Raw genomic sequence first — 71,602 nt, 5'->3', positions numbered from 1 at the left:
AGGATATTTGGATATATAGGGAACATCTTCGTAATTATTCTCTTTAAATTCAATTAATGTGGTCAAAGGGGAATCAGCTGGTATTTTGAAACGTATGTTTTCCTTTCCTAAAACTTGCAAGTAAACGGGAAAGTTTGTATCTAACTGTTTTCCCAGGGCCCCGTCTTTATATTTATTCACTAATTTAAAAGGTAATTTCCCGTTTAAATACTGATGACTGTTTACATCATCATTTTAAAGCTCAACAAAATTTTGAGGCAGTTCGTACTCTTTGGTCTTAACATAACGATTGACTGGTATCTCTATTTTTTGATATTCAACAGGCTCTCGAATAGCCGCATATTTGTCACTATTTGGATCATTTACGACCTGAATTTCAAACTTGTTAAACTCTTCGCTTATATTCACCCAATTATTTGGAAATATGATTTCCGCCAACCCAACTTCATAATCACTAGTCAAGTTAAGGGGCTGATGCAAATAATTTTTAAAACTTGATTGGGTATTGTTTGGGTATATATCTAGACACGTATTAGACGCTAGAGTTAAAAAGAAGTCGTCATTCATGACTAACGCTTGTTTACCAACTAACACGGACTTCTTAGGCCAACGTTATTTTATACATAAAAAAGATTGTCCATGGCTCGGTGGCTTGGCCAGGATTTGAACCTGTCACCTTTTAGGTATCACCATAGTAAACCCTGCCTTTACCCATTGAGCCATGGACAATCTTGAAAAACACTCAGTTTATTTTCATCAAAACAACAAAATTGTTAAGCCTTTAAAGTCGCTATCCTTGAAACCTCTACGTGAATAGTTAATTAAACCCTACCCGCTTCCAATAAAATATTTTCCTCAAAACAAGGAAAGTTTTTAGTCGTCATCCTTGAAACATCTACGTGCATAGTTAATTAAACCCGACCCGCTTCCAATAAAATATTTTCCTCAAAACAAGGATTGTTTTAAGTCGTCATCCTTGAAACATCTACGTGCATAGTTAATTAAACCCGACCCGCTTCCAATAAAATATTTTCCTCAAAACAAGGAAGGTTTTAAGTCGTCATCCTTGAAACATCTACGTGCATGGTTAATTAAACCCGACCCGCTTCCAATAAAATATTCTCCTCAAAACAAGGAAGGTTTGAAGTCGTCATCCTTGAAACATCTACGTGATATTCTGGTATATAAGAGTCGTGTTTTAAAGAGAGAGTTACCAGTTACCTGGCTACGCTCTCCTGTTTAACCGTGTTCAGTACCATCTCTACTAAGATGACTTTACCCGCCGATCGTGGACTCACACAGCTTTTGCTGTGTGAGAAGAGACCAAATTCAATTTTTCCCTCCGTCTCGTCTCAGGAATAGCCTGGGAAGAGGCCAAATTCGATTCATGAGCTGGATTTGGGCAACTTTTTTTTGTAATCTTTACTGGTTACATTTGACTACGCAAAAGTTGTCTAAATTTGTGTGGAGTCGAGGCGTCCCACAACGCAACATCGACCATGGTTCGAGACCAAATGCAGGATATTTATGTCCGAAATCCGGAAAATTTGGTCCCGGATCTTCCATTAAACCAGGTCGAATGATGATGTGGAGCTTCATGAATCGTTGTCGAGAGGGATCAACTTTAACTTCATTGCATTGTTATATGTGTCCACACAACTGACTATTGCAATGAAGGAGAAGTTCTGGCGCCAACAACCAGACCTGGACGAGAAGACCAAGTCCCATAGTGGCTCGAATGTAACTTCCTTTGGGAGGTAAAGGGTCAACGAAGAACTTTACGAGACATGGCCCGAAAAAGCTGACAAGTCCAGCCCCACCGCATAAGGTTCTACGTACCCTGCACCAGTTAGAACACGTTCTCTTCAGTGGGGCTCTAATTGCAATCTTGACTTCGATGTCCTTCTTAAACTTAACAATTTCACGACATCAGCGTGGTTCTCCTCAGCGCTGGATACATTTTGGACACAAGAAGCGTCGAAAACAACCCAACCTTGTCGAGATGCCGAAGATCTTCGAGAACCGATGGAGAGTTTCACCTAAAAGGTCGTTTTCTAACAATCGTCAACCACCCGGCCTGTCTTTCATCAAAATTCATCCGGCATTGCGGCGTGAAAAGAGACCAAATTCGATTGTTCTGAGCACACAGCGTGTAAAGCCTACATTTTGAGATCAAGAAGTGCCAAAAACAACCTGTTTTTGATCTAGAAACCTTGTTGTTGTCCGGTAGAAGCGGCGGTAAATAACTTTAGTTTTAATTTAGGATTCAGCGTGTAACGCGTTTTTTTATGGGGATGCCGAACAAAGCATTCCCAACTCAAAGAAAAGAAGTATTGACCTTCTTGATGACGCTGACAAACAATGTTGATATTTTTGTTATATCTATATTCTTGTTAATCTGTATTGTCTGGTACTGTTTTCTTGTTATTAAAAAATCTTTATTTATATATTTGGTTTTGTTTCTCAGACATATTTAAAGGTTTTATGGCGGGAAATTCAAACAGAAATCTGGCAAAATAACACAAGTCTGGGTTGGTTTAGACTTGTTTGGGGGCATAGCATGGTGGAAGGCAGGGTATATCAGGTAACATAATCTTTGCAAGTTTGGTTCGAGTTGGTTGGATGGCGGCCATCTTGGGGTGGCGGCCATCTTGGATCCATGTCTATCTGTATAGTCATCACTACTACTTACGACGTCGTTTAAAAGACTTACGACGACGTTTAAAAGACATACGACGACGTTTAAAAGGCTTACGCGAACGTTTAAAAGATTTACTTACAATTGCCCAATTCATTTGAATTAGCTGATCATAAATGGAAAACATTCTTCTCTTAAAACCGGCCGTAATAGTGTGGCCCCGTGCGATAAAGACTATTTGGGACGGAAACTTACAAGATAATAAAAACCGGCCAAAATAGCCCTGAGCTAGGAAAGGTCGCCATTTTCGCCCCACGAAGGAAAACCCGGCCAAAATAGTCTCGGCCGCTTATTTCGTTGCGTATAGCGGATTTTTAATGCTTGTTTTAGGACAGCTTCCCTCGTGACCAATAAAACATCACCTTTGATTTAAAAAAATAGAAAGAAAATCTCGGAATATTTTACACAATCGCGGGTGTTACTATAGATCATTTCAACAACAGTTTCATGAAACTACTTTTATTTCTGCAGCGTTTAAGATTATATATTAATCCTCTGTAGCTTTCTATGTATTGTCAAGTACCTTTGAACTAAAGTATTAACAGCTCTTAAAAATGCTGCGCTTTGCCACTTTTTAATTACACAAACGCGTCATTTTTTCCCTGTACATTAATTAATCCATTCAATTAGATTTTTCCCTGTTAAAAAAAACCTATTTAATATATAGTTTTTGAGTGGCTTGGTTTGTAACAAATTGCAATTGATAAAACTGATTTTATGTTTCGGAGATAAGGCGTAAAAACTGTTTTTTAGATGTATTTATTGCTCTTTTTACATTGGCATTTTCCATGGAGTATTTGTATTATTTTAGAATGAACGTTTCCTCGAAAGTACCTTTCATTGAGGCTAGATCTCCGGCAATATTTCTCCATGGTGACAGATTGTTAGTAGGCAAAGAAAAAAACGGAATTTGTTTAAAGTTCTTATCCCACAATAAATATCCCTGACTAAAAGGTTATAAATACGATTGTATGCTCGAATTTCTGCGTTACTGCATGAACAGTTGGCGCTTGGCGGGAAGTTACTCTTGTACTGCGTACAGTGTGCTTTTCTTCCATCAAATAGACCATAGACAGCTTTCATTTGGGGGAGCTGAGTCTCGTGACATAATTTAACTCTGCCATATTGGTGGGTTTAAAGCAGGAATGAAGCGGTAGGACTTAGGAGGGTGAAAGCTCTCCATTTCGATGTAACTAAGTGGGAAGGACACGGGGGGGGGGGGTAAAACACCGCCTTCCATCTCGCATTTTGACGCCTACGCTGTAGTCTTCTTATATCATGAGAGTGCGCAGAGACGTTAATGTCTCAACCCCCTTTTATGTCCCGATACTGATGGTTGGCTACGCTCTTCTTTTACGTCGAAAAGGTCCATAGAGCTCAGCTGAGCACGAGTGAAGTGCGTAGCGTTATCTAGACTTTGGCTATGACAATCGGCATTTCCGTTACGTGACACTGGCCAATCACTACTCCAGGAAATAGTGACACTACTACCACTTAAAAATATAGTTCATGACACACCCCTACTTAACGCGTTGTACATCCCTTTAAGTCGGCTAAAAATTTGATGATCCGATCATTTTTAATTGCAAACTGTTCGATGTTTCTAATCCTATAAAATTTTACCCCGTTAAGTCCATAATTTTAACTGTAAATCCATCTTAATGTAGAAACCTCCGGAACCGAGAAATATTACGCTGCGATGAAGAACAATATCAAAATTATGCTGCCATCTTGGGTAGACGAAATGTCGCTTGATAATTCGAATCAGCCTAAACCTCACAATGACCCAATCTACGAAAAACATGAATTTCCATTATTTCACGGGATTAAATTATCGGTTTCGAACATAGACTTTCCAAGTCAAAATCGAATTCGGGCTTTAACGGTACAAAATGGCGGCCAGTACTCGGACCAATTCAAAATGGGTGATGTCACGCATTTACTATCATCTACGGCAACTGGTGAAAAGTTCAAAGCCGCTTACCAATGGAAGATTAAATGCCTTAAACCGGAATGGTTCGAAAAATGCCTCGAATCTAAATACGTCGTTGAAGAAGAAGACTTTTTACTTGTTCCTTTGCCGTCGTCACCTGAAACTATTTCGACGAACGTTACACTTGATAAAACTGCTGTGGCGCGTTTCAAGAAACCGTTGACGTCTTCACCAGCAACTGCGTCTAAAAATGTCCCAATAGATGTCTTATCAATGACACGTATCCCTGGTAGATCGATGAATGCTAGTGAACTTAATTTAACGATTGCAAGTGCCATGGAATTGGACCTGATTGGAGACGTAACTAGTGGTTCCAACGAAAATAAGTCTTCGTCTGAAACTATTTCGAAAAAAAGTTACGCTTGATAAAATTGCTGTGGCGCGTTTCAAGAAACCGTTGACGTCGTCACCAGCATCTGCGTCTAAAAATGTCCCAATTGATGTCTTATCAATGACACGTATCCCTGGTAGATCGATGAATGCTAGTGAACTTAATTTAACGATTGCAAGTGCCATGGAATTGGACCTGATTGATAACGTAACTAGTGGTTCCAACGAAAAGAAGTCATCGGGGGTAGAAATTACCGCCAGTAAAACTCTCAAAGGAAATGAGGATCAAAGTATTGACGAAACTCGTTTTCCTGATCGTGGCCAAGATGATGACGCAACGCGGTTACCTGATCGAGACCAAGATGGTGACGAAATAAATTTACCTGTCGCGACACTTGCCGATGATTCTCTTCGTCAGAATCTACCACCACCATCAATTAGCGCTGCCATTTTAAAAAATCAACGCTCCAGCGATGACGAGATTACTTTCGCCACCAGTACTTTTCGGACAAGGAAAGCGAAGATGACATTAAACGTTTCACGTCGCGTAAATTGCTTGTCGAAAGTGAAAAAGGCCAAGATGGTTACTTGCAATGTTTGCAAGAGCAAGAACAACAAAGACTTTGGAGATTGCAAAAAATGCGAGATAAATGAGCTGAAGACCCCGAAAAAAACTGCAGCCAAGTCATCCCAACAACAACAACCTCCCGAAGTTTGCGTAGCGTGTGGCGAAATATTCCCGAACAAAGACACTCTTTCCATTCATCAGCTGACCTGCGATGCAGTCATTCTTAAGGATAAAGAAAACAAGGAGAAAGAAAATCTTGAAAGTGAGGATGGTTACGCTTCCCCCGAAGTATGGACAGTTTAAACCGTTTTTCTTTATATAGGCATAGTGTGTTTGAACAAATTTGTTTTTTTTTCCTTCAGAAACTGAATGAAGGCAACGAAGAATGCGCAAGATGCGGAGACAAATTTAACAGCAAAGCGGAACTCCACGAACATGTTGCTACTCATACAGGACCAGCCATGGAGAAAATCCTGACGTGTGGAATTTGCAAGAAAACATTTTCGCGCAAATATCATTTGGATCGTCATATGATGACTTCGTGTTCGGGACAAGCACCTCCGTCTCACGTGTGCCAAGTTTGTGGCAAAGCTTATACTCGAAAGGTAACAAAATTATCTACAGTTATTCTGCAGAGAAAGTGTGATTTAACGAGTAGATTTCACAAAAATATTATACGTGTAACCAAGAAGGAATTTACTATAAGAAGGCCTAAAAAGGCGTCCTGTGCACGCGTGATAGTCGACAATCCCACCTCATGGGTGGGGCGAGGCCGGAAACCAAGGCGGGACTTAATATTTTATCTTACTCTATGTTTTCCACCATCTATCTCTTTTACCTTCTCGTTAAGCCTTGGTTTGGTTTTTGAAACTCACGAAATCATAAGTATAGTACTCTTGATTCGATTTAGAAACAATTATAGAACGAACGATTTTCACGTAGAGACACGTATTCAAAATCCATTAAGTTAGGTTCAAAACCTTTAACTAACTTCTTAATGGCAAATAAAAACCATTCGCGTACCGTTTTAGCACCGCTGGCAGCCTCCATTTTTTGTTTACTTTGCTCGAGGTTTTTTATCTAGTCGGAATACGTCATTGGCGTCTGTATGACCTATCCCCACGGGATCCAATAGGAATGCGCAGAGCAATGACGGACATGAAAGGGGTGGGGCTTACTTGTCCATTAACACCGGCGTAAGAGTAGAAGCGAAAAATCGCGCTACTTAGGTCTTCTTATAGTAAATTCCTTCTTGGTGTAACTCTAACTTAATTAACATTGTACTGTTTTCTGCTGCATATTCTTTAAATGATAAAGGATGCGTTTTGGGTAAATGGAATGGTGAATAACGAAACTTGACTTACAATTATCATTATAATTGTACTTGCTGGTAGCTTGCAGTTTTAATTAGTTCAACCAAAACTGTTTAGATGATAATTTTTCGTGCTTTTACTATGGTTTAGTATATTTATGTTGTACACTATAGTTTATGTTTTTATTCAAGTACAATATTTTTTAGCTTTCTTCATTTTTAAATAAAATTAAATATTGTACTTTCTGTTGAAATTTTAGGACAATCTTGACGAACATCTTCGTGCTCATGCTGGGGAAGTCCTGAGACCTAAAAAATACAAGTGCAATTTTTGTACCAAACATTTTTATGGAACATCTCTTCTTAAAATTCACGAACGCACTCATACTGGCGAGCGTCCATTCAAATGCGATCTTTGTTCCAAGGCCTTCCCTTCCACGAGGGCGCTCACTAAGCATAGGAGAATACATACCGGTGAAAAACCATACGCCTGTATCGATTGCGGCGTCAGCTTCTCCCAAAAGGAGACCCTTAACCGTCACATGAGAACTCACACTGGAGTTCGACCGCATAAATGTGAATATTGTGAAAAAGAATTCATTCAAGCGGGTGGATTGAAAGCCCATTTGTTTTCCCACACTGTGAGTCAATTGTCAGCAAACGAACTCGCTACTCCATGAGTCCTTGATATATTTGATCGGGTATTTCTATAATTAATCTTTCAGGATGAAAATGGATTCAGTTGCGAAGCTTGCAGAAAGGTGTTCAACAGCGAGGCCCGTCTACGAATGCACATTGCAAGTAACCATCTTGGCCTTTTTCACTTTCGACAAGCAATTTACGCGACGTGAAACCTTTAATGTCATCTTCGCTTTCCTTGTCCGAAAAGTACTGGTGGCGAAAGTAATCTCGTCGTCGCTGGAGCGTTGATTTTTTAAAATGGCAGCGCTAATTGATGGTGGTGGTAGATTCAGACGAAGAGAATCATCGGCAAGTGTCGCGACAGGTAAATTTATTTCGTCACCATCTTGGTCTCGATCAGGTAACCGCGTCGCGTCATCATCTTGGCCTTAATCAGGTAACCGCGTTGCGTCATCATCTTGGCCACGATCAGGTAAACGAGTTTCGTCAATACTTTGATCCTCATTTCCTTTGAGAGTTTTACTGGCGGTATTTTCTACAACCTAACTTAATGGATTTTGAATACGTGTCTCTACGTGAAAATCGTTCGTTCTATAATTGTTTCTAAATCGAATCAAGAGTACTATACTTATGATTTCGTGAGTTTCAAAAACCAAACCAAGGCTTAACGAGAAGGTAAAAGAGATAGATGGTGGAAAACATAGAGTAAGATAAAATATTAAGTCCCGCCTTGGTTTCCGGCCTCGCCCCACCCATGAGGTGGGATTGTCGGTTATCACGCGCGCACAGGACGCCTTTTTAGGCCTTCTTATAGTAAATTCCTTCATGGTTACACGTATAATATTTTTGTGAAATCTACTCGTTAAATCACACTTTCTCTGCAGAATAACTGTAGATAATTTTGTTACCTTTCGAGTATAAGCTTTGCCACAAACTTGGCACACGTGAGACGGAGGTGCTTGTCCCGAACACGAAGTCATCATATGACGATCCAAATGATATTTGCGCGAAAATGTTTTCTTGCAAATTCCACACGTCAGGATTTTCTCCATGGCTGGTCCTGTATGAGTAGCAACATGTTCGTGGAGTTCCGCTTTGCTGTTAAATTTGTCTCCGCATCTTGTGCATTCTTCGTTGCCTTCATTCAGTTTCTGAAGGAAAAAAAAACATAAATTTGTTCAAACACACTATGCCTATATAAAGAAAAACGGTTTAAACTGTCCATACTTCGGGGGAAGCGTAACCATCCTCGCTTTCAAGATTTTCTTTCTCCTTGTTTTCTTTATCCTTAAGAATGACTGCATCGCAGGTCAGCTGATGAATGGAAAGAGTGTCTTTGTTCGGGAATATTTCGCCACACGCTACGCAAACTTCGGGAGGTTGTTGTTGTTGGGATGACTTGGCTGCAGTTTTTTTCGGGGTCTTCAGCTCATTTATCTTGCATTTTTTGCAATCTCCAAAGTCTTTGTTGTTCTTGCTCTTGCAAACATTGCAAGTAACCATCTTGGCCTTTTTCACTTTCGACAAGCAATTTACGCGACGTGAAACGTTTAATGTCATCTTCGCTTTCCTTGTCCGAAAAGTACTGGTGGCGAAAGTAATCTCGTCATCGCTGGAGCGTTGATTTTTTAAAATGGCAGCGCTAATTGATGGTGGTGGTAGATTCAGACGAAGAGAATCATCGGCAAGTGTCGCGACAGGTAAATTTATTTCGTCACCATCTTGGTTTCGATCAGGTAACCGCGTCGCGTCATCATCTTGGCCTTGATCAGGTAACCGCGTTGCGTCATCATCTTGGCCACGATCAGGTAAACGAGTTTCGTCAATACTTTGATCCTCATTTCCTTTGAGAGTTTTACTGGCGGCAATTTCTACCCCCGATGACTTCTTTTCGTTGGAACCACTAGTTACGTCTCCAATCAGGTCCAATTCCATGGCACTTGCAATCGTTAAATTAAGTTCACTAGCATTCATCGATCTACCAGGGATACGTGTCATTGATAAGACATCTATTGGGACATTTTTAGACGCAGTTGCTGGTGAAGACGTCAACGGTTTCTGTAAACGCGCCACAGCAGTTTTATCAAGTGTAACGTTCGTCGAAATAGTTTCAGGTGACGACGGCAAAGGAACAAGTAAAAAGTCTTCTTCTTCAACGACGTATTTAGATTCGAGGCATTTTTCGAACCATTCCGGTTTAAGGCATTTAATCTTCCATTGGTAAGCGGCTTTGAGCTTTTCACCAGTTGCCATAGGTGATAGTAAATGCGTGACATCACCCATTTTGAGTTGGTCCGAGTACTGGCCGCCATTTTGTACCGTTAAAGCCCGAATTCGATTTTGACTTGGAATGTCTATGTTCGAAACCGATAATTTAATCCCGTGAAATAATGGAAATTCATGTTTTTCGTAGATTGGGTCATTGTGAGGTTTAGGCTGATTCGAATTATCAAGCGACATTTCGTCTACCCAAGATGGCAGCATAATTTTGATATTGTTCATCATCGCAGCGTAATATTTCTCGGTTCCGGAGGTTTCTACATTAAGATGGATTTAAAAGTTAAAATTATGGACTTAACGGGGTAAAATTTTATAGGATTAGAAACATCGAACAGTTTGCAATTAATAAATGATCGGATCATCAAATTCCTAGCCGACTTAAAGGGATGTACAACGCGTTAAGTAGGGGTGTGTCATGAACTATATTTTTAAGTGGTAGTAGTGTCACTATTTCCTGGAGTAGTGATTGGCCAGTGTCACGTAACGGAAATGCCGATTGTCATAGCCAAAGTCTAGATAACGCTACGCACTTCACTCGTGCTCAGTCTAGCTCTATGGACCTTTTCGACGTAAAAGAAGAGCGTAGCCAACCATCAGTATCGGGACATAAAAGGGGGTTGAGACATTAACGTCTCTGCGCACTCTCATGATATAAGAAGACTACAGCGTAGGCGTCAAAATGCGAGATGGAAGGCGGTGTTTTACCCCCCGTGTCCTTCCCACTTAGTTACATCGAAATGGAGAGCTTTCACCCTCCTAAGTCCTACCGCTTCATTCCTGCTTTAAACCCACCAATATGGCAGAGTTAAATTATGTCACGAGACTCAGCTCCCCCAAATGAAAGCTGTCTATGGTCTATTTGATGGAAGTAAGCTTAATTTACATGGTTTACACAAAAGGTTTTTTATTGCCGTTCCCTCAGCATTGCCAGACCGTTTATGAATCAAGAGATTGCAGAAAGGCTAGTAGTTCAGTCTGATTCAGAACTTGAGCAATTTGACTCAAAGAGGGCCTGACATTGACAACACTGCTTTGAGGTTTAAGCCGAGAGATTGGGGAGGAGTTTTCCGTAGCCCCGACAGTGAAAAATATGGGCGCTATTCCTAGCTAAGCCATTGTACATCACTATACCTAGGTGTTCCCTATTTCCTTAATTTTATTTTCCCTTTCTATTTTTGACACAATTCAAAACTAGTTATGAATGTTAACCAAAATTATTTGTTATAATCAAGTCAACTCTTAATTTGGAATTGATCTTTAAAAGGGTACTTATTGCAACATTCTTAAAACCTCAATAAATTATGTACACAAAAGGAAAATTCCACGACTTTGCTTAAAATTCTAAAAACTCCCTGACGGTTTCCCAATGTCTCCCTGCTCCTATGTCTATCTAAAGTATCTTAAAAACAAAATTAAATTCACTCACCAGTAATTAGATGCGTGCTTTTCATATTCACTACGTTTTGAACCTGTCCTCCCATGCGATGAATTTTAGTGGTTAGTTCGCCTTTACGGTTACTATTTCTGATGTTTGAAAACGTGACAATACAGTCCCTCATGATCAAATTATAACAGGGATGCGGTCTTCGAACAATGTGTTGGTTTTCACTAGCTAATGCCATGAGTAAGGCAACTGGTCCTAAGATATGACACCCGTTACTTTCTAAAAGCTGGAACAGTTCGTTCTCGAAACTTGATAGTATGTATATTTTATTTTGATCAATTTTAGCCGCCTCAAAACTTTCACTGAAGTAAATGTCAGGGTTGAAGTTCAGTTCATTGATTCTTTCACAGGCCAGGTAAAAATTTGTCTCATTCGTTCTATCAGTGATAAACAGCAAGTCGTAAATCGAGTTGGTTCCCATTTCCGAGGTGATACTGCTAGAGCTCGCCATGATGTCCTTAATATTGCACAATTAAAAAATAAAAAGTAACTAACACAACCCCATAGAGCCTAAGACACCTAGACACACCGGACTAAACCTGACTCTATTCAAACGGCGCAATTTAAAACCAACAAGTAGCGGGAAATTTTACCCATCTAATATGAAACTTTCAATTACAAACTACATCACACGCCCGAATCATTCGAAATAAACTAAAACCATCACACAATCGATCAGAAAAGCACACTGTACGCAGTACAAGAGTAACTTCCCGCCAAGCGCCAACTGTTCATGCAGTAACGCAGAAATTCGAGCATACAATCGTATTTATAACCTTTTAGTCAGGGATATTTATTGTGGGATAAGAACTTTAAACAAATTCCGTTTTTTTTCTTTGCCTACTAACAATCTGTCACCATGGAGAAATATTGCCGGAGATCTAGCCTCAATGAAAGGTACTTTCGAGGAAACGTTCATTCTAAAATAATACAAATACTCCATGGAAAATGCCAATGTAAAAAGAGCAATAAATACATCTAAAAAACAGTTTTTACACCTTATCTCCGAAACGTAAAATCAGTTTTATCAATTGCAATTTGTTACAAACCAAGCCCCTCAAAAACTATATATTAAATAGGTTTTTTTTAACAGGGAAAAATCTAATTGAATGGATTAATTAATGTACAGGAAAAAAATGACGCGTTTGTGTAATTAAAAAGTGGCAAAGCGCAGCATTTTTAAGAGCTGTTAATACTTTAGTTCAAAGGTACTTGACAATACATAGAAAGCTACAGAGGATTAATATATAATCTTAAACGCTGCAGAAATAAAAGTAGTTTCATGAAACTGTTGTTGAAATGAACTATAGTAACACCCGCGATTGTGTAAAATATTCCGAGATTTTCTTTCTATTTTTTTAAATCAAAGGTGATGTTTTATTGGTCACGAGGGAAGCTGTCCTAAAACAAGCATTAAAAATCCGCTATACGCAACGAAATAAGCGGCCGAGACTATTTTGGCCGGGTTTTCCTTCGTGGGGCGAAAATGGCGACCTTTCCTAGCTCAGGGCTATTTTGGCCGGTTTTTATTATCTTGTAAGTTTCCGTCCCAAATAGTCTTTATCGCACGGGGCCACACTATTACGGCCGGTTTTAAGAGAAGAATGTTTTCCATTTATGATCAGCTAATTCAAATGAATTGGGCAATTGTAAGTAAATCTTTTAAACGTTCGCGTAAGCCTTTTAAACGTCGTCGTATGTCTTTTAAACGTCGTCGTAAGTCTTTTAAACGACGTCGTAAGTAGTAGTGATGACTATACAGATAGACATGGATCCAAGATGGCCGCCACCCCAAGATGGCCGCCATCCAACCAACTCGAACCAAACTTGCAAAGATTATGTTACCTGATATACCCTGCCTTCCACCATGCTATGCCCCCAAACAAGTCTAAACCAACCCAGACTTGTGTTATTTTGCCAGATTTCTGTTTGAATTTCCCGCCATAAAACCTTTAAATATATCTGAGAAACAAAACCAAATATATAAATAAAGATTTTTTAATAACAAGAAAACAGTATCAGACAATACAGATTAACAAGAATATAGATATAACAAAAATATCAACATTGTTTGTCAGCGTCATCAAGAAGGTCAATACTTCTTTTCTTTGAGTTGGGAATGCTTTGTTCGGCATCCCCATAAAAAAACGCGTTACACGCTGAATCCTAAATTAAAACTAAAGTTATTTACCGCCGCTTCTACCGGACAACAACAAGGTTTTTAGATCCAAAACAGGTTGTTTTTGGCACTTCTTGATCTCAAAATGTAGGCTTTACACGCTGTGTGGTCAGAACAATCGAATTTGGTCTCTTTTCACGCCGCAATGCCGGATGAATTTTGATGAAAGACAGGCCGGGTGGTTGAGGATTGTTAGAAAACGACCTTTTAGGTGAAACTCTCCATCGGTTCTCGAAGATCTTCGGCATCTCGACAAGGTTGGGTTGTTTTCGACGCTTCTTGTGTCCAAAATGTATCCAGCGCTGAGGAGGACCACGCTGATGTCGTGAAATTGTTAAGTTTAAGAAGGACATCGAAGTCAAGATTGCAATTAGTAGGCCAGGACAGATAGGCCAAAAAAGGGCTTGACCTAGAACATTTGAACATAAAGATGAAAATTGGTACATGTGTTGTTTTTGACCCAACAAAAATTATACTAAAAGTCCCCTGCTGTAGAACGCGAGCTTTCGCCGCCATCTTGGAAAATGGCCGCCGGGAATGCCAGCTACAATGTATTCCACGTTCTTCTTCAAAAATTATTAAAATTGGTACACATTATTATTGAAACCACATGAACATCATGACAAAATTTTACAGCTCTGTGTACAATATTTTGGTCGCCATATTGGAAAATGGCCGCCGTGAATGCTAGGTACAGTATATTTCGCCATGTTGTTGGAAAATTATGAAAATTGATAGGCATTATAATCAGAGCTGTGTGAACCTCATAGTAAAATATTGAAGTCATTCATGAGATAGTTTGGCCGCCATGTTGGAAAATGGCTCCCGGGAATGTCTTTTAGATACAGTATATTCTGCAAAAATTATGAAAATTGGTAAAAATATTGCTGAAGACTGTCTAAACATCATACTTGAATATTGAAGACGTACTACTGATAGTTTGGGCGTCATCTTGGAAAATGACTGCTTGAAATGCCAAATATATTACCGATATATAAAGTTTTTCGATATTTCTTCATGAACGTATTAAACGCCATAAAAATAACTATTTTCGAGTCTAAATTATCGACTTATCTTAAAAATGGTCGCTGAAATATTAGTATCCTAAAATCTGAATAAAGAAAAGGATAGCCATGATACTCGGATTTTGGTTTTATATGGGGTATATACATTCTCGTGTCGTTAAGGATTAGATTTAAGACACATTTTTAACATTTCGTTCATGTTTCTCGTCATCCTGAAGATATTTATTACGGCTAATACCTTGACAATGTCCACACATTGCTCAGAAAGCTATTACCGATCTTCTACATTCACAGTTCTATATACAAAATGTTCTGTAGACTGCAGGCACAAATAATGAGTGTAATAAGTTCATAGGATGCCGGAACGAGAATTTTGAGAATGGGCCTTCGACTTTTGCGATCGCGAACCAATCCCCACTGGTCGGGATTAAATCGTTTCCTAGCTTTTGTTGGACTTACGCTCGGAAAGAATGTAGTTTTTGCGGCGTCGGTTGTTGGATGAAGCTTTGCGAGATCAAATGAGGACTTGACAGTAAGTGTGGCAACGGTTCCATTATACGTGTAATATCTACATAGTTGAAGCGTGACGTGTCCATTATCACCCTAAAAATCGACAAGAAATCTCTCTTCGGTAGCAGCTATGGCTTTCTTAGATGCAATATGGTCATTAAAAAAGCGCAACGAATTTGTAAGATGTTGTTCATCTGTCATTACTTTAAAATACGCCTGATCATAACCACACCCAGTTACAGCACGTAAATGAAAGAAGCGTTCTCTTAACCTTTTTATCTCAAGGGACTTGTCGTGGCGGAGAGGGCCCGAGTTCAGTGTGACGGTTCGGGAGTTCCTTGGGTTCGCCCTTGGTTCAGACCGTTCCCTGCCCCGTTCCATGAAGGTTTTGCTGGGCCGCTTCGCCGCCGCCCAGGTGTTGCCTTGGCTCGCCCCCGCTATTGGCAACCCTCGAGGGGTCGCGGATGCATTATTTGTTTGGGCCGTATGGCACTGTTGTGCTTGGAGGGAATTCTTCCGTCCCCTCGAGCCTTCTGCTGCCTTTATCCTTCCCTCTCACCGGCCACCTCCTGACTGGGCTCGCCGCTGACGGTGTCCAGCTTCTGTCACCTGCTCAAGTGGCGTTTGTCGGGCCCGCTGGCCGATCCCGTGTTCCATGACGGCGGTTCCGCAGGTTCAATTTGGAATATGATGGGGAGGGGCGCTGACAAGGCCCCTAGCTAGGTCTAGCGCCTAATCCAGGCCTCTGACATGCAATTATTATGAAATAATCTTCAGGATGACGATGAATATGAATGAAATGTTAGAGATTTGTCTAAAATCTTATCTTAAACAACACTTAAATGTACAAACCCAATATTATATTACATTCTCTAATCAACATGTTGAGAATAACAGCATTGAATAACTTTTCTTTCTTTCTGATTTTAGGGCAATAATTTTCGTGTGGCCATTTTTAAAAATGGCGTCGATAATTTCAACTTGGAGATGGCCATTTTTTGTTGTTTATTACGTTAATGAAAATCATCTATTCAAAATAGGAATTTCGAAAAGATTTATATATTTGAAATATATTTAGCATTTCTAGCAGTCATTTTCGAAGATGGCGCCTAAACTATCAGTAGCACGTCTTCAATATTCTAGTATGATGTTTAGACGGTCTTCAACCTAATTATTACCAATTTTCATAATTTTGGCCCATATACTGCATCTAAATGACATTCATGGCGGCCATTTTCTAACATGGCGGCCAAATTATCTGATTAATGGCTTCAATATTTTACTATGAGGTTCACACAGCTCTGATTATAATGCCTATCAATTTTCATAATTTTCCAACAACACGGTGAAATATAATGTAGCTAGCATTCACGGCGGCCATTTTCCAATATGGCGACCAAACTATTAAACACAGAGCTGTAAAATTTTGCCATGATGTTCATGTGGTTCCAATCATAATGTGTACCAATTTTAATAAATTTTAAGAAGAACATGGAATACATTGTAGCTCGCATTCCCGGCGGCCATTTTCCAAGATGGCGGCGAAAGCTCGCGTTCTACAGGCGGGGACTTTTAGTATATTTTTTGTTGGGTCAAAAACAACACATGTACCAATTTTCATCTTTATGTTCAAATGTTGTAGGTCAAACCCTAAAAGTCCTGTGCTATAGAGCCCCACTGAAGAGAACGTGTTCTAACTGGTGCAGGGTACGTAGAACCTTATGCGGTGGGGCTGGACTTGTCAGCTTTTACGGGCCATGTCTCGTAAAATTCTTCGTTGACCCTTTACCTCCCAAAGGAAGTTACATTCGAGCCACTGTGGGACTTGGTCTTCTCGTCCAGGTCTGGTTGTTGGCGCCAGAACTTCTCCTTCATTGCAATAGTCAGTTGTGTGGACACATATAACAATGCAATGAAGTTAAAGTTGATCCCTCTCGACAACGATTCATGAAGCTCCACATCATCATTCGACCTAGTTTAATGGAAGATCCGGGACCAAATTTTCCGGATTTCGGACATAAATATCCTACATTTGGTCTCGAACCATGGTCGATGTTGCGTTGTGGGACGCCTCGACTCCACACAAATTTAGACAACTTTTGCGGAGTCAAATGTAACCAGTAAAGATTACAAAAAAAGTTGCCCAAATCCAGCTCATGAATCGAAATTGGCCTCTTCCCAGGCTATTCCTGAGACGAGACGGAGGGAAAAATCGAATTTGGTCTCTTCTCACACAGCAAAAGCTGTGTGAGTCCACGATCGGCGGGTAAAGTCATCTTAGTAGAGATGGTACTGAACACGGTTAAACAGGAGAGCGTAGCCAGGTAACTGGTAACTCTCTCTTTAAAACACGACTCTTATATACTAGAATATCACGTAGATGTTTCAAGGATGACGACTTAAAACCTGCCTTGTTTTGAGGAAAATATTTTATTGGAAGCGGGTCGGGTTTAAATAACCATGCACGTAGATGTTTCAAGGATGACGACTTAAAACCTTCCTTGTTTTGAGGAAAATATTTTATTGGAAGCGGGTCCGGTTTAATTAACTATGCACGTAAATGTTTCAAGGATGACGACTTAAAACCTTCCTTGTTTTGAGGAAAATATTTTATTGGAAGCGGGTCGGGTTTAATTAACTATGCACGTAGATGTTTCAAGGATGACGACTTAAAACTTTCCTTGTTTTGAGGAAAATATTATATTGGAAGCGGGTAGGGTTTAATTAACTATTCACGTAGATGTTTCAAGGATAGCGACTTTAAAGGCTTAACAATTTTGTTGTTTTGATGAAAATAAACTGAGTGTTTTTCAAGATTGTCCATGCTCAATCGGTAAAGGCAGGGTTTACTATGGTGATACCTAAAAGGTGACAGGTTCAAAACCTGGCCAAGCCACCGAGCCATGGACAATCTTTTTTATGTATAAAATAACGTTGGCCTAAGAAGTCCGTGTTAGTTGGTAAACAAGCGTTAGTCATGAATGACGACTTCTTTTTAACTCTAGCGTCTAATACGTGTCTAGATATTTACCCAAACAATACCCAATCAAGTTTTAAAAATTATTTGCATCAGCCCCTTAACTTGACTAGTGATTATGAAGTTGGGTTGGCGGAAATCATATTTCCAAATCATTGGGTGAATATAACGCGAAGAGTTTAACAAGTTTGAAATTCAGGTCGTAAATGATCCAAATAGTGACAAATATGCGGCTATTCGAGAGCCTGTTGAATATCAAAAAATAGAGATACCAGTCAATCGTTATGTTAAGACCAAAGAGTACGAACTGCCTCAAAATTTTGTTGAGCTTTAAAATGATGATGTAAACAGTCATCAGTATTTAAACGGGAAATTACCTTTTAAATTAGTGAATAAATATAAAGACGGGGCCCTGGGAAAACAGTTAGATACAAACTTTCCCGTTTACTTGCAAGTTTTAGGAAAGGAAAACATACGGTTCAAAATACCAGCTGATTCCCCTTTGACCACATTATTTGAATTTAAAGAGAATAATTACGAAGATGTTCCCTATATATCCAAATATCCTGTATCAAAGCATGCTAAAAATATAAGTTTAAATTACACTAATAATTACGTGGAAATCGAAATTGATAATGTTGGAGATAGTTTTAAAAAAAATTTGATTACAAGTACATTCCCAAGGCCGCCATTAAACGTAAAACAAGCCACGAAGTTCCGCCGATAAGAAAAAAGCCTCAGCCAGAATATAGACCTGTAGCGCCATCTATACCTATTTTACCACGAACTACGCCTTTTCTTCCGATACCTATTTTACCACGAACTACGCCTTTTCTTCCGATACCTATTGCTACGACTGAACCCGTAGTACTTGTACAACCACAGCCACCAAAAATAACCCCTCCACCCAAAATAACTATTCCAAAACAAACCTTCCCAGAGCCTAAACCCTACTATCCACCATTTCCGAAAATTGACCCACCTAAAACGACCACTTCGCCATCCACTAACCCAACCCCTCCAAGTTCGACTAAACCGGTACCTCCAAGTTCGGATAAACTAAAACCTTCAAGCTCAACTAATTCAGCCCCTACTACAACGATTAATCCAGCATCTACCACAACAACTAACCCAACATCTACAACTACAACAACAACAACTAGGCCAACCCCGTCTACTTCAGATCCCTCAAAGATTCTGACTACAGAGTCACCAAAGGCTGAACTACCAAAGTCAAAGCCGGAGACAATAAAGTCCGAACTACCAAAACCAAAGGCTGAACTACCAAAGTCAAAGCCGGAGACAACAAAGTCCGAGCTACCAAAACCAAAGGCTGAACTACCAAAGTCAAAGCCGGAGACAACAAAGTCCGAACTACCAAAACCAAAGGCTGAACTACCAAAGTCAAAGCCGGAGCCAGATCCCCTGAAACTTCCAGATCACCCCAAAATTCCAGCTCCGGACTCCCCTAAAATTCCAGCACCAGAGGCTCCGAAACCCTCTACCTTCGAACCACTGACGCCGACCCCCTCGCCAACGGAGGTTGAGGAAATATATATATTTCCAGACCCCTCAAAACCTGACTTACCGAAACCCGACTTACCTAAACCCGACCTATCGAAACCCGACCCATCCAAGCCTGACCTCTCAAAATCTCCAAACTCTACAACATCTCTACCGGTTGATCCGCCAAAGAAAAAACCCGAGCCAATTATCTCTGAAAAGCCTAAGCCTATTAACCCTGAAGATTATGACAATTACACAGTATTGTTCTTACCGCAAACTTTTAAAGCCAGTAAAACGCCAGAGAAAAATGTCGAAGGGCTTTATCGAGCCGTAGCCAACACTTTACAAAAATTAGTATTTAAAAAAATTCAAGTAACATACCACACAGTAGATAATTGGGGGGATGCTATTGTGTATAATTTCAAAACACCGGAATGGGTAGAAATTAAATTTTCTCCCCAAGTAGCTAAATTGCTTGGCGCTGACCCCGATAGATATTATTCCGGAAGACACCAACTAGGGCCCTTGAGCATGACGTTAGAAGAATATACCATAGACAAAGACAATGCATACGTAGAATATCGAGTCAATAGAACCATAAAGCGCTATATCCCCTGGGAAGAACCGTGGCTTTATTTCTTTTTTAAAATGTCAGGCGAGTTTAGATCGACAGATGATTATAAGATTTAGGAAGAAATTGCCGAAAACCTCCAAATAACTGCGCGCAATTTTGACCCTTTAAGATTGCAACAGTCCGAATTTAGCGTTATTAAACAAGGAGCGGAACGTTATTTTAGAGTCTATTGTCCGGCAAAAATTGAAATGCTCTTCCCAAAGGAATTGCGTGATATATTAAATTTAGAAGCTGAATACGTTGGTGGGACGTTTCTATCCACTAAACCTTTAGAGCGTAATTTTACGCATTTCAAAACAACTGATGACACATTCGTAAATTATCGCGTTCATGACTCACTAATGTATCTATTTACTAAGACTAGTTTCACAAAAATCAAAATACCCGCGGGTGAATATACCTGCGATTTTACGGCAAGCGGGGCCGTAATTCCCTTCTCTTTACATTTAAAAATTATAAACCAGTTATTGAGGGTTCAAGAATATATGCCTCGCCAGTATTTTAAAATGTACATTCTCAAAACGGCTCTGGAAGATAGATTTTATGTTCGTCTCGAAATAGAACCAGGTGTTCGCGTATCGGTAGCTGGACATTGGGCTCAGTTATTTAACATTCCCGAAGAGGGAGAATTTTTTAAACACAGTCATTCGGGAGTAGGTCTGGTAAATCCTCGATTAAGAATAATGACCCTGAGAGCGGATAATAATTTTTGGACTAGCGAATACGATGTGGATAGATTTCCAGAAGACCCAAATATGGCTGACCAGCCGTATTTACCCGGGTCTGAAGCCAGACGAGTTGATAGTTTCGCGTGCGAGATTCCTCCCGGGGTATATTATCATATTAGCGATGTTTTAAGTGCTATGAGCGAAGCCATGTCGCCGACGCATAGAAAAAGTCTAAAATTTACGCAGAATGTAGACGGAACCGTCACGGTTTCAAAACTGAACGATACGGTCTCAATTTTGTTTCCCAAAACAACACCCGGACGAGGACTGGGACGATTGTTAGGTTTTAGTAGTAATCAATTGGATCGGTATATCAATAACGAGACGTAAGAGTATCCCGCGGATATCATGAGAGGCGTCGATGCCATGTTTGTTTATACCAATATTATCCGTCAACAAGTAGTGGGTGGTGGTCAAGCCCCTCTGCTACGTTTCATAAAAATGCCGGCTTTTTCGCTGCTAGACGAGGAGAACCAGGAAATATTTAATAATATCGATTTTTATCCAATTTCAACCAGCGATATACAAGAAATTGAAATCGAATTGAAATCCGATTACGGGGAAAATATCCCGTTTAATGTTTGTAAAGTATATATTAAACTGTTTTTTAGGCGTCGACGTCAATAGAACTTGAGCAATGGTACCCAATAGATATACTCTGTATTTCCAAAGAGGATCGTCTCTTCCGGCTTTACACGCAAACGTTTTCCAATCGGGGGTCGTTTTAGTGTCGGCGGTATCTTCAATTCTTTATTGCGCAAAATTACACCCTTTATTAGACCGGCCACTAGTACTTTAGCGTCCGAAGCTGTTGGGTTAACGAGTAGAGTAATTAGCGATGCCCAAAACCCCGGAATATCACCTCGAGAATCGATTAAACGAAATGTCAAACAATCTATAAATTCCCTACTACATAAAGGCGTGGACCGGTTTGTCAACACTCAGAGCGGGACGGGACGAAAACGAAAGAGGACTGCTAAAACAAGCCGGAGCAAACGTGTTAAGCGACGCACTAAACGCGATTTTCTAGACTAAACATGTCGACCTACGAAAGTGTTCTATCCGATTTTGAAGTATATGAAAAGCCAGTGGTGAATAATAATATTGTTGGGACTAAAACGACTGCTAATTATCCAATTGCTCCACTAACTAATGCTAAATATGTAGAATTTATCATTCCTCTCTCTAACAATTATCATGATTTGACTAAAACTGTTTTGAGATTAAAATTTCGCGTTTTACACGAGGACGGCACGGCCGTTCCAGATGCGGAAAAGAAAGTCTCGGTAACAAATTTAATAATTGCCTCGCTATTTTGTCAAGTAGAATTATTTCTTAATGGCGTCGCCGTCCAGCAACCCAATAATATGTACCCATATATGGCCTATTTTAAAATACTTTTAAATTATGGACAAACGGCGGCCAATTCCTGGTTAAATTCTATGTTATATTATTTGGATACCATTATCGATCCGGCGACGGCTTTAGAAGATGCCAATATTAACAAGGAAGATAATGGTATTGGTCGTCGCGCTAAACGCGTGGCAAAATCAAAGACGTGCGATGTAATTGGCGAATTATTTTTGGATATGTTCAAAACGCCCAAATTCTTACTAGATAATATCGAGGTGCGAATTAGACTTCACCGAAGCTCCACGGATTTCGCTATTATTCACAATGAAGCGGGCAAAAAGTATAAGATTGATTTAACGGAAGGCACCTTGTTTACGCGCGAAATTGAGGTTAATCCCGAACTGCAACTAGCTCACGCTCAGATGTTAAATTCGGGAATAAGCGCTCGCTACGAAGTAAACTCTATTGTTATGAAAAATTTCTTAATAACCACCGGAACGCAAGATTTTATTAGGGACAGCTTGTTTACAGGGCAATTACCCTCGCGAACTGTCGTGGCTTTCGTTACTAATAAAAAATTTGTAGGGGAAGCAACTTCTAACCCCCTGGATCTCCAACACTTCAAACTCGATTTCATGCAATTCTCTTTAAATTCGCAAAATTATCCCGATATCCCCTTTACGCCTAATTTTGACGATGATCAATACGTTAGATGTTACAATTCTTTATTCGAGGGTCTCGAGATATTAGGTCTTGACCGGGGAAATATAATTTCTTACGATTTATATAAAAAAGGCTTTTTTGTCGTTGTTTTTGATTTGAGTAGAGAACATCTCGCTTCGTTAGGTCTAAATTCCATGCCCCAGACTGGTAACTTGCGATTATCGTTAAGATTTAGCTCTCCGCTAACCGAAAACGTCACGTGCATTGTCATGGCCGAATTTCCAAACAACCAATTAATAATATCTAAAAACAGAGAAATTATTTATAATCACCCCAACGTATAAAAGACTAAAACTTTATAAATACAATATCAGTCGCGCGCCAATATGCACCAAGTACACACCGTCACGCCAAAGCTCGACATTTGCGTCATTGAATCGATTGAACCTAAAATTTTAATTCAAAGATCGGATACGCGTACAAAAACTATATTAAAACCTAACGCCTGGTACGCTTTGTTTCGGTTTCAAAATGAACTCACGTCCTTTTTTGACGGAAAAATACCTCGCTATCATATTTGGTTGCCCGTCAAAGAGCGCATCAAGCTGGAATGCTTCGTCAACTCGAAAGATGAACGTCTAATCGATCTTCGTTACTATGAACGAGGCAGCGGCAGTCGTTATTTCCTCAACTTTAGCACCAGCGAAGGATTCAGCCTGAACAAAACAGGATGGCAGACATTGATCGATTTAAAGCCGTTGATTGACGAGGCTCTCAAGGCTAAAGGGATTGCTGTCTGTCGCATGCGCGAATTAATTTTAAACGAGCTCACTACCACCTTGTTTGACGTCACTTTCACTAGGGCCAACGTCGAGTGTCGAAAACAAATATGCCACTCTCAAAGCTGCTTGGATTTTGACACAAATTTCAGTGATCGAGTCGAACGTAATTTGCACGAAGCGCTGCCTCAACTGGATCGTGAGAAAATTTTGCATCAATTTGAGACCGACCATGGTTGGATCGAGGATCAAGAGGATATTTACGCTTATTTTGTCAACAGTTTTGCCGATTTAAAGAATGCCTTGATTTATGGCTATTAAAATAAATGTACTGATATAGCGTATTTGTTTAACTGATATTGTTTTTATAAAATACCTTTGTGTGTATTAAATAAAGTTGTTTATTGGGAAACTATTTAGTCGTTATTTATACTTGTTAAGACATGAACGCTAAAATTAGAAAAATTTATTACGACGTGGCAAATCCAGCCGCTTATGGGTCGCTAGCCAGGTTACAAAAGGCTTTACCGGGTGTGTCAATAGCCCAATTAGTCACCTTTCTCGAGAAACAACCCGCCTACACAAAGCATAGGTTTCGGCGCTTCCGATTCAAGACCAATCAAGTGTACGCTTCGAGCATGGACGACGTTTTTCAAGCTGATCTGATGGATCTACCAAACTTGAAACGCGTTAATAAAAATGTTCGGTACGTCCTGTGCGTCATTGATGTCCTAAGCCGCTACGGCTGGACAATTCCTCTTAAAAACAAAACATCTGGCGAGGTCATTGAAGCTTTTAAAACCATATTTCGAGAGAGGATTCCGTTGAAAATATACGCCGACTTTGGTGGCGAGTTTAGTTCCCGCAACTTTGATTCCTTTTTGAAACGTCACAATGTGCAAATACATTTTGCCCGGAGTCAGCATAAGGCCAGTCTAGCGGAACGCTTTATTAGAACAATTAAGGAACAAATTGCCCGGGTTATTACGGCCACAGGGAATAAAAATTACATTAAATATTTACCTTTAATTACTCAAGCCTATAATGAACGGGTTCATTCAACTACTGGAATTGCACCGGCTCATGTTAATATAGATAACGAATCAATCATTTGGAATAAATTGTACGGGAAATCAAACGGAATTAATCGATACGCACCGAGGCTTAAAGTTGGCGATCACGTGCGTCTCTCTATAGCTAGTCGAGTCTTTAGAAAAACTAGCTCGGGAGGCACGTTTACTGACGAAATATTCCGCGTTGTTGACGTCATACCCAGGTCGCCACCCGTCTATCGCGTAGCGGATTTAAAGGGGGAGCAAATTTTGGGTGTTTTCTACGGCGCTGAACTACAAAAAGTCTCGTTACCCGAGACTAAATTATGAACACTTCTTAAATAAACGCTCTTTTAACTTGCGACAAAAGAACGCGACCCTACTATTTAGGATGCTTCCCCGTAGATAGACTCCCAGCACATCCAAAAAGGCCCAAATTTTGCTTTATATTCAATAACGAAGCAGCTGGAGAGGCTGGAGAACATTGGATAGCGTGCTTTTCTAACAATGACACGGTAGAAATGTTTTGCACTTACGGAAAGTCGCCGCGATACTATAAAGTTAATTTAAAACGATACGGGAAACGAGTTGTTTACAATAAACAACAAATTCAACATCCATTCTTTCAACTGTGTGGTCTGCACGCCGCCATGTTTTTAACACTCCGTTGCCAGGGCGTGGCTAGAAAGACGATATTAGACGCCATCTATGACCAGAATCTTAAACTTAACGACTATGTCGCTTTATTATATTTATCTTTACATTTAAAAAAACATGTACACAGATATTGTTCACAATAAAACAATTTTTTATTTGTCTTAATATTACATTTTTTTTATTAATCAATATCACGCCATTTATTGTGTCGAGGCCTTCGTTCGTTAGATGGAACTACTGGGCCGAGATTTTGAAGTTCGTCTTTCTTTTTTCGAGGTTTTTTCTGTTTTTTCTTGTTCTTCTGTTTAGCGGAGGTTGTCTCAAACAGGTTTTCCAAGTCCGTTAAATTGTCCGCTTCCGCCTCCTCTAGATTCTCTTGTTCATCGGCGATTTCTTCTTGAAAAGCGTCGTCCGGATTTGTATAACCGACAGTCCCTTCTTCTAGCTCCCTCTTTGGCGTAAAAAATGTTTTTTGCAAACGATTTGCCAAAACTTCGGCTTGCCGTTTCACCAGGTCGCCATCATAGGTCGGTCCAAATTGTTGGTAAAAATCTTCTTGTGTTGGTGTCCCCGCAGACGTTTCACTTTTAAAAACCTTTTGCCGAGGCTCGGTTCGTTTAGGCGTAGTGAAAGAACTGCCCGACGTGCTCGTTGTCGGTGATCACGTGGCATAGCTCGGCCATGATAATTGTTTTTTTCGCGGGGGCGTTTTAGGGGTGACCGGTAATGGCGGCGTGGGGACATTTGCCATTGTAGGACTGACGACCTCAAATTTAGGTAAAGGAATTTGTTTCTCGATACTTAAATATTTCTTAAAAGCGTCTAAATATTTATATAATTTATCGTAAGCATTCAATGGCGATTTTAAAATATCCTCAATCTCTCGGTCCAAGGCCGAATGTTCTTGGGCAGCTGTTGAAGTTACGGCGGTGGCCGGTACAAGCACCATTTGTTTCATAGTTTAGCAACTATGGCTTGGACAACTGAAGGCAAGATTGCGCCAAGTAGCGTCGTAAGAAAGCCACGTGATTGCTGCAACAACAGCTTTTTTTGCTTTTCTGCGACAAGGTACTTGATCCGAGTTGTCTAATAATTTTCTTGTACTTTGCTAACCTCTTCTTACGGTCTTTACTCAAATAAATGCCCCCGCCCTTTAAATTTTTACAAATTGTCTGAATGCTCTTTAATTGAGGCGCGCTACTATTGTTTAAGAGGGTTCGCCGTTGTTTACAGCTAGTTTGACGCAAACTCTGTAAATAAGGGTCAAATTTGGCAAACTTGGCTGAGGGACGGGCTACAACGAGTCGGGAGCGTTTTACTGATCGACGTTTAACGCGTGGGGCCATTATTCAAATGACAATTAAATTTAATCGATATAGACATACATAGGCGCCTCGTGAGGTAGAACACGCGACCTTAACCGTAAATTTTCCGGAGTTTCTTGTTTTAAATCAATTAACAAATAGCTATAGGGTTCTTTAGTGGCTAGTCTGTACGCCTCTGTAATACGCTTCGGGTTATCTGGACTTATTTGTTGCGCTAAATAGCTAATAGAGGCAACATCTCGAGGATTTTTCATTATTATAAAATAGGAAGAGTTTTGAGAAATTATCCGCGATTGGTTGCCTTTGGGAAACAGTTGTTGAGTAATAATAATGACCGTATACCCTAAATGATGCGACGTCACGCACACTAAATCGGCAATATGAGCTTGTTTAAATAATTGGCTAGCTAAGTCGTCTAGTATCAAGTAAGAATCGCGATTCATTTCCCAAAAATCCGGATCGGCCGTTGGCAAGCCTTGAATAAATTGAATTCCCGGAATCAATTGTTTCAATTTTTCGTAGTTTGGCTGCCAGGCGGCGTAGCAATAAATAACCTTTTTATGCGGTGGGTCAAACATAAGCTGATGATTTTGCAATAAGTTACTTAAAAGAAAACTCTTCCCCGCTTGCGTTCTCCCCACGATTAGAAACTGGGCGGGTGTTTGGAACTTTAAAGAATGCGAGACTGACTCGGTTGGATTCATCTTGATTAATAAACATTTCTATTTTAATTAACAGTTTATATATATATAATATATATAAACAAAAATACAATTAACCCAAAACCCAAAGACCCTTAATAAACACAAATTAGAAAATATTTAAACAATATAAACGAAACCCTTTTACCCAAAATAAAAATTCCCCTATTAAGTAATTGTATTTTTTTAAAAAGTTTCTCTTCTAATTCCAGACAACGCTGGCGGAAGCGTTGGGCGTCGAGGAGGTTAAAGTTGACGCGCGACTCGGAGGGTGGTAGGATGTAAACACGCACTACAGTAGCAAACACGACGGATGGATGCGCACGCGCACTTTTTCGGTTCCCGACCGCTCTTCGTTGGTGGTTGGGCATGTCTGAACCAGATGGTCGCAAACATCCGTGCCCTCGCTGGTCGGGAAGTCAGGAAACCCCTGACGCAGTGGTTTATTGTTGCACGGTTTTTTGGAAACCGAGAGGGATCAATTTTAACTTCATTGCATTGTTATATGTGTCCACACAACTGACTATTGCAATGAAGGAGAAGTTCTGGCGCCAACAACCAGACCTGGACGAGAAGACCAAGTCCCACAGTGGCTCGAATGTAACTTCCTTTGGGAGGTAAAGGGTCAACGAAGAATTTTACGAGACATGGCCCGTAAAAGCTGACAAGTCCAGCCCCACCGCATAAGGTTCTACGTACCCTGCACCAGTTAGAACACGTTCTCTTCAGTGGGGCTCTAATTGCAATCTTGACTTCGATGTCCTTCTTAAACTTAACAATTTCACGACATCAGCGTGGTCCTCCTCAGCGCTGGATACATTTTGGACACAAGAAGCGTCGAAAACAACCCAACCTTGTCGAGATGCCGAAGATCTTCGAGAACCGATGGAGAGTTTCACCTAAAAGGTCGTTTTCTAACAATCCTCAACCACCCGGCCTGTCTTTCATCAAAATTCATCCGGCATTGCGGCGTGAAAAGAGACCAAATTCGATTGTTCTGACCACACAGCGTGTAAAGCCTACATTTTGAGATCAAGAAGTGCCAAAAACAACCTGTTTTGGATCTAAAAACCTTGTTGTTGTCCGGTAGAAGCGGCGGTAAATAACTTTAGTTTTAATTTAGGATTCAGCGTGTAACGCGTTTTTTTATGGGGATGCCGAACAAAGCATTCCCAACTGAAAGAAAAGAAGTATTGACCTTCTTGATGACGCTGACAAACAATGTTGATATTTTTGTTATATCTATATTCTTGTTAATCTGTATTGTCTGATACTGTTTTCTTGTTATTAAAAAATCTTTATTTATATATTTGGTTTTGTTTCTCAGATATATTTAAAGGTTTTATGGCGGGAAATTCAAACAGAAATCTGGCAAAATAACACAAGTCTGGGTTGGTTTAGACTTGTTTGGGGGCATAGCATGGTGGAAGGCAGGGTATATCAGGTAACATAATCTTTGCAAGTTTGGTTCGAGTTGGTTGGATGGCGGCCATCTTGGGGTGGCGGCCATCTTGGGGTGGCGGCCATCTTGGGGTGGCGGCCATCTTGGATCCATGTCTATCTGTATAGTCATCACTACTACTTACGACGTCGTTTAAAAGACTTACGACGACGTTTAAAAGACATACGACGACGTTTAAAAGGCTTACGCGAACGTTTAAAAGATTTCTTCTCTTAAAACCGGCCGTAATAGTGTGGCCCCGTGCGATAAAGACTATTTGGGACGGAAACTTACAAGATAATAAAAACCGGCCAAAATAGCCCTGAGCTAGGAAAGGTCGCCATTTTCGCCCCACGAAGGAAAACCCGGCCAAAATAGTCTCGGCCGCTTATTTCGTTGCGTATAGCGGATTTTTAATGCTTGTTTTAGGACAGCTTCCCTCGTGACCAATAAAACATCACCTTTGATTTAAAAAATAGAAAGAAAATCTCGGAATATTTTACACAATCGCGGGTGTTACTATAGTTCATTTCAACAACAGTTTCATGAAACTACATTTAATTCTGCAGCGTTTAAGATTATATATTAATCCTCTGTAGCTTTCTATGTATTGTCAAGTACCTTTGAACTAAAGTATTAACAGCTCTTAAAAATGCTACGCTTTGCCACTTTTTAATTACACAAACGCGTCATTTTTTTCCTGTACATTAATTAATCCATTCAATTAGATTTTTCCCTGTTAAAAAAAACCTATTTAATATATAGTTTTTGAGTGGCTTGGTTTGTAACAAATTGCAATTGATAAAACTGATTTTACGTTTCGGAGATAAGGTGTAAAAACTGTTTTTTAGATGTATTTATTGCTCTTTTTACATTGGCATTTTCCATGGAGTATTTGTATTATTTTAGAATGAAGGTTTCCTCGAAAGTACCTTTCATTGAAGCTAGATCTCCGGCAATATTTCTCCATGGTGACAAATTGTTAGTAGGCAAAGAAAAAAAACGGAATTTGTTTAAAGTTCTTATCCCACAATAAATATCCCTGACTAAAAGGTTATAAATACGATTGTATGCTCGAATTTCTGCGTTACTGCATGAACAGTTGGCGCTTGGCGGGAAGTTACTCTTGTACTGCGTACAGTGTGCTTTTCTGATCGATTGTGTGATGGTTTTAGTTTATTTCGAATGATTCGGGCGTGTGATGTAGTTTGTAATTGAAAGTTTCATATTAGATGGGTAAAATTTCCCGCTACTTGTTGGTTTTAAATTGCGCCGTTTGAATAGAGTCAGGTTTAGTCCGGTGTGTCTAGGTGTCTTAGGCTCTATAGGGTTGTGTTAGTTACTTTTTATTTTTTAATTGTGCAATATTAAGGACATCATGGCGAGCTCTAGCAGTATCACCTCGGAAATGGGAACCAACTCGATTGACGACTTGCTGTTTATCACTGATAGAACGAATGAGACAAATTTTTACCTGGCCTGTGAAAGAATCAATGAACTGAACTTCAACCCTGACATTTACTTCAGTGAAAGTTCTGAGGCGGCTAAAATTGATCAAATTAAAATATACATACTATCAAGTTTCGAGAACGAACTGTTCCAGCTTTTAGAAAGTAACGGGTGTCATATCTTAGGACCAGTTGCCTTAACATGGCATTAGCTAGTGAAAACCAACACATTGTTCGAGGACCGCATCCCTGTTATAATTTGATCATGAGGGACTGTATTGTCACGTTTTCAAACATCAGAAATAGTAACCGTAAAGGCGAACTAACCACTAAAATTCATCGCATGGGAGGACAGGTTCAAAACGTAGTGAATATGAAAAGCACGCATCTAATTACTGGTGAGTGAATTTAATTTTGATTTTAAGATACTTTAGATCGACATAGGAGCAGGGAGACATTGGGAAACCGTTAGGGAGTTTTTAGAATTTTAAGCAAAGTCGTGGAATTTTCCTTTTGTGTTCATAATTTATTGAGGTTTTAAGAATGTTGCAATAAGTACCCTTTTAAAGATCAATTCCAAATTAAGAGTTGACTTGATTATAACAAACAATTTTGGTTAACATTCATAACTAGTTTTGAATTGTGTCAAAAATAGAAAGGGAAAATAAAATTAAGGAAATAGGGAACACCTAGGTATAGTGATGTACAATGGCTTAGCTAGGAATAGCGCCCATATTTTTCACTGTCAGGGCTACGGAAAGCTCCTCCCCAATCTCTCGGCTTAAACCTCAAAGCAGTGTTGTCAATGTCAGGCCCTCTTTGAGTCAAATTGCTCAAGTTCTGAATCAGACTGAACTACTAGCCTTTCTGCAATCTCTTGATTCATAAACGGTCTGGCAATGCTGACGGAACGGCAATAAAAAACCTTTTGTGTAAACCATGTAAATTAAGCTTACTTCCATCAAATAGACCATAGACAGCTTTCATTTGGGGGAGCTGAGTCTCGTGACATAATTTAACTCTGCCATATTGGTGGGTTTAAAGCAAGAATGAAGCGGTAGGACTTAGGAGGGTGAAAGCTCTCCATTTCGATGTAACTAAGTGGGAAGGACACGGGGGGTAAAACACCGCCTTCCATCTCGCATTTTGACGCCTACGCTGTAGTCTTCTTATATCATGAGAGTGCGCAGAGACGTTAATGTCTCAACCCCCTTTTATGTCCCGATACTGATGGTTGGCTACGCTCTTCTTTTACGTCGAAAAGGTCCATAGAGCTAGACTGAGCACGAGTGAAGTGCGTAGCGTTATCTAGACTTTGGCTATGACAATCGGCATTTCCGTTACGTGACACTGGCCAATCACTACTCCAGGAAATAGTGACACTACTACCACTTAAAAATATAGTTCATGACACACCCCTACTTAACGCGTTGTACATCCCTTTAAGTCGGCTAGGAATTTGATGATCCGATCATTTTTAATTGCAAACTGTTCGATGTTTCTAATCCTATAAAATTTTACCCCGTTAAGTCCATAATTTTGACTGTAAATCCATCTTAATGTAGAAACCTACGGAACCGAGAAATATTACGCTGCGATGAAGAACAATATCAAAATTATGCTGCCATCTTGGGTAGACGAAATGTCGCTTGATAATTCGAATCAGCCTAAACCTCACAATGACCCAATCTACGAAAAACATGAATTTCCATTATTTCACGGGATTAAATTATCGGTTTCGAACATAGACTTTCCAAGTCAAAATCGAATTCGGCCTTTAACGGTACAAAATGGCGGCCAGTACTCGGACCAACTCAAAATGGGTGATGTCACGCATTTACTATCACCTACGGCAACTGGTGAAAAGTTCAAAGCCGCTTACCAATGGAAGATTAAATGCCTTAAACCGGAATGGTTCGAAAAATGCCTCGAATCTAAATACGTCGTTGAAGAAGAAGACTTTTTACTTGTTCCTTTGCCGTCGTCACCTGAAACTATTTCGACGAACGTTACACTTGATAAAACTGCTGTGGCGCGTTTCAAGAAACCGTTGACGTCTTCACCAGCAACTGCGTCTAAAAATGTCCCAATAGATGTCTTATCAATGACACGTATCCCTGGTAGATCGATGAATGCTAGTGAACTTAATTTAACGATTGCAAGTGCCATGGAGTTGGACCTGATTGGAGACGTAACTAGTGGTTCCAACGAAAATAAGTCTTCGTCTGAAACTATTTCGAAGAAAGTTACGCTTGACAAAATTGCTGTGGCGCGTTTCAAGAAACCGTTGACGTCGTCACCAGCATCTGCGTCTAAAAATGTCCCAATTGATGTCTTAACAATGACACGTATCCCTGGTAGATCGATGAATGCTAGTGAACTTAATTTAACGATTGCAAGTGCCATGGAATTGGACCTGATTGGAGACGTAACTAGTGGTTCCAACGAAAAGAAGTCATCGGGGGTAGAAATTACCGCCAGTAAAACTCTCAAAGGAAATGAGGATCAAAGTATTGACGAAACTCGTTTACCTGATCGTGGCCAAGATGATGACGCAACGCGGTTACCTGATCAAGGCCAAGATGATGACGCGACGCGGTTACCTGATCAAGACCAAGATGGTGACGAAATAAATTTACCTGTCGCGACACTTGCCGATGATTCTCTTCGTCAGAATCTACCACCACCATCAATTAGCGCTGCCATTTTAAAAAATCAACGCTCCAGCGATGACGAGATTACTTTCGCCACCAGTACTTTTCGGACAAGGAAAGCGAAGATGACATTAAACGTTTCACGTCGCGTAAATTGCTTGTCGAAAGTGAAAAAGGCCAAGATGGTTACTTGCAATGTTTGCAAGAGCAAGAACAACAAAGACTTTGGAGATTGCAAAAAATGCAAGATAAATGAGCTGAAGACCCCGAAAAAAACTGCAGCCAAGTCATCCCAACAACAACAACCTCCCGAAGTTTGCGTAGCGTGTGGCGAAATATTCCCGAACAAAGACACTCTTTCCATTCATCAGCTGACCTGCGATGCAGTCATTCTTAAGGATAAAGAAAACAAGGAGAAAGAAAATCTTGAAAGCGAGGATGGTTACGCTTCCCCGAAGTATGGACAGTTTAAACCGTTTTTCTTTATATAGGCATAGTGTGTTTGAACAAATTTATGTTTTTTTTCCTTCAGAAACTGAATGAAGGCAACGAAGAATGCGCAAGATGCGGAGACAAATTTAACAGCAAAGCGGAACTCCACGAACATGGTGCTACTCATACAGGACCAGCCATGGAGAAAATCCTGACGTGTGGAATTTACAAGAAAACATTTTCGCGCAAATATCATTTGAATCGTCATATGATGACTTCGTGTTCGGGACAAGCACCTCCGTCTCACGTGTGCCAAGTTTGTGGCAAAGCTTATACTCGAAAGGTAACAAAATTATCTACAGTTATTCTGCAGAGAAAGTGTGATTTAACGAGTAGATTTCACAAAAATATTATACGTGTAACCAAGAAGGAATTTACTATAAGAAGGCCTAAAAAGGCGTCCTGTGCACGCGTGATAACCGACAATCCCACCTCATGGGTGGGGCGAGGCCGGAAACCAAGGCGGGACTTAATATTTTATCTTACTCTATGTTTTCCACCATCTATCTCTTTTACCTTCTCGTTAAGCCTTGGTTTGGTTTTTGAAACTCACGAAATCATAAGTATAGTACTCTTGATTCGATTTAGAAACAATTATAGAACGAACGATTTTCACGTAGAGACACGTAATCAAAATCCATTAAGTTAGGTTCAAAACCTTTAACTAACTTCTTAATGGCAAATAAAAACCATTCGCGTACCGTTTTAGCACCGCTGGCAGCCTCCATTTTTTGTTTACTTTGCTCGAGGTTTTTTATCTAGTCGGAATACGTCATTGGCGTCTGTATGACCTATCCCCACGGGATCCAATAGGAATGCGCAGAGCAATGACGGACATGAAAGGGGTGGGGCTTACTTGTCCACTAACACCGGCGTAAGAGTAGAAGCGAAAAATCGCGCTACTTAGGTCTTCTTATAGTAAATTCCTTCTTGGTGTAACTCTAACTTAATTAACATTGTACTGTTTTCTGCTGCATATTCTTTAAATGATAAAGGATGCGTTTTGGGTAAATGGAATGGTGAATAACGAAACTTGACTTACAATTATCATTATAATTGTACTTGCTGGTAGCTTGCAGTTTTAATTAGTTCAACCAAAACTGTTTAGATGATAATTTTTCGTGCTTTTACTATGGTTTAGTATATTTATTTTGTACACTATAGTTTATGTTTTTATTCAAGTACAATATTTTTTAGCTTTCTTCATTTTTAAATAAAATTAAATATTGTACTTTCTGTTGAAATTTTAGGACAATCTTGACGAACATCTTCGTGCTCATGCTGGGGAAGTCCTGAGACCTAAAAAATACAAGTGCAATTTTTGTACCAAACATTTTTATGGAACATCTCTTCTTAAAATTCACGAACGCACTCATACTGGCGAGCATCCATTCAAATGCGATCTTTGTTCCAATGCCTTCCCTTCCACGAGGGCGCTCACAAAGCATAGGAGAATACATACCGGTGAAAAACCATACGCCTGTATCGATTGCGGCGTCAGCTTCTCCCAAAAGGAGACCCTTAACCGTCACATGAGAACTCACACTGGAGTTCGACCGCATAAATGTGAATATTGTGAAAAAAAATTCATTCAAGCGGGTGGATTGAAAGCCCATTTGTTTTCCCACACTGTGAGTCAATTGTCAGCAAACGAACTCGCTACTCCATGAGTCCTTGATATATTTGATCGGGTATTTCTATAATTAATCTTTCGGGATGAAAATGGATTCAGTTGCGAAGCTTGCGGAAAGGTGTTCAACAGCGAGGCCCGTCTACGAATGCACATTGCAAGTAACCATCTTGGCCTTTTTCACTTTCGACAAGCAATTTACGCGACGTGAAACCTTTAATGTCATCTTCGCTTTCCTTGTCCGAAAAGTACTGGTGGCGAAAGTAATCTCGTCATCGCTGGAGCGTTGATTTTTTAAAATGGCAGCGCTAATTGATGGTGGTGGTAGATTCTGACGAATAGAATCATCGGCAAGTGTCGCGACAGGTAAATTTATTTCGTCACCATCTTGGTCTCGATCAGGTAACCGCGTCGCGTCATCATCTTGGCCTTAATCAGGTAAACGAGTTTCGTCAATACTTTGATCCTCATTTCCTTTGAGAGTTTTACTGGCGGTATTTTCTACAACCTAACTTAATGGATTTTGAATACGTGTCTCTACGTGAAAATCGTTCGTTCTATAATTGTTTCTAAATCGAATCAAGAGTACTATACTTATGATTTCGTGAGTTTCAAAAACCAAACCAAGGCTTAACGAGAAGGTAAAAGAGATAGATGGTGGAAAACATAGAGTAAGATAAAATATTAAGTCCCGCCTTGGTTTCCGGCCTCGCCCCACCCATGAGGTGGGATTGTCGACTATCACGCGCGCACAGGACGCCTTTTTAGGCCTTCTTATAGTAAATTCCTTCTTGGTTACACGTATAATATTTTTGTGAAATCTACTCGTTAAATCACACTTTCTCTGCAGAATAACTGTAGATAATTTTGTTACCTTTCGAGTATAAGCTTTGCCACAAACTTGGCACACGTGAGACGGAGGTGCTTGTCCCGAACACGAAGTCATCATATGACGATCCAAATGATATTTGCGCGAAAATGTTTTCTTGCAAATTCCACACGTCAGGATTTTCTCCATGGCTGGTCCTGTATGAGTAGCAACATGTTCGTGGAGTTCCGCTTTGCTGTTAAATTTGTCTCCGCATCTTGTGCATTCTTCGTTGCCTTCATTCAGTTTCTGAAGGAAAAAAAACATAAATTTGTTCAAACACACTATGCCTATATAAAGAAAAACGGTTTAAACTGTCCATACTTCGGGGGAAGCGTAACCATCCTCGCTTTCAAGATTTTCTTTCTCCTTGTTTTCTTTATCCTTAAGAATGACTGCATCGCAGGTCAGCTGATGAATGGAAAGAGTGTCTTTGTTCGGGAATATTTCGCCACACGCTACGCAAACTTCGGGAGGTTGTTGTTGTTGGGATGACTTGGCTGCAGTTTTTTTCGGGGTCTTCAGCTCATTTATCTTGCATTTTTTGCAATCTCCAAAGTCTTTGTTGTTCTTGCTCTTGCAAACATTGCAAGTAACCATCTTGGCCTTTTTCACTTTCGACAAGCAATTTACGCGACGTGAAACGTTTAATGTCATCTTCGCTTTCCTTGTCCGAAAAGTACTGGTGGCGAAAGTAATCTCGTCATCGCTGGAGCGTTGATTTTTTAAAATGGCAGCGCTAATTGATGGTGGTGGTAGATTCTGACGAAGAGAATCATCGGCAAGTGTCGCGACAGGTAAATTTATTTCGTCACCATCTTGGTCTCGATCAGGTAACCGCGTCGCGTCATCATCTTGGCCTTGATCAGGTAACCGCGTTGCGTCATCATCTTGGCCACGATCAGGTAAACGAGTTTCGTCAATACTTTGATCCTCATTTCCTTTGAGAGTTTTACTGGCGTTAATTTCTACAACCGATGACTTCTTTTCGTTGGAACCACTAGTTACGTCTCCAATCAGGTCCAATTCCATGGCACTTGCAATCGTTAAATTAAGTTCACTAGCATTCATCGATCTACAAGGGATACGTGTCATTGATAAGACATCAATTGGGACATTTTTAGACGCAGATGCTGGTGACGACGTCAACGGTTTCTTGAAACGGGCCACAGCAATTTTATTAAGCGTAACTTTCTTCGAAATAGTTTCAGACGAAGACTTATTTTCGTTGGAACCACTAGTTACGTCTCCAATCAGGTCCAATTCCATGGCACTTGCAATCGTTAAATTAAGTTCACTAGCATTCATCGATCTACCAGGGATACGTGTCATTGATAAGACATCTATTGGGACATTTTTAGACGCAGTTGCTGGTGAAGACGTCAACGGTTTCTTGAAACGCGCCACAGCAGTTTTATCAAGTGTAACGTTCGTCGAAATAGTTTCAGGTGACGACGGCAAAGGAACAAGTAAAAAGTCTTCTTCTTCAACGACGTATTTAGATTCGAGGCATTTTTCGAACCATTCCGGTTTAAGGCATTTAATCTTCCATTGGTAAGCGGCTTTGAACTTTTCACCAGTTGCCGTAGGTGATAGTAAATGCGTGACATCACCCATTTTGAGTTGGTCCGAGTACTGGCCGCCATTTTGTACCGTTAAAGCCCGAATTCGATTTTGACTTGGAAAGTCTATGTTCGAAACCGATAATTTAATCCCGTGAAATAATGGAAATTCATGTTTTTCGTAGATTGGGTCATTGTGAGGTTTAGGCTGATTCGAATTATCAAGCGACATTTCGTCTACCCAAGATGGCAGCATAATTTTGATATTGTTCTTCATCGCAGCGTAATATTTCTCGGTTCCGGAGGTTTCTACATTAAGATGGATTTACAGTTAAAATTATGGACTTAACGGGGTAAAATTTTATAGGATTAGAAACATCGAACAGTTTGCAATTAAAAATGATCGGATCATCAAATTCCTAGCCGACTTAAAGGGATGTACAACGCGTTAAGTAGGGGTGTGTCATGAACTATATTTTTAAGTGGTAGTAGTGTCACTATTTCCTGGAGTAGTGATTGGCCAGTGTCACGTAACGGAAATGCCGATTGTCATAGCCAAAGTCTAGATAACGCTACGCACTTCACTCGTGCTCAGTTGAGCTCTATGGACATTTTCGACGTAAAAGAAGAGCGTAGCCAACCATCAGTATCGGGACATAAAAGGGGGTTGAGACATTAACGTCTCTGCGCACTCTCATGATATAAGAAGACTACAGCGTAGGCGTCAAAATGCGAGATGGAAGGCGGTGTTTTACCCCCCGTGTCCTTCCCACTTAGTTACATCGAAATGGAGAGCTTTCACCCTCCTAAGTCCTACCGCTTCATTCCTGCTTTAAACCCACCAATATGGCAGAGTTAAATTATGTCACGAGACTCAGCTCCCCCAAATGAAAGCTGTCTATGGTCTATTTGATGGAAGTAAGCTTAATTTACATGGTTTACACAAAAGGTTTTTTATTGCCGTTCCCTCAGCATTGCCAGACCGTTTATGAATCAAGAGATTGCAGAAAGGCTAGTAGTTCAGTCTGATTCAGAACTTGAGCAAATTGACTCAAAGAGGGCCTGACATTGACAACACTGCTTTGAGGTTTAAGCCGAGAGATTGGGGAGGAGCTTTCCGTAGCCCTGACAGTGAAAAATATGGGCGCTATTCCTAGCTAAGCCATTGTACATCACTATACCTAGGTGTTCCCTATTTCCTTAATTTTATTTTCCCTTTCTATTTTTGACACAATTCAAAACTAGTTATGAATGTTAACCAAAATTATTTGTTATAATCAAGTCAACTCTTAATTTGGAATTGATCTTTAAAAGGGTACTTATTGCAACATTCTTAAAACCTCAATAAATTATGTACACAAAAGGAAAATTCCACGACTTTGCTTAAAATTCTAAAAACTCCCTGACGGTTTCCCAATGTCTCCCTGCTCCTATGTCTATCTAAAGTATCTTAAAAACAAAATTAAATTCACTCACCAGTAATTAGATGCGTGCTTTTCATATTCACTACGTTTTGAACCTGTCCTCCCATGCGATGAATTTTGGTGGTTAGTTCGCCTTTACGGTTACTATTTCTGATGTTTGAAAACGTGACAATACAGTCCCTCATGATCAAATTATATCAGGGATGTGGTCTTCGAACAATGTGTTGGTTTTCACTAGCTAATGCCATGAGTAAGGCAACTGGTCCTAAGATATGACACCCGTTACTTTCTAAAAGCTGGAACAGTTCGTTCTCGAAACTTGATAGTATGTATATTTTATTTTGATCAATTTTAGCCGCCTCAAAACTTTCACTGAAGTAAATGTCAGGGTTAAAGTTCAGTTCATTGATTCTTTCACAGGCCAGGTAAAAATTTGTCTCATTCGTTCTATCAGTGATAAACAGCAAGTCGTAAATCGAGTTGGTTCCCATTTCCGAGGTGATACTGCTAGAGCTCGCCATGATGTCCTTAATATTGCACAATTAAAAAATAAAAAGTAACTAACACAACCCCATAGAGCCTAAGACACCTAGACACACCGGACTAAACCTGACTCTATTCAAACGGCGCAATTTAAAACCAACAAGTAGCGGGAAATTTTACCCATCTAATATAAAACTTTCAATTACAAACTACATCACACGCCCGAATCATTCGAAATACACTAAAACCATCACACAATCGATCAGAAAAGCACACTGTACGCAGTACAAGAGTAACTTCCCGCCAAGCGCCAACTGTTCATGCAGTAACGCAGAAATTCGAGCATACAATCGTATTTATAACCTTTTAGTCAGGGATATTTATTGTGGGATAAGAACTTTAAACAAATTCCGTTTTTTTCTTTGCCTACTAACAATCTGTCACCATGGAGAAATATTGCCGGAGATCTAGCCTCAATGAAAGGTACTTTCGAGGAAACGTTCATTCTAAAATAATACAAATACTCCATGGAAAATGCCAATGTAAAAAGAGCAATAAATACATCTAAAAAACAGTTTTTACACCTTATCTCCGAAACGTAAAATCAGTTTTATCAATTGCAATTTGTTACAAACCACGCCACTCAAAAACTATATACTAAATAGGTTTTTTTAACAGGGAAAAATCTAATTGAATGGATTAATTAATGTACAGGAAAAAAATGACGCGTTTGTGTAATTAAAAAGTGGCAAAGCGCAGCATTTTTAAGAGCTGTTAATACTTTAGTTCAAAGGTACTTGACAATACATAGAAAGCTACAGAGGATTAATATATAATCTTAAACGCTGCAGAAATAAAAGTAGTTTCATGAAACTGTTGTTGAAATGAACTATAGTAACACCCGCGATTGTGTAAAATATTCCGAGATTTTCTTTCTATTTTTTTAAATCAAAGGTGATGTTTTATTGGTCACGAGGGAAGCTGTCCTAAAACAAGCATTAAAAATCCGCTATACGCAACGAAATAAGCGGCCGAGACTATTTTGGCCGGGTTTTCCTTCGTGGGGCGAAAATGGCGACCTTTCCTAGCTCAGGGCTATTTTGGCCGGTTTTTATTATCTTGTAAGTTTCCGTCCCAAATAGTCTTTATCGCACGGGGCCACACTATTACGGCCGGTTTTAAGAGAAGAAATCTTTTAAACGTTCGCGTAAGCCTTTTAAACGTCGTCGTATGTCTTTTAAACGTCGTCGTAAGTCTTTTAAACGACGTCGTAAGTAGTAGTGATGACTATACAGATAGACATGGATCCAAGATGGCCGCCACCCCAAGATGGCCGCCATCCAATCAACTCGAACCAAACTTGCAAAGATTATGTTACCTGATATACCCTGCCTTCCACCATGCTATGCCCCCAAACAAGTCTAAACCAACCCAGACTTGTGTTATTTTGCCAGATTTCTGTTTGAATTTCCCGCCATAAAACCTTTAAATATGTCTGAGAAACAAAACCAAATATATAAATAAAGATAATAATAATAAAATAAAATAGTGTTTAATGTGTAAAAAAACAGTACAAAAAGATGACCTACAAATTTTTACACAACTGCTTCGGTATCAGTGTAAATACACATCGTTAGGGATGAGGGTAAATTAAATTAGAATTGGGGTGGGAATATAGGAGTCATGGGTCTAGTTTCGTTTGTCTAAGGTTATTATCTTGGCGCTTAATTTAGCCGCGTTGTATGGGTCAAGGCAGTGTCCATAAATGTTGAAGTTTTCCATAATTCTACTCATCGGTAGTATTGAACTCAATTCCGGGTTAAAGGTTTGGTTTCCTCTTATTCTGGTTTTAGCAAAGGGAATATTGAAATTAATTTTTTCCAGCAGTTCTTTACAGTCAATTTGGTTAGAAATGATTTTTTGAATAAATATAAGGTCTAACTTAATAAAGGTGTCCTTAATTGTGTCTAGTTTCAATATTTTTAGAACATTTTTGTATTTGTAAGGTATTTTTAATAACAAGAAAACAGTGGGACTTGGTCTTCTCGTCCAGGTCTGGTTGTTGGCGCCAGAACTTCTCCTTCATTGCAATAGTCAGTTGTGTGGACACATATAACAATGCAATGAAGTTAAAGTTGATCCCTCTCGGTTTCCAAAAAACCGTGCAACAATAAACCACTGCGTCAGGGGTTTCCTGACTTCCCGACCAGCGAGGGCACGGATGTTTGAATGAACCCGTTCATTATAGGCTTGAGTAATTAAAGGTAAATATTTAACGTAATTTTTATTCCCTGTGGCCGAAATAACCCGGGCAATTTGTTCCTTAATTGTTCTAATAAAGCGTTCCGCTAGACTGGCCTTTAGCTGACTCCGGGCAAAATGTATTTGCACATTGTGACGTTTCAAAAAGGAATCAAAGTTGTGGGAACTAAACTCGCCACCAAAGTCGGCGTATATTTTCAACGGAATCCTCTCTCGAAATATGGTTTTAAAAGCTTCAATGACCTCGCCAGATGTTTTGTTTTTAAGAGGAATTGTCCAGCCGTAGCGGCTTAGGACATCAATGACGCACAGGACGTACCGAACATTTTTATTAAAGCGTTTCAATTTTGGTAGATCCATCAGATCAGCTTGAAAAACGTCGTCCATGCTCGAAGCGTACACTTGATTGGTCTTGAATCGGAAGCGCCGAAACCTATGCTTTGTGTAGGCGGGTTGTTTCTCGAGAAAGGTGACTAATTGGGCTATTGACACACCCGGTAAAGCCTTTTGTAACCTGGCTAGCGACCCATAAGCGTCTGGATTTGCCACGTCGTAATAAATTTTTCTAATTTTAGCGTCCATGTCTTAACAAGTATAAATAACGACTAAATAGTTTCCCAATAAACAACTTTATTTAATACACACAAAGGTATTTTATAAAAACAATATCAGTTAAACAAATACGCTATATCAGTACATTTATTTTAATAGCCATAAATCAAGGCATTCTTTAAATCGGCAAAACTGTTGACAAAATAAGCGTAAATATCCTCTTGATCCTCGATCCAACCATGGTCGGTCTCAAATTGATGCAAAATTTTCTCACGATCCAGTTGAGGCAGCGCTTCGTGCAAATTACGTTCGACTCGATCACTGAAATTTGTGTCAAAATCCAAGCAGCTTTGAGAGTGGCATATTTGTTTTCGACACTCGACGTTGGCGCAAGTGGAAGTGACGTCAAACAAGGTGGTAGTGAGCTCGTTTAAAATTAATTCGCGCATGCGACAGACAGCTATCCCTTTAGCCTTGAGAGCCTCGTCAATCAACGGCTTTAAATCGATCAATGTCTGCCATCCTGTTTTGTTCAGGCTGAATCCTTCGTTGGTGCTAAAGTTGAGGAAATAACGACTGCCGCTGCCTCGTTCATAGTACCGAAGATCGATTAGACGTTCATCTTTCGAGTTGACGAAGCATTCCAGCTTGATGCGCTCTTTGACGGGCAACCAAATATGATAGCGAGGTATTTTTCCGTCAAAAAAGGACGTGAGTTCATTTTGAAACCGAAACAAAGCGTACCAGGCGTTAGGTTTTAATATAGTTTTTGTACGCGTATCCGATCTTTGAATTAAAATTTTAGGTTCAATCGATTCAATGACGCAAATGTCGAGCTTTGGCGTGACGGTGTGTACTTGGTGCATATTGGCGCGCGACTGATATTGTATTTATAAAGTTTTAGTCTTTTATACGTTGGGGTGATTATAAATAATTTCTCTGTTTTTAGATATTATTAATTGGTTGTTTGGAAATTCGGCCATGACAATGCACGTGACGTTTTCGGTTAGCGGAGAGCTAAATCTTAACGATAATCGCAAGTTACCAGTCTGGGGCATGGAATTTAGACCTAACGAAGCGAGATGTTCTCTACTCAAATCAAAAACAACGACAAAAAAGCCTTTTTTATATAAATCGTAAGAAATTATATTTCCCCGGTCAAGACCTAATATCTCGAGACCCTCGAATAAAGAATTGTAACATCTAACGTATTGATCATCGTCAAAATTAGGCGTAAAGGGGATATCGGGATAATTTTGCGAATTTAAAGAGAATTGCATGAAATCGAGTTTGAAGTGTTGGAGATCCAGGGGGTTAGAAGTTGCTTCCCCTACAAATTTTTTATTAGTAACGAAAGCCACGACAGTTCGCGAGGGTAATTGCCCTGTAAACAAGCTGTCCCTAATAAAATCTTGCGTTCCGGTGGTTATTAAGAAATTTTTCATAACAATAGAGTTTACTTCGTAGCGAGCGCTTATTCCCGAATTTAACATCTGAGCGTGAGCTAGTTGCAGTTCGGGATTAACCTCAATTTCGCGCGTAAACAAGGTGCCTTCCGTTAAATCAATCTTATACTTTTTGCCCGCTTCATTGTGAATAATAGCGAAATCCGTGGAGCTTCGGTGAAGTCTAATTCGCACCTCGATATTATCTAGTAAGAATTTGGGCGTTTTGAACATATCCAAAAATAATTCGCCAATTACATCGCACGTCTTTGATTTTGCCACGCGTTTAGCGCGACGACCAATACCATTATCTTCCTTGTTAATATTGGCATCTTCTAAAGCCGTCGCCGGATCGATAATGGTATCCAAATAATATAACATAGAATTTAACCAGGAATTGGCCGCCGTTTGTCCATAATTTAAAAGTATTTTAAAATAGGCCATATATGGGTACATATTATTGGGTTGCTGGACGGCGACGCCATTAAGAAATAATTCTACTTGACAAAATAGCGAGGCAATTATTAAATTTGTTACCGAGACTTTCTTTTCCGCATCTGGAACGGCCGTGCCGTCCTCGTGTAAAACGCGAAATTTTAATCTCAAAACAGTTTTAGTCAAATCATGATAATTGTTAGAGAGAGGAATGATAAATTCTACATATTTAGCATTAGTTAGTGGAGCAATTGGATAATTAGCAGTCGTTTTAGTCCCAACAATATTATTATTCACCACTGGCTTTTCATATACTTCAAAATCGGATAGAACACTTTCGTAGGTCGACATGTTTAGTCTAGAAAATCGCGTTTAGTGCGTCGCTTAACACGTTTGCTCCGGCTTGTTTTAGCAGTCCTCTTTCGTTTTCGTCCCGTCCCGCTCTGAGTGTTGACAAACCGGTCCACGCCTTTATGTAGTAGGGAATTTATAGATTGTTTGACATTTCGTTTAATCGATTCTCGAGGTGATATTCCGGGGTTTTGGGCATCGCTAATTACTCTACTCGTTAACCCAACAGCTTCGGACGCTAAAGTACTAGTGGCCGGTCTAATAAAGGGTGTAATTTTGCGCAATAAAGAATTGAAGATACCGCCGACACTAAAACGACCCCCGATTGGAAAACGTTTGCGTGTAAAGCCGGAAGAGACGATCCTCTTTGGAAATACAGAGTATATCTATTGGGTACCATTGCTCAAGTTCTATTGACGTCGACGCCTAAAAAACAGTTTAATATATACTTTACCCACATTAAACGGGATATTTTCCCCGTAATCGGATTTCAATTCAATTTCAATTTCTTGTATATCGCTGGTTGAAATTGGATAAAAATCGATATTATTAAATATTTCCTGGTTCTCCTCGTCTAGCAGCGAAAAAGCCGGCATTTTTATGAAACGTAGCAGAGGGGCTTGACCACCACCCACTACTTGTTGACGGATAATATTGGTATAAACAAACATGGCATCGACGCCTCTCATGATATCCGCGGGATACTCTTACGTCTCGTTATTGATATACCGATCCAATTGATTACTACTAAAACCTAACAATCGTCCCAGTCCTCGTCCGGGTGTTGTTTTGGGAAACAAAATTGAGACCGTATCGTTCAGTTTTGAAACCGTGACGGTTCCGTCTACATTCTGCGTAAATTTTAGACTTTTTCTATGCGTCGGCGACATGGCTTCGCTCATAGCACTTAAAACATCGCTAATATGATAATATACCCCGGGAGGAATCTCGCACGCGAAATTATCAACTCGTCTGGCTTGAGACCCGGGTAAATACGGCTGGTCAGCCATATTTGGGTCTTCTGGAAATCTATCCACATCGTATTCGCTAGTCCAAAAATTATTATCCGCTGTCAGGGTCATTATTCTTAATCGAGGATTTACCAGACCTACTCCCGAATGACTGTGTTTAAAAAATTCTCCCTCTTCGGGAATGTTAAATAACTGAGCCATTGGTCCAGCTACCGATACGCGAACACCTGGTTCTATTTCGAGACGAACATAAAATCTATCTTCCAGAGCCGTTTTGAGAATGTACATTTTAAATACTGGCGAGGCATATATTCTTGAACCCCCAATAACTGGTTTATAATTTTCAAATGTAAAGAGAAGGGAATTACGGCCCCGCTTGCCGTAAAATCGCAGGTATATTCACTCGCGGGTATTTTGATTTTTGTGAAACTAGTCTTAGTAAATAGATACATTAGTGAGTCATGAACGCGATAATTTACGATATGTCATCAGTTGTTTTGAAATGCGTAAAATTACGCTCTAAAGGTTTAGTGGATAGAAACGTCCCACCAACGTATTCAGCTTCTAAATTTAATATATCACGCAATTCCTTTGGGAAGAGCATTTCAATTTTTGCCGGACAATAGACTCTAAAATAACGTTCCGCTCCTTGTTTAATAACGCTAAATTCGGACTGTTGCAATCTTAAAGGGTCAAAATTGCGCGCAGTTATTTGGAGGTTTTCGGCAATTTCTTCATAAATCTTATAATCATCTGTCGATCTAAACTCGCCTGACATTTTAAAACAGAAATAAAGCCACGGTTCTTCCCAGGGGGTATAGCGCTTTTTGGTTCTATTGACTCGATATTCTACGTATGCATTGTCTTTGTCTATGGTATATTCTTCTAACGTCATGCTCAAGGGCCCTAGTTGGTGTCTTCCGGAATAATATCTATCGGAGTCAGCGCCAAGCAATTTAGCTACTTGGGGAGAAAATTTAATTTCTACCCATTCCGGTGTTTTGAAATTATACACAATAGCATCCCCCCAATTATCTACTGTGTGGTATGTTACTTGAATTTTTTTAAATACTAATTTTTCTAAAGTGTTGGCTACGGCTCGATAAAGCCCTTCGACATTTTTCTCTGGCGTTTTACTGGCTTTAAAAGTTTGCGGTAAGAACAATACTGTGTAATTGTCATAATCTTCAGGGTTAATAGGCTAAGGCTTTTCAGAGATAATTGGCTCGGGTTTTTTCTTTGGCGGATCAACCGGTAGAGATGTTGTAGAGTTTGGAGATTTTGAGAGGTCAGGCTTGGATGTGTCGGGTTTCGATAGGTCGGGTTTCGGTAAGTCGGGTTTCGGTAAGTCAGGTTTTGAGGGGTCTGGAAATATATATATTTCCTCAACCTCCGTTGGCGAGGGGGTCGGCGTCAGTGGTTCGAAGGTAGAGGGTTTCGGAGCCTCTGGTGCTGGAATTTTAGGGGGGTCCGGAGCTGGAATTTTGGGGTGATCTGGAAGTTTCAGGGGACCTGGCTCCGGCTTTGACTTTGGTAGTTCAGCCTTTGGTTTTGGTAGTTCGGACTTTGTTGTCTCCGGCTTTGACTTTGGTAGTTCAGCCTTTGGTTTTGGTAGTTCGGACTTTGTTGTCTCCGGCTTTGACTTTGGTAGTTCAGCCTTTGGTTTTGGTAGTTCGGACTTTGTTGTCTCCGGCTTTGACTTTGGTAGTTCAGCCTTTGGTTTTGGTAGTTCGGACTTTATTGTCTCCGGCTTTGACTTTGGGAGTTCAGCCTTTGGTGACTCTGTAGTCAGAATCTTTGAGGGATCTGAAGTAGACGGGGTTGGCCTAGTTGTTGTTGTTGTAGTAGTAGATGTTGGGTTAGTTGTTGTGGTAGATGCTGGATTAATCGTTGTGATAGGGGCTGAATTAGTTGAGCTTGGAGGTATTAGTTTATCCGAACTTGGAGGGGTTGGGTTAGTGGATGGCGAAGTGGTCGTTTTAGGTGGGTCAATTTTCGGAAATGGTGGATAGTAGGGTTTAGGCTCTGGGAAGGTTTGTTTTGGAATAGTTATTTTGGGTGGAGGGGTTATTTTTGGTGGCTGTGGTTGTACAAGTACTACGGGTTCAGTCGTAGCAATAGGTATCGGAAGAAAAGGCGTAGTTCGTGGTAAAATAGGTATCGGAAGAAAAGGCGTAGTTCGTGGTAAAATAGGTATAGATGGCGCTACAGGTCTATATTCTGGCTGAGGCTTTTTTCTTATCGGCGGAACTTCGTGGCTTGTTTTACGTTTAATGGCGGCCTTGGGAATGTACTTGTAATCAAATTTTTTTTAAAACTATCTCCAACATTATCAATTTCGATTTCCACGTAATTATTAGTGTAATTTAAACTTATATTTTTAGCATACTTTGATACAGGATATTTGGATATATAGGGAACATCTTCGTAATTATTCTCTTTAAATTCAAATAATGTGGTCAAAGGGGAATCAGCTGGTATTTTGAACCGTATGTTTTCCTTTCCTAAAACTTGCAAGTAAACGGGAAAGTTTGTATCTAACTGTTTTCCCAGGGCCCCGTCTTTATATTTAATCACTAATTTAAAAGATAATTTCCCTTTTAAATACGGACGACTGTTTACATCATCATTTAAAAGCTCAACAAAATTTTGAGGCAGTTCGTACTCTTTGGTCTTAACATAACGATTGACTGGTATCTCTATTTTTTGATATTCAACAGGCTCTCGAATAGCCGCATATTTGTCACTATTTGGATCATTTACCACCTGAATTTCAAACTTGTTAAACTCTTCGCTTATATTCACCCAATGATTTGGAAATATGATTTCCGCCAACCCAACTTCATAATCACTAGTCAAGTTAAGGGGCTGATGCAAATAATTTTTAAAACTTGATTGGGTATTGTTTGGGTATATATCTAGACACGTATTAGACGCTAGAGTTAAAAAGAAGTCGTCATTCATGACTAACGCTTGTTTACCAACTAACACGGACTTCTTAGGCCAACGTTATTTTATACATAAAAAAGATTGTCCATGGCTCGGTGGCTTGGCCAGGATTTGAACCTGTCACCTTTTAGGTATCACCATAGTAAACCCTGCCTTTACCCATTGAGCCATGAACAATCTTGAAAAACACTCAATTTATTTTCATCAAAACAACAAAATTGTTAAGCCTTTAAAGTCGCTATCCTTGAAACATCTACGTGAATAGTTAATTAAACCCTACCCGCTTCCAATGAAATATTTTCCTCAAAACAAGGAAAGTTTTAAGTCGTCATCCTTGAAACATCTACGTGCATAGTTAATTAAACCCGACCCGCTTCCAATAAAATATTTTCCTCAAAACAAGGAAGGTTTTAAGTCGTCATCCTTGAAACATCTACGTGCATGGTTAATTAAACCCGACCCGCTTCCAATAAAATATTTTCCTCAAAACAAGGAAGGTTTTAAGTCGTCATCCTTGAAACATCTACGTGATATTCTGGTATATAAGAGTCGTGTTTTAAAGAGAGAGTTACCAGTTACCTGGCTACGCTCTCCTGTTTAACCGTGTTCAGTACCATCTCTACTAAGATGACTTTACCCGCCGATCGTGGACTCACACAGCTTTTGCTGTGTGAGAAGAGACCAAATTCGATTTTTCCCTCCGTCTAGTCTCAGGAATAGCCTGGGAAGAGGCCAAATTCGATTCATGAGCTGGATTTGGGCAACTTTTTTTGTAATCTTTACTGGTTACATTTGACTACGCAAAAGTTGTCTAAATTTGTGTGGAGTCGAGGCGTCCCACAACGCAACATCGACCATGGTTCGAGACCAAATGCAGGATATTTATGTCCGAAATCCGGAAAATTTGGTCCCGGATCTTCCATTAAACCAGGTCGAATGATGATGTGGAGCTTCATGAATCGTTGTCGAGAGGGATCAACTTTAACTTCATTGCATTGTTATATGTGTCCACACAACTGACTATTGCAATGAAGGAGAAGTTCTGGCGCCAACAGCCAGACCTGGACGAGAAGACCAAGTCCCACAGTGGCTCGAATGTAACTTCCTTTGGGAGGTAAAGGGTCAAAGAAGAATTTTACGAGACATGGCCCGTAAAAGCTGACAAGTCCAGCCCCACCGCATAAGGTTCTACGTACCCTGCACCAGTTAGAACACGTTCTCTTCAGTGGGGCTCTAATTGCAATCTTGACTTCGATGTCCTTCTTAAACTTAACAATTTCACGACATCAGCGTGGTCCTCCTCAGCGCTGGATACATTTTGGACACAAGAAGCGTCGAAAACAACCCAACCTTGTCGAGATGCCGAAGATCTTCGAGAACCGATGGAGAGTTTCACCTAAAAGGTCGTTTTCTAACAATCCTCAACCACCCGGCCTGTCTTTCATCAAAATTCATCCGGCATTGCGGCGTGAAAGAGACCAAATTCTCCATGGTGACAGATTGTTAGTAGGCAAAGAAAAAAACGGAATTTGTTTAAAGTTCTTATCCCACAATAAATATCCCTGACTAAAAGGTTATAAATACGATTGTATGCTCGAATTTCTGCGTTACTGCATGAACAGTTGGCGCTTGGCGGGAAGTTACTCTTGTACTGCGTACAGTGTGCTTTTCTGATCGATTGTGTAATGGTTTTAGTTTATTTCGAATGATTCGGGCGTGTGATGTAGTTTGTAATTGAAAGTTTTATATTAGATGGGTAAAATTTCCCGCTACTTGTTGGTTTTAAATTGCGCCGTTTGAATAGAGTCAGGTTTAGTCCGGTGTGTCTAGGTGTCTTAGGCTCTATGGGGTTGTGTTAGTTACTTTTTATTTTTTAATTGTGCAATATTAAGGACATCATGGCGAGCTCTAGCAGTATCACCTCGGAAATGGAACCAACTCGATTTACGACTTGCTGTTTATCACTGATAGAACGAATGAGACAAATTTTTACCTGGCCTGGGAAAGAATCAATGAACTGAACTTCAACCCTGACATTTACTTCAGTGAAAGTTTTGAGGCGGCTAAAATTGATCAAAATAAAATATACATACTATCAAGTTTCGAGAACGAACTGTTCCAGCTTTTAGAAAGTAACGGGTGTCATATCTTAGGACCAGTTGCCTTACTCATGGCATTAGCTAGTGAAAACCAACACATGGTTCGAAGACCGCATCCCTGTTATAATTTGATCATGAGGGACTGTATTGTCACGTTTTCAAACATCAGAAATAGTAACCGTAAAGGCGAACTAACCACTAAAATTCATCGCATGGGAGGACAGGTTCAAAACGTAGTGAATATGAAAAGCACGCATCTAATTACTGGTGAGTGAATTTAATTTTGTTTTTAAGATACTTTAGATAGACATAGGAGCAGGGAGACATTGGGAAACCGTCAGGGAGTTTTTAGAATTTTAAGCAAAGTCGTGGAATTTTCCTTTTGTGTACATAATTTATTGAGGTTTTAAGAATGTTGCAATAAGTACCCTTTTAAAGATCAATTCCAAATTAAGAGTTGACTTGATTATAACAAATAATTTTGGTTAACATTCATAACTAGTTTTGAATTGTGTCAAAAATAGAAAGGGAAAATAAAATTAAGGAAATAGGGAACACCTAGGTATAGTGATGTACAATGGCTTAGCTAGGAATAGCGCCCATATTTTTCACTGTCGGGGCTACGGAAAACTCCTCCCCAATCTCTCGGCTTAAACCTCAAAGCAGTGTTGTCAATGTCAGGCCCTCTTTGAGTCAAATTGCTCAAGTTCTGAATCAGACTGAACTACTAGCCTTTCTGCAATCTCTTGATTCATAAACGGTCTGGCAATGCTGACGGAACGGCAATAAAAAACCTTTTGTGTAAACCATGTAAATTAAGCTTACTTCCATCAAATAGACCATAGACAGCTTTCATTTGGGGGAGCTGAGTCTCGTGACATAATTTAACTCTGCCATATTGGTGGGTTTAAAGCAAGAATGAAGCGGTAGGACTTAGGAGGGTAAAAGCTCTCCATTTCGATGTAACTAAGTGGGAAGGACACGGGGGGTAAAACACCGCCTTCCATCTCGCATTTTGACGCCTACGCTGTAGTCTTCTTATATCATGAGAGTGCGCAGAGACGTTAATGTCTCAACCCCCTTTTATGTCCCGATACTGATGGTTGGCTACGCTCTTCTTTTACGTCGAAAAGGTCCATAGAGCTCAACTGAGCACGAGTGAAGTGCGTAGCGTTATCTAGACTTTGGCTATGACAATCGGCATTTCCGTTACGTGACACTGGCCAATCACTACTCCAGGAAATAGTGACACTACTACCACTTAAAAATATAGTTCATGACACACCCCTACTTAACGCGTTGTACATCCCTTTAAGTCGGCTAGGAATTTGATGATCCGATCATTTTTAATTGCAAACTGTTCGATGTTTCTAATCCTATAAAATTTTACCCCGTTAAGTCCATAATTTTAACTGTAAATCCATCTTAATGTAGAAACCAACGGAACCGAGAAATATTACGCTGCGATGAAGAACAATATCAAAATTATGCTGCCATCTTGGGTAGACGAAATGTCGCTTGATAATTCGAATCAGCCTAAACCTCACAATGACCCAATCTACGAAAAACATGAATTTCCATTATTTCACGGGATTAAATTATCGGTTTCGAACATAGACTTTCCAAGTCAAAATCGAATTCGGGCTTTAACGGTACAAAATGGCGGCCAGTACTCGGACCAACTCAAAATGGGTGATGTCACGCATTTACTATCACCTACGGCAACTGGTGAAAAGTTCAAAGCCGCTTACCAATGGAAGATTAAATGCCTTAAACCGGAATGGTTCGAAAAATGCCTCGAATCTAAATACGTCGTTGAAGAAGAAGACTTTTTACTTGTTCCTTTGCCGTCGTCACCTGAAACTATTTCGACGAACGTTACACTTGATAAAACTGCTGTGGCGCGTTTCAAGAAACCGTTGACGTCTTCACCAGCAACTGCGTCTAAAAATGTCCCAATAGATGTCTTATCAATGACACGTATCCCTGGTAGATCGATGAATGCTAGTGAACTTAATTTAACGATTGCAAGTGCCATGGAATTGGACCTGATTGGAGACGTAACTAGTGGTTCCAACGAAAATACGTCTTCGTCTGAAACTATTTCGAAGAAAGTTACGCTTGATAAAATTGCTGTGGCGCGTTTCAAGAAACCGTTGACGTCGTCACCAGCATCTGCGTCTAAAAATGTCCCAATTGATGTCTTATCAATGACACGTATCCCTGGTAGATCGATGATTGCTAGTGAACTTAATTTAACGATTGCAAGTGCCATGGAATTGGACCTGATTGGAGACGTAACTAGTGGTTCCAACGAAAAGAAGTCATCGGGGGTAGAAATTACCGCCAGTAAAACTCTCAAAGGAAATGAGGATCAAAGTATTGACGAAACTCGTTTACCTGATCGTGGCCAAGATGATGACGCAACGCGGTTACCTGATCAAGGCCAAGATGATGACGCGACGCGGTTACCTGATCGAGACCAAGATGATGACGCGACGCGGTTACCTGATCGAGACCAAGATGGTGACGAAATAAATTTACCTGTCGCGACACTTGCCGATGATTCTCTTCGTCAGAATCTACCACCACCATCAATTAGCGCTGCCATTTTAAAAAATCAACGCTCCAGCGATGACGAGATTACTTTCGCCACCAGTACTTTTCGGACAAGGAAAGCGAAGATGACATTAAACGTTTCACGTCGCGTAAATTGCTTGTCGAAAGTGAAAAAGGCCAAGATGTTTACTTGCAATGTTTGCAAGAGCAAGAACAACAAAGACTTTGGAGATTGCAAAAAATGCAAGATAAATGAGCTGAAGACCCCGAAAAAAACTGCAGCCAAGTCATCCCAACAACAACAACCTCCCGAAGTTTGCGTAGCGTGTGGCGAAACATTCCCGAACAAAGACACTCTTTCCATTCATCAGCTGACCTGCGATGCAGTCATTCTTAAGGATAAAGAAAACAAGGAGAAAGAAAATCTTGAAAGCGAGGATGGTTACGCTTCCCCCGAAGTATGGACAGTTTAAACCGTTTTTCTTTGTATAGGCATAGTGTGTTTGAACAAATTTATGTTTTTTTTTCCTTCAGAAACTGAATGAAGGCAACGAAGAATGCGCAAGATGCGGAGACAAATTTAACAGCAAAGCGGAACTCCACGAACATGTTGCTACTCATACAGGACCAGCCATGGAGAAAATCCTGACGTGTGGAATTTGCAAGAAAACATTTTCGCGCAAATATCATTTGGATCGTCATATGATGACTTCGTGTTCGGGACAAGCACCTCCGTCTCACGTGTGCCAAGTTTGTGGCAAAGCTTATACTCGAAAGGTAACAAAATTATCTACAGTTATTCTGCAGAGAAAGTGTGATTTAACGAGTAGATTTCACAAAAATATTATACGTGTAACCAAGAAGGAATTTACTATAAGAAGGCCTAAAAAGGCGTCCTGTGCGCGCGTGATAGTCGACAATCCCACCTCATGGGTGGGGCGAGGCCGGAAACCAAGGCGGGACTTAATATTTTATCTTACTCTATGTTTTCCAAAATCTATCTCTTTTACCTTCTCGTTAAGCCTTGGTTTGGTTTTTGAAACTCACGAAATCATAAGTATAGTACTCTTGATTCGATTTAGAAACAATTATAGAACGAACGATTTTCACGTAGAGACACGTATTCAAAATCCATTAAGTTAGGTTCAAAACCTTTAACTAACTTCTTAATGGCAAATAAAAACCATTCGCGTACCGTTTTAGCACCGCTGGCAGCCTCCATTTCTTGTTTACTTTGCTCGAGGTTTTTTATCTAGTCGGAATACGTCATTGGCGTCTGTATGACCTATCCCCATGGGATCCAATAGGAATGCGCAGAGCAATGACGGACATGAAAGGGGTGGGGCTTACTTGTCCACTAACACCGGCGTAAGAGTAGAAGCGAAAAATCGCGCTACTTAGGTCTTGTTATAGTAAATTCCTTCTTGGTGTAACTCTAACTTAATTAACATTGTACTGTTTTCTGCTGCATATTCTTTAAATGATAAAGGATGCGTTTTGGGTAAATGGAATGGTGAATAACGAAACTTGACTTACAATTATCATTATAATTGTACTTGCTGGTAGCTTGCAGTTTTAATTAGTTCAACCAAAACTGTTTAGATGATAATTTTTCGTGCTTTTACTATGGTTTAGTATATTTATGTTGTACACTATAGTTTATGTTTTTATTCAAGTACAATATTTTTTAGCTTTCTTCATTTTTAAATAAAATTAAATATTGTACTTTCTGTTGAAATTTTAGGACAATCTTGACGAACATCTTCGTGCTCATGCTGGGGAAGTCCTGAGACCTAAAAAATACTAGTGCAATTTTTGTACCAAACATTTTTATGGAACATCTCTTCTTAAAATTCACGAACGCACTCATACTGGCAAGCGTCCATTCAAATGCGATCTTTTTTCCAAGGCCTTCCCTTCCACGAGGGCGCTCACTAAGCATAGGAGAATACATACCGGTGAAAAACCATACGCCTGTATCGATTGCGGCGTCAGCTTCTCCCAAAAGGAGACCCTTAACCGTCACATGAGAACTCACACTGGAGTTCGACCGCATAAATGTGAATATTGTGAAAAAGAATTCATTCAAGCGGGTGGAATGAAAGCCCATTTGTTTTCCCACACTGTGAGTCAATTGTCAGCAAACGAACTCGCTACTCCATGAGTCCTTGATATATTTGATCGGGTATTTCTATAATTAATCTTTCAGGATGAAAATGGATTCAGTTGCGAAGCTTGCGGAAAGGTGTTCAACAGCGAGGCCCGTCTACGAATGCACATTGCAAGTAACCATCTTGGCCTTTTTCACTTTCGACAAGCAATTTACGCGACGTGAAACGTTTAATGTCATCTTCGCTTTCCTTGTCCGAAAAGTACTGGTGGCGAAAGTAATCTCGTCATCGCTGGAGCGTTGATTTTTTAAAATGGCAGCGCTAGTTGATGGTGGTGGTAGATTCTGACGAAGAGAATCATCGGCAAGTGTCGCGACAGGTAAATTTATTTCGTCACCATCTTGGTCTCGATCAGGTAACCGCGTCGCGTCATCATCTTGGCCTTGATCAGGTAACCGCGTTGCGTCATCATCTTGGCCACGATCAGGTAAACGAGTTTCGTCAATACTTTGATCCTCATTTCCTTTGAGAGTTTTACTGGCGGTAATTTCTACCTCCGATGACTTCTTTTCGTTGGAACCACTAGTTACGTCTCCAATCAGGTCCAATTCCATGGCACTTGCAATCGTTAAATTAAGTTCACTAGCATTCATCGATCTACCAGGGATACGTGTCATTGATAAGACATCAATTGGGACATTTTTAGACGCAGATGCTGGTGACGACGTCAACGGTTTCTTGAAACGCGCCACAGCAATTTTATCAAGCGTAACTTTCTTCGAAATAGTTTCAGACGAAGACTTCTTTTCGTTGGAACCACTAGTTACGTCTCCAATCAGGTCCAATTCCATGGCACTTGCAATCGTTAAATTAAGTTCACTAGCATTCATCGATCTACCAGGGATACGTGTCATTGATAAGACATCTATTGGGACATTTTTAGACGCAGTTGCTGGTGAAGACGTCAACGGTTTCTTGAAACGCGCCACAGCAGTTTTATCAAGTGTAACGTTCGTCGAAATAGTTTCAGGTGACGACGGCAAAGGAACAAGTAAAAAGTCTTCTTCTTCAACGACGTATTTAGATTCGAGGCATTTTTCGAACCATTCCGGTTTAAGGCATTTAATCTTCCATTGGTAAGCGGCTTTGAACTTTTCACCAGTTGCCGTAGGTGATAGTAAATGCGTGACATCACCCATTTTGAGTTGGTCCGAGTACTGGCCGCCATTTTGTACCGTTAAAGCCCGAATTCGATTTTGACTTGGAAAGTCTATGTTCGAAACCGATAATTTAATCCCGTGAAATAATGGAAATTCATGTTTTTCGTAGATTGGGTCATTGTGAGGTTTAGGCTGATTCGAATTATCAAGCGACATTTCGTCTACCCAAGATGGCAGCATAATTTTGATATTGTTCTTCATCGCAGCGTAATATTTCTCGGTTCCGGAGGTTTCTACATTAAGATGGATTTACAGTTAAAATTATGGACTTAACGGGGTAAAATTTTATAGGATTAGAAACATCGAACAGTTTGCAATTAAAAATGATCGGATCATCAAATTCCTAGCCGACTTAAAGGGATGTACAACGCGTTAAGTAGGGGTGTGTCATGAACTATATTTTTAAGTGGTAGTAGTGTCACTATTTCCTGGAGTAGTGATTGGCCAGTGTCACGTAACGGAAATGCCGATTGTCATAGCCAAAGTCTAGATAACGCTACGCACTTCACTCGTGCTCAGTTGAGCTCTATGGACCTTTTCGACGTAAAAGAAGAGCGTAGCCAACCATCAGTATCGGGACATAAAAGGGGGTTGAGATATTAACGTCTCTGCGCACTCTCATTATATAAGAAGACTACAGCGTAGGCGTCAAAATGCGAGATGGAAGGCGGTGTTTTACCCCCCGTGTCCTTCCCACTTAGTTACATCGAAATGGAGAGCTTTCACCCTCCTAAGTCCTACCGCTTCATTCTTGCTTTAAACCCACCAATATGGCAGAGTTAAATTATGTCACGAGACTCAGCTCCCCCAAATGAAAGCTGTCTATGGTCTATTTGATGGAAGTAAGCTTAATTTACATGGTTTACACAAAAGGTTTTTTATTGCCGTTCCGTCAGCATTGCCAGACCGTTTATGAATCAAGAGATTGCAGAAAGGCTAGTAGTTCAGTCTGATTCAGAACTTGAGCAATTTGACTCAAAGAGGGCCTGACATTGACAACACTGCTTTGAGGTTTAAGCCGAGAGATTGGGGAGGAGTTTTCCGTAGCCCCGACAGTGAAAAATATGGGCGCTATTCCTAGCTAAGCCATTGTACATCACTATACCTAGGTGTTCCCTATTTCCTTAATTTTATTTTCCCTTTCTATTTTTGACACAATTCAAAACTAGTTATGAATGTTAACCAAAATTATTTGTTATAATCAAGTCAACTCTTAATTTGGAATTGATCTTTAAAAGGGTACTTATTGCAACATTCTTAAAACCTCAATAAATTATGTACACAAAAGGAAAATTCCACGACTTTGCTTAAAATTCTAAAAACTCCCTGACGGTTTCCCAATGTCTCCCTGCTCCTATGTCTATCTAAAGTATCTTAAAAACAAAATTAAATTCACTCACCAGTAATTAGATGCGTGCTTTTCATATTCACTACGTTTTGAACCTGTCCTCCCATGCGATGAATTTTAGTGGTTAGTTCGCCTTTACGGTTACTATTTCTGATGTTTGAAAACGTGACAATACAGTCCCTCATGATCAAATTATAACAGGGATGCGGTCTTCGAACAATGTGTTGGTTTTCACTAGCTAATGCCATGAGTAAGGCAACTGGTCCTAAGATATGACACCCGTTACTTTCTAAAAGCTGGAACAGTTCGTTCTCGAAAATTGATAGTATGTATATTTTATTTTGATCAATTTTAGCCGCCTCAAAACTTTCACTGAAGTAAATGTCAGGGTTGAAGTTCAGTTCATTGATTCTTTCCCAGGCCAGGTAAAAATTTGTCTCATTCGTTCTATCAGTGATAAACAGCAAGTCGTAAATCGAGTTGGTTCCATTTCCGAGGTGATACTGCTAGAGCTCGCCATGATGTCCTTAATATTGCACAATTAAAAAATAAAAAGTAACTAACACAACCCCATAGAGCCTAAGACACCTAGACACACCGGACTAAACCTGACTCTATTCAAACGGCGCAATTTAAAACCAACAAGTAGCGGGAAATTTTACCCATCTAATATAAAACTTTCAATTACAAACTACATCACACGCCCGAATCATTCGAAATAAACTAAAACCATCACACAATCGATCAGAAAAGCACACTGTACGCAGTACAAGAGTAACTTCCCGCCAAGCGCCAACTGTTCATGCAGTAACGCAGAAATTCGAGCATACAATCGTATTTATAACCTTTTAGTCAGGGATATTTATTGTGGGATAAGAACTTTAAACAAATTCCGTTTTTTTCTTTGCCTACTAACAATCTGTCACCATGGAGAAATATTGCCGGAGATCTAGCCTCAATGAAAGGTACTTTCGAGGAAACGTTCATTCTAAAATAATACAAATACTCCATGGAAAATGCCAATGTAAAAAGAGCAATAAATACATCTAAAAAACAGTTTTTACACCTTATCTCCGAAACGTAAAATCAGTTTTATCAATTGCAATTTGTTACAAACCACGCCACTCAAAAACTATATATTAAATAGGTTTTTTTAACAGGGAAAAATCTAATTGAATGGATTAATTAATGTACAGGAAAAAAATGACGCGTTTGTGTAATTAAAAAGTGGCAAAGCGCAGCATTTTTAAGAGCTGTTAATACTTTAGTTCAAAGGTACTTGACAATACATAGAAAGCTACAGAGGATTAATATATAATCTTAAACGCTGCAGAAATAAAAGTAGTTTCATGAAACTGTTGTTGAAATGAACTATAGTAACACCCGCGATTGTGTAAAATATTCCGAGATTTTCTTTCTATTTTTTTAAATCAAAGGTGATGTTTTATTGGTCACGAGGGAAGCTGTCCTAAAACAAGCATTAAAAATCCGCTATACGCAACGAAATAAGCGGCCGAGACTATTTTGGCCGGGTTTTCCTTCGTGGGGCGAAAATGGCGACCTTTCCTAGCTCAGGGCTATTTTGGCCGGTTTTTATTATCTTGTAAGTTTCCGTCCCAAATAGTCTTTATCGCACGGGGCCACACTATTACGGCCGGTTTTAAGAGATGAAATCTTTTAAACGTTCGCGTAAGCCTTTTAAACGTCGTCGTATGTCTTTTAAACGTCGTCGTAAGTCTTTTAAACGACGTCGTAAGTAGTAGTGATGACTATACAGATAGACATGGATCCAAGATGGCCGCCACCCCAAGATGGCCGCCATCCAATCAACTCGAACCAAACTTTCAAAGATTATGTTACCTGATATACCCTGCCTTCCACCATGCTATGCCCCCAAACAAGTCTAAACCAACCCAGACTTGTGTTATTTTGCCAGATTTCTGTTTGAATTTCCCGCCATAAAACCTTTAAATATGTCTGAGAAACAAAACCAAATATATAAATAAAGATAATAATAATAAAATAAAATAGTGTTTAATGTGTAAAAAAACAGTACAAAAAGATGACCTACAAATTTTTACACAACTGCTTCGGTATCAGTGTAAATACACATCGTTAGGGATGAGGGTAAATTAAATTAGAATTGGGGTGGGAATATAGGAGTCATGGGTCTAGTTTCGTTTGTCTAAGGTTATTATCTTGGCGCTTAATTTAGCCGCGTTGTATGGGTCAAGGCAGTGTCCATAAATGTTGAAGTTTTCCATAATTCTACTCATCGGTAGTATTGAACTCAATTCCGGGTTAAAGGTTTGGTTTCCTCTTATTCTGGTTTTAGCAAAGGGAATATTGAAATTAATTTTTTCCAGCAGTTCTTTACAGTCAATTTGGTTAGAAATGATTTTTTGAATAAATATAAGGTCTAACTTAATAAAGGTGTCCTTAATTGTGTCTAGTTTCAATATTTTTAGAACATTTTTGTATTTGTAAGGTATTTTTAATAACAAGAAAACAGTATCAGACAATACAGATTAACAAGAATATAGATATAACAAAAATATCAACATTGTTTGTCAGCGTCATCAAGAAGGTCAATACTTCTTTTCTTTGAGTTGGGAATGCTTTGTTCGGCATCCCCATAAAAAAACGCGTTACACGCTGAATCCTAAATTAAAACTAAAGTTATTTACCGCCGCTTCTACCGGACAACAACAAGGTTTCTAGATCCAAAACAGGTTGTTTTTGGCGCTTCTTGATCTCAAAATGTGGCTTTACACGCTGTGTGGTCAGAACAATCGAATTTGGTCTCTTTTCACGCCGCAATGCCGGATGAATTTTCATGAAAGACAGGCCGGGTGGTTGAGGATTGTTAGAAAACGACCTTTTAGGTGAAACTCTCCATCGGTTCTCGAAGATCTTCGGCATCTCGACAAGGTTGGGTTGTTTTCGACGCTTCTTGTGTCCAAAATGTATCCAGCGCTGAGGAGGACCACGCTGATGTCGTGAAATTGTTAAGTTTAAGAAGGACATCGAAGTCAAGATTGCAATTAGAGCCCCACTGAAGAGAACGTGTTCTAACTGGTGCAGGGTACGTAGAACCTTATGCGGTGGGGCTGGACTTGTCAGCTTTTACGGGCCATGTCTAGTAAAATTCTTCGTTGATCCTTTACCTCCCAAAGGAAGTTACATTCGAGCCACTGTGGGACTTGGTCTTCTCGTCCAGGTCTGGTTGTTGGCGCCAGAACTTTTCCTTCATTGCAATAGTCAGTTGTGTGGACACATATAACAATGCAATGAAGTTAAAGTTGATCCCTCTCGGTTTCCAAAAAACCGTGCAACAATAAACCACTGCGTCAGGGGTTTCCTGACTTCCCGACCAGCGAGGGCACGGATGTTTGAATGAACCCGTTCATTATAGGCTTGAGTAATTAAAGGTAAATATTTAACGTAATTTTTATTCCCTGTGGCCGTAATAACCCGGGCAATTTGTTCCTTAATTGTTCTAATAAAGCGTTCCGCTAGACTGGCCTTATGCTGACTCCGGGCAAAATGTATTTGCACATTGTGACGTTTCAAAAAGGAATCAAAGTTGTGGGAACTAAACTCGCCACCAAAGTCGGCGTATATTTTCAACGGAATCCTCTCTCGAAATATGGTTTTAAAAGCTTCAATGACCTCGCCAGATGTTTTGTTTTTAAGAGGAATTGTCCAGCCGTAGCGGCTTAGGACATCAATGACGCACAGGACGTACCGAACATTTTTATTAAAGCGTTTCAATTTTGGTAGATCCATCAGATCAGCTTGAAAAACGTCGTCCATGCTCGAAGCGTACACTTGATTGGTCTTGAATCGGAAGCGCCGAAACCTATGCTTTGTGTAGGCGGGTTGTTTCTCGAGAAAGGTGACTAATTGGGCTATTGACACACCCGGTAAAGCCTTTTGTAACCTGGCTAGCGACCCATAAGCGGCTGGATTTGCCACGTCGTAATAAATTTTTCTAATTTTAGCGTCCATGTCTTAACAAGTATAAATAACGACTAAATAGTTTCCCAATAAACAACTTTATTTAATACACACAAAGGTATTTTATAAAAACAATATCAGTTAAACAAATACGCTATATCAGTACATTTATTTTAATAGCCATAAATCAAGGCATTCTTTAAATCGGCAAAACTGTTGACAAAATAAGCGTAAATATCCTCTTGATCCTCGATCCAACCATGGTCGGTCTCAAATTGATGCAAAATTTTCTCACGATCCAGTTGAGGCAGCGCTTCGTGCAAATTACGTTCGACTCGATCACTGAAATTTGTGTCAAAATCCAAGCAGCTTTGAGAGTGGCATTATTTGTTTTCGACACTCGACGTTGGCGCAAGTGGAAGTGACGTCAAACAAGGTGGTAGTGAGCTCGTTTAAAATTAATTCGCGCATGCGACAGACAGCTATCCCTTTAGCCTTGAGAGCCTCGTCAATCAACGGCTTTAAATCGATCAATGTCTGCCATCCTGTTTTGTTCAGGCTAAATCCTTCGCTGGTGCTAAAGTTGAGGAAATAACGACTGCTGCTGCCTCGTTCATAGTACCGAAGATCGATTAGACGTTCATCTTTCGAGTTGACGAAGCATTCCAGCTTGATGCGCTCTTTGACGGGCAACCAAATATGATAGCGAGGTATTTTTCCGTCAAAAAAGGACGTGAGTTCATTTTGAAACCGAAACAAAGCGTACCAGGCGTTAGGTTTTAATATAGTTTTTGTACGCGTATCCGATCTTTGAATTAAAATTTTAGGTTCAATCGATTCAATGACGCAAATGTCGAGCTTTGGCGTGACGGTGTGTACTTGGTGCATATTGGCGCGCGACTGATATTGTATTTATAAAGTTTTAGTCTTTTATACGTTGGGGTGATTATAAATAATTTCTCTGTTTTTAGATATTATTAATTGGTTGTTTGGAAATTCGGCCATGACAATGCACGTGACGTTTTCGGTTAGCGGAGAGCTAAATCTTAACGATAATCGCAAGTTACCAGTCTGGGGAATGGAATTTAGACCTAACGAAGCGAGATGTTCTCTACTCAAATCAAAAACAACGACAAAAAAGCCTTTTTTATATAAATCGTAAGAAATTATATTTCCCCGGTCAAGACCTAATATCTCGAGACCCTCGAATAAAGAATTGTAACATCTAACGTATAGATCATCGTCAAAATTAGGCGTAAAGGGGATATCGGGATAATTTTGCGAATTTAAAGAGAATTGCATGAAATCGAGTTTGAAGTGTTGGAGATCCAGGGGGTTAGAAGTTGCTTCCCCTACAAATTTTTTATTAGTAACGAAAGCCACGACCGTTCGCGAGGGTAATTGCCCTGTAAACAAGCTGTCCCTAATAAAATCTTGCGTTCCGGTGGTTATTAAGAAATTTTTCATAACAATAGAGTTTACTTCGTAGCGAGCGTTTATTCCCGAATTTAACATCTGAGCGTGAGCTAGTTGCAGTTCGGGATTAACCTCAATTTCGCGCGTAAACAAGGTGCATTCCGTTAAATCAATCTTATACTTTTTGCCCGCTTCATTGTGAATAATAGCGAAATCCGTGGAGCTTCGATGAAGTCTAATTCGCACCTCGATATTATCTAGTAAGAATTTAGGCGTTTTGCACATATCCAAAAATAATTCGCCAATTACATCGCACGTCTTTGATTTTGCCACGCGTTTAGCGCGACGACCAATACCATTATCTTCCTTGTTAATATTGGCATCTTCTAAAGCCGTCGCCGGATCGATAATGGTATCCAAATAATATAACATAGAATTTAACCAGGAATTGGCCGCCGTTTGTCCATAATTTAAAAGTATTTTAAAATAGGCCATATATGGGTACATATTATTAGGTTGCTGGACGGCGACGCCATTAAGAAATAATTCTACTTGACAAAATAGCGAGGCAATTATTAAATTTGTTACCGAGACTTTCTTTCCGCATCTGGAACGGCCGTGCCGTCCTCGTGTAAAACGCGAAATTTTAATCTCAAAACAGTTTAAGTCAAATCATGATAATTGTTAGAGAGAGGAATGATAAATTCTACATATTTAGCATTAGTTAGTGGAGCAATTGGATAATGAGCAGTCGTTTTAGTCCTAACAATATTATTATTCACCACTGGCTTTTCATATACTTCAAAATCGGATAGAACACTTTCGTAGGTCGACATGTTTAGTCTAGAAAATCACGTTTAGTGCGTCGCTTAACACGTTTGCTCCGGCTTGTTTTAGCAGTCCTCTTTCGTTTTCGGCCCGTCCCGCTCTGAGTGTTGACAAACCGGTCCATGCCTTTATGTAGTAGGGAATTTATAGATTGTTTGACATTTCGTTTAATCGATTCTCGAGGTGATATACCGGGGTTTTGGGCATCGCTAATTACTCTACTCGTTAACCCAACAGCTTCGGACGCTAAAGTACTAATGGCCGGTCTAATAAAGGGTGTAATTTTGCGCAATAAAGAATTGAAGATACCGCCGACACTAAAACGACCCCCGATTGGAAAAAGTTTGCGTGTAAAGCCGGAAGAGACGATCCTCTTTGGAAATACAGAGTATATCTATTGGGTACCATTGCTCAAGTTCTATTGACGTCGACGCCTAAAAAACAGTTTAATATATACTTTACCCACATTAAACGGGATATTTTCCCCGTAATCGGATTTCAATTCAATTTCAATTTCTTGTATATCGCTGGTTGAAATTGGATAAAAATCGATATTATTAAATATTTCCTGGTTCTCCTCGTCTAGCAGCGAAAAAGCCGGCATTTTTATGAAACGTAGCAGAGGGGCTTGACCACCACCCACTACTTGTTGACGGATAATATTGGTATAAACAAACATGGTATCGACGCCTCTCATGATATCCGCGGGACTGTTGCAATCTTAAAGGGTCAAAATTGCGCGCAGTTATTTGGAGGTTTTCGGCAATTTCTTCATAAATCTTATAATCATCTGTCGATCTAAACTCGCGTGACATTTTAAAAAAGAAATAAAGCCACGGTTCTTCCCAGGGGGTATAGCGCTTTATGGTTCTATTGACTCGATATTCTACGTATGCATTGTCTTTGTCTATGGTATATTCTTCTAACGTCATGCTCAAGAGCCCTAGTTGGTGTCTTCCGGAATAATATCTATCGGGGTCAGCGCCAAGCAATTTAGCTACTTGGGGAGAAAATTTAATTTCTACCCATTCCGGTGTTTTGAAATTATACACAATAGCATCCCCCCAATTATCTACAGTGTGGTATGTTACTTGAATTTTTTTAAATACTAATTTTTCTAAAGTGTTGGCTACGGCTCGATAAAGCCCTTCGACATTTTTCTCTGGCGTTTTACTGGCTTTAAAAGTTTGCGGTAAGAACAATACTGTGTAATTGTCATAATCTTCAGGGTTAATAGGCTTAGGCTTTTCAGAGATAATTGGCTCGGGTTTTTTCTTTGGCGGATCAACCGGTAGAGATGTTGTAGAGTTTGGAGATTTTGAGAGGTCAGGCTTGGATGGGTCGGGTTTCGATAGGTCGGGTTTAGGTAAGTCGGGTTTCGGTAAGTCAGGTTTTGAGGGGTCTGGAAATATATATATTTCCTCAACCTCCGTTGGCGAGGGGGTCGGCGTCAGTGGTTCAAAGGTAGAGGGTTTCGGAGCCTCTGGTGCTGGAATTTTAGGGGAGTCCGGAGCTGGAATTTTGGGGTGATCTGGAAGTTTCAGGGGATCTGGCTCCGGCTTTGACTTTGGTAGTTCAGCCTTTGGTTTTGGTAGTTCGGACTTTGTTGTCTCTGGCTTTGACTTTGGTAGTTCAGCCTTTGGTTTTGGTAGTTCGGACTTTATTGTCTCCGGCTTTGACTTTGGGAGTTCAGCCTTTGGTGACTCTGTAGTCAGAATCTTTGAGGGATCTGAAGTAGACGGGGTTGGCCTAGTTGTTGTTGTTGTAGTAGTAGATGTTGGGTTAGTTGTTGTGGTAGATGCTGGATTAATCGTTGTGATAGGGGCTGAATTAGTTGAGCTTGGAGGTATTAGTTTATCCGAACTTGGAGGTACCGGTTTAGTCGAACTTGGAGGGGTTGGGTTAGTGGATGGCGAAGTGGTCGTTTTAGGTGGGTCAATTTTCGGAAATGGTGGATAGTAGGGTTTAGGCTCTGGGAAGGTTTGTTTTGGAATAGTTATTTTGGGTGGAGGGGTTATTTTTGGTGGCTGTGGTTGTACAAGTACTACGGGTTCAGTCGTAGCAATAGGTATCGGAAGAAAAGGCGTAGTTCGTGGTAAAATAGGTATCGGAAGAAAAGGCGTAGTTCGTGGTAAAATAGGTATAGATGGCGCTACAGGTCTATATTCTGGCTGAGGCTTTTTTCTTATCGGCGGAACTTCGTGGCTTGTTTTACGTTTAATGGCGGCCTTGGGAATGTACTTGAAATCAAATTTTTTTTAAAACTATCTCCAACATTATCAATTTCGATTTCCACGTAATTATTAGTGTAATTTAAACTTATATTTTTAGCATGCTTCGATACAGGATATTTGGATATATAGGGAACATCTTCGTAATTATTCTCTTTAAATTCAAATAATGTGGTCAAAGGGGAATCAGCTGGTATTTTGAACCGTATGTTTTCCTTTCCTAAAACTTGCAAGTAAACGGGAAAGTTTGTATCTAACTGTTTTCCCAGGGCCCCGTCTTTATATTTATTCACTAATTTAAAAGATAATTTCCCTTTTAAATACGGACGACTGTTTACATCATCATTTAAAAGCTCAACAAAATTTTGAGGCAGTTCGTACTCTTTGGTCTTAACATAACGATTGACTGGTATCTCTATTTTTTGATATTCAACAGGCTCTCGAATAGCCGCATATTTGTCACTATTTGGATCATTTACGACCTGAATTTCTAACTTGTTAAACTCTTCGCTTATATTCACCCAATGATTTGGAAATATGATTTCCGCCAACCCAACTTCATAATCACTAGTCAAGTTAAGGGGCTGATGCAAATAATTTTTAAAACTTGATTGGGTATTGTTTGGGTATATATCTAGACACGTATTAGACGCTAGAGTTAAAAAGAAGTCGTCATTCATGACTTACGCTTGTTTACCAACTAACACGGACTTCTTAGGCCAACGTTATTTTATACATAAAAAAGATTGTCCATGGCTCGGTGGCTTGGCCAGGATTTGAACCTGTCACCTTTTAGGTATCACCATAGTAAACCCTGCCTTTACCCATTGAGCCATGGACAATCTTGAAAAACACTCAGTTTATTTTCATCAAAACAACAAAATTGTTAAGCCTTTAAAGTCGCTATCCTTGAAACATCTACGTGAATAGTTAATTAAACCCTACCCGCTTCCAATAAAATATTTTCCTCAAAACAAGGAAAGTTTTAAGTCGTCATCCTTGAAACATCTACGTGCATAGTTCATTAAACCCGACCCGCTTCCAATAAAATATTTTCCTCAAAACAAGGAAGGTTTTAAGTCGTCATCCTTGAAACATCTACGTGCATAGTTAATTAAACCCGACCCGCTTCCAATAAAATATTTTCCTCAAAACAAGGAAGGTTTTAAGTCGTCATCCTTGAAACATCTACGTGCATGGTTAATTAAACCCGACCCGCTTCCAATAAAATATTTTCCTCAAAACAAGGAAGGTTTGAAGTCGTCATCCTTGAAACATCTACGTGATATTCTGGTATATAAGAGTCGTGTTTTAAAGAGAGAGTTACCAGTTACCTGGCTACGCTCTCCTGTTTAACCATGTTCAGTACCATCTCTACTAAGATGACTTTACCCGCCGATCGTGGACTCACACAGCTTTTGCTGTGTGAGAAGAGACCAAATTCGATTTTTCCCTCCGTCTCGTCTCAGGAATAGCCTGGGAAGAGGCCAAATTCGATTCATGAGCTGGATTTGGGCAACTTTTTTTTGTAATCTTTACTGGTTACATTTGACTACGCAAAAGTTGTCTAAATTTGTGTGGAGTCGAGGCGTCCCACAACGCAACATCGACCATGGTTCGAGACCAAATGCAGGATATTTATGTCCGAAATCCGGAAAATTTGGTCCCGGATCTTCCATTAAACCAGGTCGAATGATGATGTGGAGCTTCATGAATCGTTGTCGAGAGGGATCAACTTTAACTTCATTGCATTGTTATATGTGTCCACACAACTGACTATTGCAATAAAGGAGAAGTTCTGGCGCCAACAACCAGACCTGGACGAGAAGACCAAGTCCCACAGTGGCTCGAATGTAACTTCCTTTGGGAGGTAAAGGGTCAACGAAGAATTTTACGAGACATGGCCCGTAAAAGCTGACAAGTCCAGCCCCACCGCATAAGGTTCTACGTACCCTGCACCAGTTAGAACACGTTCTCTTCAGTGGGGCTCTAATTGCAATCTTGACTTCGATGTCCTTCTTAAACTTAACAATTTCACGACATCAGCGTGGTCCTCCTCAGCGCTGGATACATTTTGGACACAAGAAGCGTCGAAAACAACCCAACCTTGTCGAGATGCCGAAGATCTTCGAGAACCGATGGAGAGTTTCACCTAAAAGGTCGTTTTCTAACAATCCTCAACCACCCGGCCTGTCTTTCATCAAAATTCATCCGGCATTGCGGCGTGAAAAGAGACCAAATTCGATTGTTCTAACCACACAGCGTGTAAAGCCTACATTTTGAGATCAGGAAGTGCCAAAAACAACCTGTTTTGGATCTAGAAACCTTGTTGTTGTCCGGTAGAAGCGGCGGTAAATAACTTTAGTTTTAATTTAGGATTCAGCGTGTAACGCGTTTTTTTATGGGGATGCCGAACAAAGCATTCCCAACTCAAAGAAAAGAAGTATTGACCTTCTTGATGACGCTGACAAACAATGTTGATATTTTTGTTATATCTATATTCTTGTTAATCTGTATTGTCTGATACTGTTTTCTTGTTATTAAAAAATCTTTATTTATATATTTGGTTTTGTTTCTCAGACATATTTAAAGGTTTTATGGCGGGAAATTCAAACAGAAATCTGGCAAAATAACAAAAGTCTGGGTTGGTTTAGACTTGTTTGGGGGCATAGCATGGTGGAAGGCAGGGTATATCAGGTAACATAATCTTTGCAAGTTTGGTTCGAGTTGGTTGGATGGCGGCCATCTTGGGGTGGCGGCCATCTTGGATCCATGTCTATCTGTATAGTCATCACTACTACTTACGACGTCGTTTAAAAGACTTACGACGACGTTTAAAAGACATACGACGACTTTTAAAAGGCTTACGCGAACGTTTAAAAGATTTACTTACAATTGCCCAATTCATTTGAATTAGCTGATCATACATGGAAAACATTCTTCTCTTAAAACCGGCCGTAATAGTGTGGCCTTGTGCGATAAAGACTATTTGGGACGGAAACTTACAAGATAATATAAACCGGCCAAAATAGCCCTGAGCTAGGAAAGGTCGCCATTTTCGCCCCACGAAGGAAAACCCGGCCAAAATAGTCTCGGCCGCTTATTTTGTTGCGTATAGCGGATTTTTAATGCTTGTTTTAGGACAGCTTCCCTCGTGACCAATAAAACATCACCTTTGATTTAAAAAAATAGAAAGAAAATCTCGGAATATTTTACACAATCGCGGGTGTTACTATAGTTCATTTCAACAACAGTTTCATGAAACTACTTTTATTTCTGCAGCGTTTAAGATTATATATTAATCCTCTGTAGCTTTCTATGTATTGTCAAGTACCTTTGAACTAAAGTATTAACAGCTCTTAAAAATGCTGCGCTTTGCCACTTTTTAATTACACAAACGCGTCATTTTTTTCCTGTACATTAATTAATCCATTCAATTAGATTTTTCCCTGTTAAAAAAAACCTATTTAATATATAGTTTTTGAGTGGCTTGGTTTGTAACAAATTGCAATTGATAAAACTGATTTTACGTTTCGGAGATAAGGTGTAAAAACTGTTTTTTAGATGTATTTATTGCTCTTTTTACATTGGCATTTTCCATGGAGTATTTGAATTATTTTAGAATGAACGTTTCCTCGAAAGTACCTTTCATTGAGGCTAGATCTCCGGCAATATTTCTCCATGGTGACAGATTGTTAGTAGGCAAAGAAAAAAACGGAATTTGTTTAAAGTTCTTATCCCACAATAAATATCCCTGACTAAAAGGTTATAAATACGATTGTATGCTCGAATTTCTGCGTTACTGCATGAACAGTTGGCGCTTGTCGGGAAGTTACTCTTGTACTGCGTACAGTGTGCTTTTCTGATCGATTGTGTGATGGTTTTAGTTTATTTCGAATGATTCGGGCGTGTGATGTAGTTTGTAATTGAAAGTTTTATATTAGATGGGTAAAATTTCCCGCTACTTGTTCGTTTTAAATTGCGCCGTTTGAATAGAGTCAGGTTTAGTCCGGTGTGTCTAGGTGTCTTAGGTTCTATGGGGTTGTGTTAGTTACTTTTTATTTTTTAATTGTGCAATATTAAGGACATCATGGCGAGCTCTAGCAGTATCACCTCGGAAATGGGAACCAACTCGATTTACGACTTGCTGTTTATCACTGATAGAACGAATGAGACAAATTTTCACCTGGCCTGTGAAAGAATCAATGAACTGAACTTCAACCCTGACATTTACTTAAGTGAAAGTTTTGAGGCGGCTAAAATTGATCAAAATAAAATATACATACTATCAAGTTTCGAGAACGAACTGTTCCAGCTTTTAGAAAGTAACGGGTGTCATATCTTAGGACCAGTTGCCTTACTCATGGCATTAGCTAGTGAAAACCAACACATTGTTCGAAGACCGCATCCCTGTTATAATTTGATCATGAGGGACCGTATTGTCACGTTTTCAAACATCAGAAATAGTAACCGTAAAGGCGAACTAACCACTAAAATTCATCGCATGGGAGGACAGGTTCAAAACGTAGTGAATATGAAAAGCACGCATCTAATTACTGGTGAATGAATTTAATTTTGTTTTTAAGATACTTTAGATAGACATAGGAGCAGGGAGACAATGGGAAACCGTCAGGGAGTTTTTAGAATTTTAAGCAAAGTCGTGGAATTTTCCTTTTGTGTACATAATTTATTGAGGTTTTAAGAATGTTGCAATAAGTACCCTTTTAAAGATCAATTCCAAATTAAGAGTTGACTTGATTATAACAAATAATTTTGGTTAACATTCATAACTAGTTTTGAATTGTGTCAAAAATAGAAAGGGAAAATAAAATTAAGGAAATAGGGAACACCTAGGTATAGTGATGTACAATGGCTTAGCTAGGAATAGCGCCCATATTTTTCACTGTCGGGGCTACGGAAAACTCCTCACCAATCTCTCGGCTTAAACCTCAAAGCAGTGTTGTCAATGTCAGGCCCTCTTTGAGTCAAATTGCTCAAGTTCTGAATCAGACTGAACTACTAGCCTTTCTGCAATCTCTTGATTCATAAACGGTCTGGCAATGCTGAGGGAACGGCAATAAAAAACCTTTTGTGTAAACCATGTAAATTAAGCTTACTTCCATCAAATAGACCATAGACAGCTTTCATTTGGGGGAGCTGAGTCTCGTGACATAATTTAACTCTGCCATATTGGTGGGTTTAAAGCAGGAATGAAGCGGTAGGACTTAGGAGGGTGAAAGCTCTCCATTTCGATGAGAGTGCGCAGAGACGTTAATGTCTCAACCCCCTTTTATGTCCCGATACTCATGGTTGGCTACGCTCTTCTTTTACGTCGAAAAGGTCCATAAAGCTCAACTGAGCACGAGTGAAGTGCGTAGCGTTATCTAGACTTTGGCTATGACAATCGGCATTTCCGTTACGTGACACTGGCCAATCACTACTCCAGGAAATAGTGACACTACTACCACTTAAAAATATAGTTCATGACACACCCCTACTTAACGCGT

The 71,602-nt window shown here is 39.8% G+C and overlaps 5 protein-coding genes across 5 annotated transcripts; 2 read left to right on the top strand and 3 right to left on the bottom strand.

The window, feature by feature from the left end:
* Positions 1–5,142: 5,142 nt before the first annotated feature.
* LOC149588965 (uncharacterized) lies at positions 5,143–7,695 on the top strand (the record flags this gene model as incomplete). The annotated part of the gene is made up of 4 exons (XM_089861878.1): positions 5,143–5,877; positions 5,952–6,194; positions 7,162–7,542; positions 7,627–7,695. Coding segments are annotated over exons 1-4 (1,428 nt in total), but the record flags the coding sequence as incomplete, so codon positions are not given.
* A 566-nt stretch (positions 7,696–8,261) lies between these two features.
* Positions 8,262–12,816, bottom strand: LOC149588964 (uncharacterized). Its single transcript, XM_089861877.1, has 5 exons — positions 11,250–12,816; positions 9,306–10,080; positions 8,771–9,269; positions 8,331–8,694; positions 8,262–8,272 (listed from the first exon to the last, which is right to left on the bottom strand). The coding sequence occupies exons 1-5, from the start codon at positions 11,716–11,718 to the stop codon at positions 8,262–8,264; spliced, it is 2,118 nt and encodes a 705-aa protein (XP_089718003.1). The 5' UTR covers positions 11,719–12,816.
* Positions 12,817–35,163: 22,347 nt separating this feature from the next.
* Positions 35,164–39,060, bottom strand: LOC149588963 (uncharacterized). The gene is made up of 4 exons (XM_089861876.1): positions 38,928–39,060; positions 36,214–37,760; positions 35,535–36,138; positions 35,164–35,450 (listed from the first exon to the last, which is right to left on the bottom strand). The coding sequence occupies exons 1-4, from the start codon at positions 39,058–39,060 to the stop codon at positions 35,164–35,166; spliced, it is 2,571 nt and encodes an 856-aa protein (XP_089718002.1).
* A 12,280-nt stretch (positions 39,061–51,340) lies between these two features.
* On the top strand, positions 51,341–54,788 carry LOC149588962 (uncharacterized). The gene is made up of 6 exons (XM_089861875.1): positions 51,341–51,348; positions 51,394–51,485; positions 51,857–52,894; positions 52,931–53,439; positions 53,516–53,758; positions 54,726–54,788. The coding sequence occupies exons 1-6, from the start codon at positions 51,341–51,343 to the stop codon at positions 54,786–54,788; spliced, it is 1,953 nt and encodes a 650-aa protein (XP_089718001.1).
* Positions 54,789–55,247: 459 nt separating this feature from the next.
* On the bottom strand, positions 55,248–69,778 carry LOC149588961 (uncharacterized). Its single transcript, XM_089861874.1, has 10 exons — positions 69,741–69,778; positions 68,901–68,958; positions 68,126–68,247; positions 67,913–68,048; positions 67,635–67,801; positions 61,333–61,654; positions 60,348–60,783; positions 58,353–58,456; positions 57,713–58,166; positions 55,248–56,545 (listed from the first exon to the last, which is right to left on the bottom strand). The coding sequence occupies exons 1-10, from the start codon at positions 69,776–69,778 to the stop codon at positions 55,248–55,250; spliced, it is 3,135 nt and encodes a 1,044-aa protein (XP_089718000.1).
* Between the last annotated feature and the right edge of the window lie 1,824 nt (positions 69,779–71,602).

This window comes from Phalangium opilio, unplaced genomic scaffold (assembly GCF_054372755.1).
Source record: "Phalangium opilio isolate 3A_F unplaced genomic scaffold, DU_Popi_V2 ptg000523l_1, whole genome shotgun sequence".
Taxonomy (NCBI): domain Eukaryota; kingdom Metazoa; phylum Arthropoda; class Arachnida; order Opiliones; family Phalangiidae; genus Phalangium; species Phalangium opilio.
This window is presented reverse-complemented; position numbering and strand designations above follow the sequence as displayed.

Excerpts from the sequence above, each read along its gene's own strand:
- LOC149588964 (XM_089861877.1), bottom strand. The coding sequence starts at position 11,718 with ATGGCGAGCTCTAGCAGTATCACCTCGGAAATGGGAACCAACTCGATT. Across the intron at positions 10,081-11,249 it reads AAGCACGCATCTAATTACTG|AAACCTCCGGAACCGAGAAA; the intron begins GTGAGTGAATTT and ends ATCTTAATGTAG. Across the intron at positions 8,695-8,770 it reads ATGGTTACGCTTCCCCCGAA|AAACTGAATGAAGGCAACGA; the intron begins GTATGGACAGTT and ends TTTTTCCTTCAG.
- LOC149588962 (XM_089861875.1), top strand. Across the intron at positions 51,486-51,856 it reads TCATGAGAGTGCGCAGAGAC|AAACCAACGGAACCGAGAAA; the intron begins GTTAATGTCTCA and ends ATCTTAATGTAG. Across the intron at positions 53,759-54,725 it reads GCAAAGCTTATACTCGAAAG|GACAATCTTGACGAACATCT; the intron begins GTAACAAAATTA and ends TTGAAATTTTAG.
- LOC149588961 (XM_089861874.1), bottom strand. The coding sequence starts at position 69,778 with ATGGAGAAATATTGCCGGAGATCTAGCCTCAATGAAAG. Across the intron at positions 68,049-68,125 it reads CACGCTGATGTCGTGAAATT|GGTACGTAGAACCTTATGCG; the intron begins GTTAAGTTTAAG and ends TAACTGGTGCAG. Across the intron at positions 67,802-67,912 it reads GACTTGGTCTTCTCGTCCAG|CTCCACATCATCATTCGACC; the intron begins GTCTGGTTGTTG and ends CGATTCATGAAG.
- LOC149588963 (XM_089861876.1), bottom strand. The coding sequence starts at position 39,060 with ATGAGGGACTGTATTGTCACGTTTTCAAACATCAGAAATAGTAACCGT. Across the intron at positions 37,761-38,927 it reads AAGCACGCATCTAATTACTG|AAACCTCCGGAACCGAGAAA; the intron begins GTGAGTGAATTT and ends ATCTTAATGTAG. Across the intron at positions 36,139-36,213 it reads ATGGTTACGCTTCCCCCGAA|AAACTGAATGAAGGCAACGA; the intron begins GTATGGACAGTT and ends TTTTTCCTTCAG.